The sequence below is a fragment of the Oncorhynchus tshawytscha genome, linkage group LG06, assembly GCF_018296145.1.
Source record: "Oncorhynchus tshawytscha isolate Ot180627B linkage group LG06, Otsh_v2.0, whole genome shotgun sequence".
Lineage (NCBI taxonomy): Eukaryota > Metazoa > Chordata > Actinopteri > Salmoniformes > Salmonidae > Oncorhynchus > Oncorhynchus tshawytscha.
Window position 1 is genome coordinate 55,187,923 of NC_056434.1, and position 72,089 is coordinate 55,260,011.

At 42.8% G+C, this 72,089-nt stretch overlaps 1 protein-coding gene across 1 annotated transcript; it reads left to right on the top strand.

The window, feature by feature from the left end:
- Window positions 1–3,146: 3,146 nt before the first annotated feature.
- Window positions 3,147–49,354, top strand: LOC112252732 (RPE-retinal G protein-coupled receptor-like). The gene is made up of 7 exons (XM_024424239.2): window positions 3,147–3,513; window positions 9,967–10,123; window positions 12,152–12,273; window positions 24,658–24,811; window positions 26,541–26,658; window positions 47,764–47,877; window positions 48,345–49,354. Exons 1-7 carry the CDS (start codon window positions 3,435–3,437, stop codon window positions 48,486–48,488), a joined length of 888 nt encoding a protein of 295 aa, XP_024280007.1. The 5' UTR covers window positions 3,147–3,434; the 3' UTR covers window positions 48,489–49,354.
- Window positions 49,355–72,089: the final 22,735 nt, after the last annotated feature.

Sequence of the window (72,089 nt, forward strand, 5' to 3'; positions counted from 1 at the left end):
CTATATGGAACCAAAAAGGGTGCTCCTATGGGAACACCCGAAGAACCCCTTTGGAACCATTTTTTCTAAGAATGTAGGCTTATATCCACTGTCTTTTTTTAGTTGAATCCTGGGATAAATTGAACCAACAGCTGCTGCTGATTTTTCGAAAATGCAATAGGCCTAGATAGTATTATTGATGAAATATGATTACATTGACAAAGTTTGATTGCATTTCATTAGCTCTATTAAAACTACCCTTTGGAACGACTTATGAAAAATACTATTTAGTTTTAAAGTGGAGATCCCTCAACAATCAACAATCTCACAATAGCCCATTGGTAATAGTCAGTGATAAATGCTTGGTCAAAGCCCTGCATGGGACCCGGGAATTGGATCGCTGTAGATAGATTTGATATGCCATTTAGCAGACACTTTTATCCATCGCGACTTACAGTCATGCGTTCATACATTGTACATGCGGGTGGTCCCAGGAATCGAACCCACTAGGTGCCATGCTTAACCAACTAACCTACAGCAGATCAACTTGCCAGTAGGAGGTGCTGTCCAGCCTATAGTTTTTCCTGCCTTCCTGCCTTTCCAGCCTAGTGGTTAGAGTGTTGGACTAGTAACCGAAAGGTTGCAAGTTCAAATCCCTGAGTGTGTCAAGGTACGAATCTGTTGTTCTGCCGCTGAACAGGCAGTTAACCCACTGTTCCTAGGCCGTCATTAAATATAAGAATTTGTTCTTAACTGACTTGCCTAGTTCAATAAAGGTAAAATAAAACACATAACGTTGAAGTTCTGACATTGTTAAACTAGGTACAAAGGAGATTGGAGTGCCATTTTAATATGATGACATAATCCTGTGGTTTAAATGTCACCCTCAAAACAAAAGTTGATGTCTTTTTGCATATCTAATATTTTACATGTAGATTCCACGTTCCACAATGCGTTGACAAATAACATTGAAACAACATTGACTCAACCAGTTTATACCCAGTGGGTAGGGTGTTATACGAGAGCCTGTAATATCTGTAAAATGTATTTCTGTAGAAAGTCTATCAAGAGTGACAGGCTACTCCTGCACCTATGGGCCACAACTATTGCTACTGTATGTATGAATGAGAAGCATCAAATCATGGAAAAAGAGACGTTTTAATCAGCATTGCCATGGTGATATATACTCTAGGCCATGGGTGTCATTGCTGTTCTACAGCTATTCTGATCTTAAATTTTTTGGTGTTGGATGACAAAGAAATAAACTTAAAAGGCTGTGTGTGTACATACGCGCGCACGCGTGTGTGTCTGCCTGTCTATCAGTCTGTCTTTCTATCATGTGTGAGTGAGTGAGTCTGTCTTTTTGCTGTGTGAAGTTGTGTGTTTACCTGTCTCCCTGGCTGTAGTCTGTGTGTGTACATGTGTGTGTGCACTCATGTTCTCTCTAAATATACAGTTTTTAACCTTCATTGACTGACTAAACCCTCTCAAATCATCTTAAATTATAGTCTCATGGGGCATATTTTTGGCAGATACAATTTACAGTCCAGAGACATTTGGCATATATTTTTTTAAGAAATTGAAAATATTGAAAGGTTATCAACACGTTTCCCCAACAAACTTGCATAGGTAAAAAATATTGAAATGAGAGATATTGACAAAGTAAAATGTTGGAAATAAATTGTACTGTGTGGGTCAGATATAATTACTGAAAAAATATTTCAATTTTGTATTTATTTTTAGTGAGAAATATGTTTTTCTTGAAGGCCAAAAAGCCCATGTACAGATGACAATTCCCCTGTCCCCTAAAGCCAGCCGTATTGAGGTCAGCCAAGGACAGACAGATGTGTGTGCTTGGCTTCATATCAGAGACAACTAAGAGCTACGTTATAAACAGGTCTGTTTATAATGACACAAATCTGTATCAGACGAGTCATGTTAGAGACTCATACAGGACAGATAACTAAAATACATAGCCTAGTTTTTATCACATTAAAAAGACAAATATTTCATAGCGTCAGATCTGCATAAACATGTGTTGAAACATGTATTTATTTTGGTCACAGACCAAAACAGAAACTGAAAGCACACGTATCTGAATCCGTTTATTAAAATATGCAATACGCAAAACATTACAGAATTCCCAATGACCTCATTTAGTAATGATGATTTGCATCGTCATATGAATTTGCACATTTAAAAAAAAAAGTCATGTTTTCAATTACATTTCCCATGGTTTCCCAATCTGATAATCCAGATTTGTAGCCAGGCAATATGACTCTCATTCTCCCCTCTAACCCTATGGTACGAAAAGTTGCCAATTGGGATGTTGCAATTATAGCATGCTCCACTAAAGTATAGATAGTATAATTTATGCCAAGTGTTGGCTTTTATATCTCTCACGACTTTGTCAGAAACCCTCTAGTCTTTATGATTGTTCAACAGAACATCTTTTTGTATTACAGAACTATAGCAATGTTTACAGGGTTGACTTGCAATTAGATCTGTTTACTCATGATAGTTATTAATATAGATCTCACAACTTGAATTATGTAATTTTGTATTTATCCTTTATTTAACTAGGCAAGTCAGTTAAGAACAAATTCTTATTTACAATGACAGCCTACACCGGCCAAACCCGGACAATGCTGGGCCAATTGTGCACCACCCTATGGGACTCCCAATCACAGCCAGTTGTGATACAGCCTGGATATGAACCAGGGTGTTTGTTGTGACGCTCTAACACTGAGATGCAATGCCCACGACCGCTGCACCACTCGAGAATATGTGTGTTTATTTATTATGTTTATAGCTAAGAAGATACTCATCCAATGAAAAGTGTACTATTTTATCACTGGCTGACTTTGAAGAAGGCAAACTGACAGCAGCTGATATTGTAGATGATCTACAGGCCTTCATGTTATACTGTTTATAGGCCTATACATGTAATGTAGCCTATAGGGCTGTAAATGGTGCTCTATAATATATTACTGCCATGCAAGCTCTTCATTAGCCTACAATAAGCATGAATTAATGGATGTAGGCTATATGGCTAGGTGCTGTACATCCTTTCAATGAGCTGGACACCTGTTGACTGTAGACCTGTAGTTTACATCAAACGCGTGCATTTGACATCACAGGCATCCTTCTCCAGACGGTGGTCGCACACAGACACAAAGGCTTGTTGTGTACAACTAATTCAGCGCTTTAGAGTAGCGTTGTGTAAATACGTGGTAGGGGGCAGCGGTTAGTGTTATGTTCAGTAAGACATTCTTATGCGGATTGGTGCAAGAGAGAGAGAACTTTACATAATTACGTGCATGCTTTTTCACGTGAAATGCTCCGTTAGAAGCGAGTTCCGTTAGGTTAGAGGCACATCTTTAAGCGAGCGGACAGTAACGAGTAAGTAGGTCAGGGATATTTGCACTTTATTTGTATGAAAAATCGCAATCAAGATGGTGTCTTCCCACCCTTTACCGAATGGCTTCTCGGAAATTGATGTGTTCTCTTTAGGATTTTGTCTACTCGTTGAGGGTGAGTGTCACGTTTTCTGATGGAATTCTGTCATAAATGCGGTAACTACAGTATGCTATGTTAGATCTGATGCTCCTTGGTCAGGAGGTGGTGGCCTGTTATGCTCTTAAACGGTGCCGGCAGTGTTATGTGACTTGATACAATATAGATGAAGTGCTGATGTTGGCCAGGAAATCACATGATATATCCTAGAATGTCACAACATTATTGTTTAGAAGCACTTAAAAAGAAAACGTGCCTGCTTTCATTTTTCAGGGAATTTGCGGCTTGGTTTTGCGTACTGTAGCCAAGTACCTCAACTCCGTGGATAATTTCATCCACGGAGTTGAGGATTTGAGCACAGACTGAAGTTGTTTTAAATTAGCCTCCTACTCCTTCCAGTCACTGCAGTGAATATTTAATGTAAATATATTAAACCCTTACATGCTGACCACACCAACGCGAGCTTTGCAAAAATAAATATACACACGTTATTCAATCATTGCACCCACACTGCTCGTGTCTGAGTTTGCCAGGCGCAAAATAGAAGTTGCTTAAAAACGTATTTGTGATAGGTGGGACATTAGCATCTCGCCTGGCCAACATCAGGTGAAATTGCAGAGTGCGAAATTCAAATTAAATTACTATAAATATAAAACTTTCCTAAAATCACAAGTGCAATACATCAAAATATAGCTTAACTTCTTGTTAATCCAGCCGATGTGTCAGATTTCAAAAAGGCTTTATGGCGAAAGCAAACCTTGTGATTATCTGAGGACAGCGTCCAGCACACAAATGTATAACAAATAATTTTCAATCAGGGAGTTGCGACACGAAAGTCAGAAATAGCCATATAATAAATGCCTTACCTTTGAAGATCTTCTTCTGTTGGCACTCCAAAATGTCCCAGTTACATTACAAATGGTCCTTTTGTTCGATAAAGTCCTTTTTTATATCCATAAAAACTCAGTTTAGCTGGCGCGCTTCAGTCAATAATCCACTCGGTTTCCCTCTTTCAAAATGCATACAAAATGAATCCCAAACGGTACCAATAAACTTATCCAAACAAGTCAATCAACGTTTCAAATCAATCATTTGGTACACTAATACGCAAATAAACAATACAATTTAAAGACGGAGAATTGTTATTGTGTTTACCCGGAGATAAACAAAAAGAACGCGCTGACTCGGCCACGCGCTTGGAAACTACAGCCAAAATGGGAGCCACTTAGAAAAATGACAACTTCTCCCTCATTTTTCCAAAAACCAGCCTGAAACTCTTTTTAAAGATGGTTGACATGTAGTGGAAGCCCTAGGAACTGCAATCGGGGATGATTTCGCCCTATTATAAAAGTGCCAGGCATTGAAATCAGTGGTATGCTGAATTAAAATAAATAAATTATGCTTTGTCCTCAGGCCATTTCTGTTCTGTTATACTCACAGACATTATTTTAACGGTTATAGAGACTTTAGAGTGTTTTCTATCCAAATCTACCAATATATGCATATCCTAGCTTCTGGGCCTGAGTAGCAGGCTGTTTAATTTGGGCCAGCTTTTCATCCGGATGTCAAAATACCGCCCCCTATAAGTTATTAACACCACCCGAAATGGATGCCCTTGTGCGCAAATTGATTTTGTTCCCCCACACCAAATGCGATCATGACAAGCAGGTTGGAATAGCAAAACAAACTCTCTAACAATTATATTAATTTGGGGACAGGTCAAAAAGCATTCAACATTTATGGCAATTTAGCTAGCTAGCTTGCAGTTGCTAGCTAATTTGTCGTATTTAGCTAACTTGCTGTTGCTAGCTAACTTAATTTGTCATGGGATATAAAACATTGAGTTGTTATTTTACCTGAAATGCACAATGTCCTCTACTCTGACAATTAATCCACACATAAAATGGTCAACCCAGTAGTTTCTTGTCATCTCTCCTTCCAGTCTTTTTATAAAGTCCAAAGAAGAACAAAACTGGAAGGGGGAGAGATGACTAGAAATTATTTGGTTGACTGTTTTATATGTGGATTAATTGTCGGAGTAGAGGACCTTGTGCATTTCAGGTAAAATAACAACTCAACGTTTATGTCCCAGGCCAAATTAGCTAGCAACAGCAAGTTAGCTAAATAGAACAAATAAGCTAGCTAGCTAAATTTCCATAAATGTTTAATGCTTTTAAATCTGTACCCAAATTAATATAATTGGTAGAGAGTATGTTTTGATATTTCAACGTACGTGTCGTGATCGCATTTGGTGTGGGGGGACAAAATCAATTTGCGCACGCCTGGTTTCGGTATGGTGTTACTGTGTACCTATGTTTGTCCTCTGTTGTTGCCATACTTTTTAATCAAACATTATCCAAATGTGACTTGTTTCAGGAAAGATGGCTTATGTCACTACAACACAGCAGAGGCAATTGAAAGTAAACCTTTTTTTTGTTTTATCAAAATGTGTTTTTCTCACATGGAACTGCCTTCATTCTCAGAACAAGAATAGGCTGATGAGTTTCAGAAGAAAGTTATTTGTTTCTGGCCATTTGGAGCCTGTAATCGAACCCACAAATGCTGATGCTCCAGATACACAACTAGTCTTAAGAAGGCCCGCTTTCTTGCTTCTCTAATCAGAACAGTTTTCAGCTGTGCTAACATAATTGCAAATAGGTTTTCTAATGACCAATTAGCCTTTTAAAATGATAAACTTGGATTAGCTAACACAATGTGTCATTGGAACACAGTAGTGATGGTTGCTGATAATGGGCCTGTGTATGCGTATGTAGATATTCCATTGAAAAGCTGCTGATTCCAGCTACAATAGTCATTTATAACATTAACAATGTCTACACTGTATTTCTGATCAATTTTATGTTATTTAAATGGACAAAAAATGTGCTTTTCTTTCAAAAACAAGGACATTTCTAAGTTAACCCAAACTTTTGAATGGTAGTGTACATTTTCAGATATATGTTTCTAATTTTATTTGATTTTGTCACACTCACAACCGTGAACAATATTTTGTAATTATATTCCCATTAATTTGTAAATAATGATCTTGTTGTGAGTTTATTTTCCTGTAATAGTGAATACAAATAAGCTAAAGTGAAGACGTTGTCAGCTATAAGATCATTGTTTGAACTGGCTAGCCAGCTAATATAACGTTAGCTAGTAAGCTAACAAGCTAGAAACATACAAAAACATTGTTTAGAAAAGTTGCTTTTAGTTGCCTGGTTTGCTAGATTGACATATACTAAATTCATTTCTAAACGGATGGGTTTATTGGTGTAAAAATACACCAGCTATGCTATTTTGGACCATCAGGCTGCTGACATCATGCAGCCTGTAGTTTTTGTGTTAATACTTTTTAATAACGAAAATGTCAAGTTTAATGTCGGACAACAATAGAATGTTCATGATGTTATTGCGACAACCATCTACAGACATTGTCGATAGACGTAGTATAAACCAGCCTTTAGTCTTAAAATCTTTGGTTGTTTAGTACACTATTGTTCTCACTCTGTTTAGCACATGGCCTCACATGTGAATCCTTAAAGAGATGGGTGGGGCTAAGACTTAAGAGGATGTGAACGATGCTGAATGAGTGTAGACAAAGAATAGCTCTCCAGTAGGTGTACCAAAACATTCAAGGGCCATTTTCTCAAAATTGTATCAACTTTCAAAACAGAATTACTTTCCCATTGTTCCTCAACTCTAGTGTATGATATACCATTTGCTTAGCACTGAGTCCCTACCAATGTTCCCACTAAGCTGCGTGTGTGCATGGTCACGCACCTCCTCTAGGACTGCCTCGCTGAAGAAATGCCAGACCTTGCAGAGAAGCAAGAGATTGAACTTCATGAGTTTGCACTATATAGATCAATGTTTTTTCTGTGATCGAATCAACGTTATATATCAGACCCTTATCCATGCAACAAACCAAAACAAATCTAACTTTGCGAGATTGAGTGTGATTTTGTTGGAGGCAGAGCTAGAGCACAACAGAGTACAATTCTATTGGAGGTGGTAGCCCATGAGCGGTGTTTCAATCACCCATGAATGAATGTGCTTTTCAGATCAGTTCAGAGCGCAGAGCCGCCCGAGCATGTGCACATTTGTTGAAATTCTTTGCTAGTTAGCAAGTTATTAGCCCAGTCATAGATAAGTATAGGTCAGCAATGGGGAGTTACGGCTGCCTACAAGAGCACAAATCGTGTAGGCTACATTTCAAGCTCATTGAAAAGCCAGTCAGGTTAAAAGCTTAGTAGCCTTAGTTAAAGGGCCAGTGTTGAATTTTGAGACAGTCTTGCATATGCAAATAAGCCAATAGGCAGAGGGGTAGCCTACATCGTCTAATTCTCTGTATGGTAATAATTACTTTTATTTTGTAAAGGGGTTTCTTGCATCATACAGCACAATACAATGCAATTTACAGTCACCTATTTGGCTCATGGTGTTACAGACCAAGTAAAACATTTTTTTTAATGTAAAAATGTTTTTAAAAGTCTCATGCAATGAACACCTCATAAAGCCTATCTCCTAGAAATCAAAAGCTATTTCCACGTGAAAATGTTATTGGATTTACTCCATTGGTTTTGTTAGTAGGTCTACATTATGCTCAAATAGCCACAATAGCCCATTGGCTACTGCCTAAAACTGTAACAGTACAGCCTCAGTGTTCACTGTAAAAAAACAAACATTAGAGGGAACATGGACTCTACTTTTATCCAATGCACAGTACCAGTCAAAAGTTGACAACTACTCATTCAAGGGTTGTTCTTTATTTTTACTATTTTCTACATTGTAGAATAATACAGAAGACATCACAACTGAAATCATGTAGGATAAAAAAAAAGTGTAAAACAAATCAAAATATATTTCATTTATTTCAATGTAGCCACCCTTTGCCTTGATGACAGCTTTGCGCACTCTTGGCATTCTCTCAACCAGCTTCATCTGGAATGCTTTTCCAACGGTCTTGAAGGAGTTTCGACATATGCTGAGCAGAGCACCTGTTGGCTGCTTTTCCTTCATTCTGGGGTCCAAATCATCCCAAACCATCTCAATTGGGTTGTGGTCGGGTGATTGTAGAGGCCAGTTCATCTGATGAAGCACTCCATCACTCTCCTTCTTGGTCAAATAGCCCTTACCCAGCCTGGAGGTGTGTTGGGTCATTGTCCTGTTGAAAAACAAATGATAGTCCCACTAAGCCCAAACCATATGGGATGGTGTATCACTGCAGAATGCTGTGGCAGCCATGCTGGTTAAGAGTGCCTTGAATTCTAAATTAATCACAGACGGTGTCACCAGCAAAGCGCCATCACACCTCCTCCTTCATGCTTCACGGTCGGAACCACACATGCAGAGATTATCCGTTCACCTACTATTCGTCTCATAAAGACATCGTGGTTGGAAACAATAATCTCAAATTTGGACTCATCCGAACAAGGATAGATTTCTCCCGGTCTAATGTCCATTGCTTGTGTTTCTTGGCCCAGGCAAGTCTTTTCTTCTTATTGGTGTCCTTTAGTAGTGGTTTCTTTGCAGCAATTTGACCATGAAGGCCTGATTCATGCAGTCTCCTCTGAACAGTTGATGTTGAGGTGTGTCTGTTACTTGAACTCTGAAGCATTTATTTGTGCTGCAATTTCTGAGGCTGGTAACCCTAATGAACTTATCCTCTGCAGCAGAATGAACTATGGGTCTTCCATTCCTGTGGCGGTCCTCATGAGAGCCTGTTTCATCATAGCACTTGATGGTTTTTGCGACTGCACTTGAATAAATGTTCCCGTATTGACTGACCTTCATGTTTTAAAATAATGGACTGTCGTTTCTCTTTGCTTATTTGAGCTGTTCTTGCAATCATATGGACTTGGTCTTTTACCAAATAGGGCCATCTTCTGTATACCACCTCTACTCTGTCACAACACAACTGATTGCCATAAATTAACTTTTAACCAGGCACACCTGTTAATTGAAATGCATTCCAGGTGACTACCTCATGAAGCTGGTTGAGAGAATGCCAAGAGTGTGCAAAGCTGTCATCAGGACAAAGGGTGGCTATTTGAATCGCAAGTAGAAAATATATTTAGATTTGTTTAACACATTTGGTGTTATTTCATAGTTGTGATGTCTACACTATTGTTCTACAATGTAGAAAATAGTAAAAATAAAGAAAAACCCTTGAATGAGTAGGTGTGTCCAAACTTTTGACTCGTACTGTATGAAACACAACTTCAAAAATTGCTACAGAAGACCTAATCGAGCCGGTAGTTCACAAATACAACTGCCAACTGTTTCCTCATTGCTGTTGTTCTAAGATGACAACTCAGCACAAATCCACATGTGCCAATTGAATCTCAACAAGGAAACAGTTGATGGTTGTATTTGATTAACATTTTATTAAAACGTATCATTTTGGAGTACTTTGCTATGCGCACTGCCGCTGTGTTTATAGCCTTTTCTGATATATGTTCCCTAAAGGTCTTCTGGGATTCTTCCTGAATGCTGTGACAGTCGCTGCTTTCATAAAAATAAGAGAACTGAGAACCCCCAGCAATTTCCTAGTTTTTAGCTTGGCGTTGGCTGATATGGGCATCTCCGCGAATGCAACCATTGCCGCTTTCTCCAGCTTTCTGAGGTGAGTGACGTAGAATAACCTACTAATCCTTTCCATCACCTAATTTACTTTCTACTCACACTGACTCATTGTTGCAACATTTTCCACTGTGAAATACCATGAATTGAATGGAATATGGAATATTATATACCAGGGTTCTCCAACTGGGGAGGCAGGGTAGCCTAGTGGTTAGAGCATTGGACTAGTAACCGGAAGGTTGCAAGTTCAAATCCCCCAAGCTGACAAGGTACCAATCTGTCCTTCTGCCCCTGAACAGGCAGTTAATCCACTGCTCCTAGGCTGTCATTGAAAATTTGAATTTGTTCTTAACTGACTTGCCTAGTTAAATACAGGTAAAATAAAAACTGGCCCGCAGGACAAATTTTGCTCACAAGTGGTTTTATTTTGCCCCCCCAAGTTGTTTTAATTCAATCAATCAATCACATTTATTTATAAAGCTCTTCTTACTTCAGCTGATGTCACAAATTGCTGTACAGAAACCCAGCCTAAAACCCCAAACAGCAAGCAATGCAGGTGTAGAAGCACGGTGGCTAGGAAAAGCTCCCTAGAAAGGCCAGAACCTAGGATGAAACCTAGAGAGGAACCAGGCTATGAGGGGTGGCCAGTCCACTTCTGGCTGTGCCGGGTGGAGATTGTAACAGAACATGGCCAAGATATTCAAATGTTCATAGATGACCAGCTGGGTCAAATAATAATAATCACAGTGGTTGTCGAGGGTTCATCGGGTCAGCACCTCAGGAGTAAATGTCAGTTGGCTTTTCATAGCCGATCATTCAGGGTATCTCTACCGCTCCTGCTGTCTCTAGAGAGTTGAAACAGCAGGCCTGGAACAGGTAGCACGTCCGGTGAACAGGTCAGGGTTCCATAGCCGCAGGCAGAACAGTTGAAACTGGAGCAGCAGGACGGCCAGGTGGACTGGGGACGGCAAGAAGTCATTAGGCCGGGTAGTCCTGAGGCATGGTCCTAGGGCTCAGGTCCTCTGAGAGAGAGAAAGAGAGAAAAAGAGAGAGAGAGAGAATTTCAGGGAGCATACTTACATTCACACAGGACACCAGATAAGACAGAAGAAATATTCCAGATATAACAGACTGACCCAAGCCCCCCGACACATAAACTACTGCTGCATAAATACTGAAGGCTGAGACAGGAGGGGTCGGGAGACATTTTGGCCCGTCCGACAATACCCCTGGACAGGGCCAAACAGTCAGGATATAACCCCACCCACTTTGCCAAAGCACAGCCCCCACACCACTAGAGTTAATTGTTGGACATAGACTTAAAAACACCAGGAATTTAACTCCAAGTGATTTTTATTTAAGAAATCTGTTCCCAAGTAAGCCCACGCATAATAGAGAGACACTTGATCATTTACAAATGTAAGCAAGGTTTGAAATTGTTATGTTTTAGTCAAACAATATATCTGTTTTGGCTTCTTGCAGTCTACAAAGTATTTGAATTATGTTCTGGCCCCCCGACTATCCGCTCAATAAAAACTTGGCCCGCGGCTGAATCTAGTTGATGATCCCTGTTCTATACTATTCCTACAATAGTCTATAGTGGAACAACGCAAAGGAGGTTGTCGCTCTCTCTCGCGCTCTCTGACATATTCCAGTCAATTGGTTCATCAATATCTCTGCGTAGTGTTAGTGTAGTAGATCGATAAGGCCGGAGCAAAGACCAACAGGGTTTAGGGCATACAGTACAATGTAACACACCTCCCGGGGACTGTGCTGTGTAAAGGCGGAGGATTTAGAACTCTGTAATCAGGGGGAGGAACGATGACGTTGCCGTCTAGGTGATTTAGGATGAAAACAGGCACCGGATTCACTTCACATTCAAAATGGTTATTAATGGATGACCGAGGTCAATGCAAAAGATCAGAAACAAGACCCTACAGTCTAGTTCTATGCTCTACCAGTAACCATTGGTTGTTGAGCATTGTAAAAGTCATTCACAACCAGCTGACAAGTAGACTATGTTAAGGCCTAATGTATTGTCTTTCCTCCTCTTTACTATGTCCTTCTCCAGGTACTGGCCCTATGGCTCTGATGGCTGCCAGGCTCATGGCTTCCAGGGTTTCATGACAGCTCTCGCCAGCATCCACTTCATTGCTGCCATCGCATGGGACAGATACCACCAGTACTGCACAAGTAAGTGGAATGAGTTTCATAGGTCTCTTAAATCTCATACATATCCACATACACTCATCCCCAACAACAAATGCACACTAGATAGGACAATTTTATTTAAGGAGGAAAGTCAGTTAAGAACAAATTCTTATTTATAATAGCAGCCTACCCAGAAAAGCCAGACGAAGCTGGGCCAATTGTGCGCCACCCTATGGGACTCCCAATCACGGCCGGATGTGATACAGCCTGGATTCGAACCAGAGACTGTAGTGACGCCTCTTGCACTGAGATGCCATGCCTTAGACTGCTGCGCCACTCAGGAGCCCATAAACTAGTCTTTGGGTGCAGCTGTTCTTTTGGCCTCACAGCATCCCAAGAGGCCATCTGGCCTTCCGCCTAGGAGTCTATTAATCTGTTAGGTTGTCACTCATATGCATAGCTTTACTGACCTCTCACGAATACATAATCTGCAGATTACACTAACACTGACACACTTTCTATTGTGTGTCATGATTCTGTCAAACTATATATCATAGAGCAATAAGAGAGATACAGTACCACAACAACCAGAAGTAACCAGACTTCTGTCAGAGAGAGCTACATTATGTGGCCAGGTCCAGATTGAAATAGGCCCTGGGGCTTTTTAATTTTTTTGCCTACTTGCCTAGAATGAAATAGTCATCATTTAGGCGAATAATATAACCCAATCACTGTTTGCAAAAAATACTTCAATGTATGGCTGAGCGCATATAGTGTAGAGTAGGCATAGGCTATATCAGATACTACACTTTATATCAATCAAATTGATTTATAAAGCCCTTTTTTACATCAGCAGATGTCACAAAGTGCTATACAGAAACCCAGCCTAAAACCCCAAACAGCAAGTAATGCAGATGTAGAAGCATGGTGACTAGGAAAAACTCCCTAGTAAGAAGCCTAGAGAGAAACCAGGCTCTGATGGGTGGCCAGTCCACGTCTGGCTGTACCAAGTGGAGAATATGAGTACATGGCCATTTAAGGCCAGATTGTTCTTCAAGATGTTCAAACGTTCATAGCAGGGTCAAATAATAATCACAGTGGTTGTAGAATGTGCAACAGTACCTCAGGAGTAAATATCAATTGGATTTTCATAGCCAAGCATTCAGAGGTCGAGATATCAGGTTCGGGACAAGTTAGCACGTCCGGTGAACAGGTCAGAACAGTTGAAACTGGAGCAGCAGCACAACCAGGTGGATTGCAGTTGAAACTGGAGCAGCAGCACAACCAGGTGGATTGGGGAACGCCAGGAGTCATCAGGCCAGGTAGTCCTGAGACATGATCCTGGTGCTCAAGTTCTCCCGGACGGGAGAGAGGGAGAGAGAATTTAGGGAGCATACTTACATTTACACAGGACACCAGATAAGACAGGAGAATTACACCAGATATTACAGTCTGATCCTAGCTCCCTGGCACATAGACTATTGCAGCATAGATACTGGAGACTGAGACTTGGGGGGGGTCGGGGGACACTGTGGCCAACGTCCAACAATACCCCCGTACAGGGCAAACCAGGCAGGATATTTTTTTATATTTATTTTAGTAAGCAAGTCAGTTAAGAACAAATTCTTATTTTCAATGACAGCCTAGGAACAGTGGGTTATCTGCCTGTTCAGGGGCAGCACGACAGATTTGTACCTTGTCAGCTCGGGGGTTTGAACTTCCAACATTCCGCCTACTAGTCCAATGCTCTAACCACAAGGCTACCCTGCCGCCCCATATAAGATGGCGCCGGAGAAGATGGCAGACGTTTTTACAAGCTGATTGTGTTTTTTGTTCGCTTATTTGCCTAGGTTGTATCTTATTTTGTATATAAATCTTGCCGTTACCGTCTCTTATGACCGAAAATAACAGGACTGAGATTACTCACAACGGACTAGCAGAATCCTTTTTTTCCCTTTCACAACACTGACGAGCCCGACGGAGCAGGCCCCGATCTGCGTGAAGAGGAGGGGGAGAAAGAGGGGCCGAAGGTCTGGCTTCCTTCTTAGAGTTCGCAGGCGATTGAATAAACCCCCACTTCCCTCCATTCTGCTAGCAAACGTGCAATCTTTGGACAATAAAATCGACAAGTTACGAAGATTAAACTACCAACGGGACATTAAAAACTGTAACATCTTATGCTTCGCGGAGTCGTGGCTGAATGACGACAACATCAACATGACTGGTTATACGATGTACCGGCAGGATAGAACAGAGGCGTAGAACAGAGGCGTCTGGTAAGACAAGAGATGGCTGTCTAGGTTTTTTGTAAATGACAGCTGGGGCACTAAGGAAGTCTTGAGCTATTGCTCGCCTGAGGTAGAGTTTCTCATGATAAGCTGTAGACCACACTACCTACTGAGAGTTTTCATCTGTATTCTTTGTAGCTGTACATACAGTCAGAGGCTGGCACTAGACATCATTGAATGAGCTGTATTCCGCCATAAACCAACAAGAAAACGCTCACCCAGAGGTGGCGCTCCTAGTAGCCAGGGACTTTAATGCAGGGAAACTTAAATCTGATTTTACCAAATTTCTATAAGCATGTTAAATGTGCAACCAGAAGAAAAATAACTCTGGACCACCAATACTCCACACACAGATACAAAGCTCTCCCTCACTTTCCATTTGTCAAATCTGACCATAATTATACCCTGATTCCCTCTTACAAGCTAAAATGAAAGCAGGAAGCACCAGTCACTAGATCAATAAAGTGATGAAGCAGATGCTAAGCTACAGGACTGTTTTGCTAGCAGAGACTGGAATTATGTTCCGGAATACCTCCGATGGCATTGAGGAGTACACCACATCAGTCATTGGCTTCATCAATAAGTTCATCGATAACATCATCCCCACAGTGATCGTACGTACATACCCCAACCAAAAGCCGTGGATTACAGACAGCATCTGCACTGAGCTTAAAGCTAGGGCTGCCGCTTTCAAAGAGTGGGACTAACCCGGAAGCATATAAGAAATCCCGCTATGGCCTCTGACGAACTATCACCAGGCAATGCATCAATACAGGACTAAGATCGAATCGACCTACACTGGCTCTGATGCTCATCGGATGTGTCAGGGCTTGCAAACCAGACTACAAGGGAAAGCACAGCCGAGAGCTGCCCAGTGACACGAGTCTACCAGACGAGCTAAACTACTTCTATGCTCGCTTCGAGGCAAAAACACTGAAACATGCATAAGAGCACCAGCTGTTCCGGACGACTGATCACGCTGTCCGCAGCCAATGTGAGCCAACCTTTAAACAGGTCAGCATTCACAAGGCTGCAGGGCCAGGCGACTTACCGGGACGTGTACTGCGAGCATGCGCTGACCAACTGGGAAGTGTCTTCACTGACATTTTCAACCTCTCCCTCCCCGAGTCTGGCACACCAACATAGTACCTGTCCCTAAGAATACTAAGGTAACCTTGCTAAATAACTACCGATCCGTAGCACTCACGTCTGTAGCCATGAAGTGCCTTGAAAGGCTGGTCATGGCTCACATCAACACCATCATCTCAGAAACCCTAGACCCACTCCAATTTACATACCACCCCATCAGATCCACAGATGATGCAATCTCCATTGCACTCCACACTGCCCTTTCCCACCTGGACAAAAGGAACACTTATGTGAGAATGCTTTTCATTGACTACAGCTCAGCGTTCAATACCATAGTGCATAACCAATTAGCTAAGGACCCTGGGATTTAACACCTCCCTCTGCAACTGGATCCTGGACTGCCTGGCCAACCCCAGGTGGTGAGGGTAGGTAACAACACATGTGCCACACTGACCCTCAACACAGGGCCCCTCAGGGGTGCGTGCTCAGTCCTCCTGTACTCCCTGTTCACTCATGACTGCACGACCAGTTACGACTCCAACACCATCATTAAGTTTGCAGATGATACAACAGTGGTAGGCCTGTTCACCGACAACGTCGAGACAGCCTATAGGGAGGAGGTCAGTGACCTGGTCGTGTGGTGCCAGAACAACAACCTCTCCCTCAACGTGATCAAGACAAAGTAGATGATTGTGGATTACAGGAAAAAGAGGCCCGAGCACACCCCCATTCTCATCGACGGGGCTGCAGTGGAGCAGATTGAGAGCTTTAAGTTCCTTGGTGTCCACATCACCAACAAACTAACATGGTCCAAGAACACCAAGACAGTCATGAAGAGGGCACGACAAAACCTATTCGCCCTCAGGAGACTGAAAATATTTGGCATGGGTCCTCAGATCCTCAAAAGGTTCTACAGCTGCACCATCGAGAGCATCCTGAGTGTTTTACATCACTGACTGTTATGGCAACTGCTCGGCGTCTAAGGCACTACAGAGTGTAGCGCGAACCGCCCAGTACATCACTGGGGCCAAGCTTCCTGCCATTCAGGACCTCTATAACAGGCGGTGTCAAAGGAAGGCCCTAAAAATTGTCAAAGACTCCAGCCACCCTTGTCATAAACTGTTCTCTCTGCAATCGCACGTCCAAGAGGATTTCTAAACAGCTTCTACCCCCAAGCCATAAGACTCCTGAACTTCTAGTCAAATAGTCAAAAGTTTACATTAGCCTAATACATTTAAACTGAGTTTTTCCTGACATTTAATCCTAGTAAAAATTCCCTGTCTTAGGTCAGTTAGGATCAGCACTTTATTTTAAGAATGTGTAATGTCAGAATAACATAGTAGAGAGAATGATTTATTTAAGCTTTTTATTTCTTTTATCACATTCCCAGTAGGTCAGAAGTTTACATACACTCAATTAGCATTTGGTAGCATTGCCTTTAAATTGTTTAACTTGGGTCAAACGTTTTGTGTAGCCTTCCACAAACTTCCCACAATAAATTGGGTGAATTTTGGCCCATTCCTCCTGACAGAGCTGGTGTAACTGAGTCTGGTTTGTAGGCCTCCTTGCTTGCACACGCTTGTTTAGTTCTGCCCACATATTTTCTATAGGATTGAGGTCAGGGCTTTGTGATGGCCACTCCAATACCTTGACTTTGTTGTCCTTTAAGCCATTTTGCCACAACTTTGGAAGCATGCTTGGGGTCATTGTCCATTTGGAAGACCCATTTGCGACCAAGCTTTAACTTCTTGACTGATGTCTTGAGATGTTGCTTCAATATATCCACATAATATTCCTTCATAATGCCATCTATTTTGTGAAGTGCACCAGTCCCTACTGCAGCAAAGCACCCCCAGAACATGATGCTGCCACCCACGTGTTTCACGGTTGGGATGGTGTTCTTTGGCTTGCAAGCCTCCCCCTTTTTCCTCCAAACATAACGATGGTCATTATGGCCAAACAGTTCTATTTTTGTTTCATCAGACCAGAGGACATTTCTCCAAAAAGTACAATCTTTGTCCCCATGTGCATTTGCAATCCGTATTCTGGCTTTTTTTATGGCAGTTTTGGAGCAATGGCTTTGTCCTTGCTGAGCGGCCTTTCAGGTTATGTTGATATAGGACTTGTTTTACTGTGGTTATAGATACTTTTGTACCTGTTTCCTCCAGCATCTTCACAAGGTCCTTTGCTGTTGTTCTGGGATTGATTTGCACTTTTTGCACCAAAAATACGTTAATCTCGAAGGAGACAGAACGCGTCTCCTTCCTGAGCGGTATGACTTGCGTACTATTGTTTGTACAGATGAACGTGGTACCTTCAGGCGTTTGGAAATTGCTCGCAAGGATGAACCAGACTTGTGGAGGTCTACAAATTTTTTTCTGAGGTCTTGGCTGATTTCTTTTGATTTTCTCATGATGTCAAGCAAAGAAGCACTGAGTTTGAAGTTGGGCCTTGAAATACATCCACAGGTACACCTCCAATTGACTCAAATGATTAGCCTATCAGAAGATTCCAAAGCAATTACATAATTTTCTGGAATTTTCCAAGTTGTTTAAAGGCACAGTCAACTTAGTGTATGTAAACGTCTGACCGACTGGAATTGTGATAGAGCGAATTATAAGTGAAATAATATGCCTGTAAACAATTGTGGAAACATTACTTGTGTCTTGCACACAGTAGATCTCCTAACCAGCTTTCCAAAACTGTTGTTTGTTAATAACTTCTTAAGGTATAGCGGGCAGCATTTTCACTTTTGGATAAATAGCATGGCAATTTAAACTTCCTGCTACTCATGCCAAGAATATAAGATATGCATTTTATTAGTAGATTTGGATAGAAAACACTGAAGTTTCTAAAACTGTTTGAATCATGTCTGTGAGTATAACATAACTTATGTAGCAGGCAACCGTTCAGATTTTTTTTTTTAGGTCCCTGTCTGTTCACTGAGGTCTCATTGGCAAACGATATTTCTTAGGAACTTGTTTTCAGTTCCTACCACTTCCACTGGATGTCACCAGTCTTTGGAATTTGGTTGAGGTTATTCATTTGAGGTTATTCATTTGTGCAATGAAGAAGTAGGGCCAACTAGGAACTGCGTAACACTGTTGAGAGTTGCGCAAGACTTGTTGTCTTCCTGTATTGAACACAGATAGACCCGTCTACAATTTGATAGATTATTAACGTTTAAAAATACCTAAAGTTGCATTACAAAAGTAGTTTGAAACATTTTGGCAAAGTTTATAGGCAACTTTTGAAATATTTTGTAGTGACGTTGCGCATTTTGGAAGCTGTTTTTTTCTGGATCAAATGCGCTTCATAAATGGACATTTTGGATATATATGGACGGAATTAATCGAACAAAAGGACCAATTGTGATGTTTATGGGACATATTGGAGTGCCAACAAAAGAAGCTCGTCAAAGGTAATGCATGTTTTATATTTTATTTCAGCGTTTTGTGTAGCGCCTGCAGGGTTGTAATATGCTAGCTCCTTTGTTCACTGCTGGTGTAGACGGTGCAGGCTATCAGATAATAGCTTCTTATGCTTTTGCCGAAAAGTATTTTTTTTAAATCTGACATGTTGGCTGGATTCACAACAAGTGTAGCTTTAATTGAGTATCTTACATGTGTGATTTAATGAAAGTTTGAATTTTAAAGCATTTTATTTGAATCTGTCGCTCTGCATTTCCCCTGGCAATTGGCCAGTTGAGACATTTGCGTCCCGCCTATCCTTAAGAGGTTTTAAGAGGTTTTTTAAAGTAATGATAGACTGTCATTTCTCTTTGCTTATTTGAGCTTGCCATAATATGGACTTGGCTTTTACACAACTGATTGACTCAAATGCATTAAGAAGGAAAGTGTCACATCTACTCCTGCCAAAACCCCTACTGGTCATCCGGTGTCTGCTTGACCTGCAGCCATTTCCCCAGTACACTCTCTCTCTCTCCCTCCCTTTCTGTTTGTGTGTGATTATGGTCAGAGCAGATCCCTATCAGCTGCAACTCGTTCCATTATCAAGACCTCTACAAATATTCAGTTCGGCCACTTCCACTCTGCCAGTTCGTATTCTCTGCTCAGTCAGTTTATGCTTCTAGCCATTATTATTATTCAAGATCCAGTTACCTTGCTGTACCTCTTTCCCTGCTTGACGCTGTTTATCCTCTCACTGCAGTTTTGCTGCTCTGACTTTGGCTCCTGTCTCCTGTTCCACATCTCACCACCCTGCTACCCTGTTCTGGACTCACCACCGGACCTGTCCCAACCCAGCACACTCCAACTTCAGCCTCCACATCTGGTTTCCTTACAACTCATCCAAGCTTCCCCGGATCTGCAATCCATATCTCCCTATGTTACAATATATACCTTTGGTCATTCATTTCTGTTTCCTCGTCTGAGTCTGCGCTTGGGTTCCCCTGTGCTGCTCCGCTTAACAGTACGATGTGGCCAAGATATGAACCCAGCAGACTTGGATACTCTCCACCAAATGCTCATTGGTCAAGGCGCCCTGCTCAGTCAACATGACCAAGCTCTTATAAACCATTCTGGAGACTATCAATGAGTTTTCATAGAACCTGTCTGTCCTACAGAGTCAAACCTTCGCCCAACGCTCACAACCTGTCCCAAGTCCCTCCTCTCCGCCCGGGAGTTGTTTGTTCAACTCCAGAACGCTACGATGGTAATCTCAGAACCTGCAGAGCCTTTTTGGTACAATGTTCACTAGTATTTGAGCAACAGCCATGCGCTTCTGCTAATGAACAGGCCATGATTTTTTTGATTGGTTGCCTCTGTGGAGCAGCGCTTTCCTGGGCCACTGCTGTGTGGGAGAGACAGTCACCCATTTGCTTCTCCTAAAGAAGATTCACAGAGGAGATGAGGAAGGTTTTCAACCACCCGGTTTGCGGAAAGGACGCTGCTAAACGACTCCTGTCCCTGTCAGGATTTGGCCAGGATTGTTCAGGTTTTGGTCACTAGATGCCCCATTGTGCTTTTTTGTTTTTCCCTTGTTCTAGTTATTAGTTGCACCTGTGCCTTATTTCTCTTGAATGTATTTAAACCGTTAGTGTTCCTCAGTTCTTTGCTCTGTGTTTGTATGTTAGCACCCAGCCCCAGCCATGCTGTGAACTTTTGTTTCTCTAGTTGGATTTTCTTGAGGTACTCTGGTTTTGTTCTTGTTTATTTTTGATTATTCTTTTGAGGTTTGTTTTTTCCCTGCTGTTCTTACCACTGTGAATTTTCCTTGTGTCTTGGAGGATATAAATTTTTTCTCTTGGAATTACTTTTGACGTTGTGGATTTATATTTTTGCCTGAAGATCTTTTCCTTTTTTCTTTATTAAATCACTGTCTCTAGTACTGCGGTGTCTGCCTCATCTTCTGGGTTCTGCCGACTATTAGTGGCTCAGTTTACTAAGTGACTTTTTCTCACACCGGAGACCCAAGTTTGTAACCGGGTCCTGACAGAAACACAGAGCCAACAAAATGAACACAGAGGCAGCCAGTAACCATATTAAACATTCATGAAAATACAAGTGTCTCACATGTATTCGAAAGCCTAGAATCTTGCAAATCCAACTGCGTTGTCAGATTTAAAAAAGGATTTACTGCGAAAGAATGCAGTGCGATTATCTGAGCATAGAGCCCCATCATTTTTTTGAACCAGCACAGGGGTAACAATCACAAACTGCATTAAAATAAATTGTTTACCTTTGACGATCTTCGTCTGTTTGCAATTCCAATGCTCATTGTTACACAATGAATGATCTTTTGTTTGATAAAATCCGTTCTTATAGCCTAACACGAAACATTTTGTGAACCGCTTGTGTAGTGAGTTCCATCTCATTCCATTTTCGACGACACATTCCAGGTAAATTACTCACACAAAACGTGACTTTTCCAGTCATGTTTGGTTTCACTGCAATCAACTGGTTTGTTTGTAACACAATCAAACCTGATGGGGCATTTCGTGGGACGTATTGACTGAAAGAAACCGATTTGAAGACAACAAGTAATGACATCATTGTGAACCAATGTTTTGCCCACTGTTTCGTTGATTGACTGTCTTTTAACCCAATGACCACTGATCGTCTTGAACTCTAGCTGGGTAGATAGCCAATGAGCTGAGCTAAACGGCAATACACAATTTTTATGTGTTGCAAGACCAACCCATGTAGTAAGCTCCAGCGTAAAGAGAGTCATGCGCTATTGAATTTTCATACCGGAAGAAGCTACGCATATTACGCACTGCATTGTTTGGTGAATGCGCAGATTCAGCTGTTTATATATCAATCATTATGGCGACTAAGTCAGGGAAAGCTAAATCTAAGTCTAGATATACAGATGTACAAACAACTTTAGAATAAATTGATTTGGAAGGTGAGACAGAGATTGTTGTAGGACGCTTCATTTAGCGATTGTGGAGGAATATTTTTTGAATGGGAGAGGACATCTTTATGGACTGGTAAGTTCTTATCATGCTAATGTCCTTGTTTGAAATTAATAACAAAATATTATTTGTGATTTTTAAATTTATTTTAGAAGCAATATATAAACATTTAATGTCATGAAATGTGAGCTGCGTGTGTTTGCCGCCCCACCACAACCCACATGAAATAGCGTATTTGAGGCTGTTGAGGAGAGGGCAGGACCACATCAATGGCCAAAGTGAAATGGAGACAGTAGATACAGCTGGTCTGTTGTAATATAATAAAGACAGTAATATTATAAGACAGTAGATCTAGCTGGTCTGTCATAATATAATAGAGACAGTAGATCTAGCTGAAATGTCATAATATAAAAGAGACCGTAGATCTAGCAGGTACTAATAATATAATAATATATTCAACCTTCAACTCTCTATATATATCTGTTTATTATACCTGTTGATACAGGGCTCATATGTGAAACTATTCTAACTGAACATTTTCTTTCACAGTGACACTGACTCCGAATGAGAGTTCTATCCGGTGTCCTGTGTGAATTTAAGTATGCTCTCTCTAATTCTCTCTTTCTCTCTCTCGGAGGAACTGAGCCCTAGGACCATGCGTCAGGACTACCTGGCATGATGACTCCTTGCTGTCCCCAGTCCACCTGGCCTTGCCACTGTTCCAGTTTCAACTGTTCTGCCTGCGGCTATGGAACCATAAACTGTTCATTTTTACTCTTGAGGTGCTGTTCTGTTGCACCCTCTACAACCAATGTGATCTCCACCCGGCACAGCCAGAAGAGGACTGGCCACCCCTCATAGCCTGGTTCCTCTCTAGGTTTCTTCCTAGGTTTTTGCCTCTCTAGGGAGTTTTTCCTAGCCACCGTGCTTCTACACCTGCCTTGCTTGCTGTTTGGGGTTTTAGGCTGGGGCTATATAAATATATTTGATTTGATAGAGGACTGAGGGTCATCCAAATATTGAAAGTGTGTAAATAGTTACCCATGTTATTTTGTAAATGTATATATACATTCTTTTTCATGTTTTTTTAATCAATAATAATTATTTTTTCCATTTATTTATTTATTTTATTCATTTTTCTCAATTTTTTTTTTGGGGGGGTGTGTTAGAATACCATTTTGGCATTTTGTATATAGTTATTTGTTTCAAAATGTATACCTTCACCAATTTGGCCACTTGGGTACATTTGGGCTACTTGTGTGGGACACCTGGGTGACTTCATGAATAATGTCATGTAGCACACTCATTTTGGAAGTTATCATTCTGAAACCTTGCACAAGTACTGTTGCCGTCTTATATTTTTCACTGAAATGGTCCCCATCATCCTATCTGAATGTTTGTTTTATCTTGTTCATTTTAAAGATGTTGATACAAAAAGAAAAAGAATACGTATGTTTTTTTTCATTGTTTTATCTAAACCAGATCTATTGTGTGTTATTCTCCTACATTCAATTCACATTTACACAAACTTCAGAGTGTTTCCTTTCAAATGGTACCAAGAATATGCATATCCTTGGTTCTGTGCCTGAGCTACAGGCTGTTAGATTTGGGTATGTCTTCAGGTGGAAATTGCACAAAGTAGGGGGGGAGCTGCAAGAGGTTTTAAGGTCCTGGTGTGGCCTAGCCAGTCTCCAGACCTTAATTCCATAGAAAATCTGTGGAGGGAGCTGAAGGTTCGACATCCCAAATGTTAGCCTCGAAACCTTAATGACTTGGAGAAGATCTGCAAAGAGGAGTGGGACAAAATCCCTCATGAGATGTGTGCAAACCTGGTGGCCAACTACAAGAAACGTCTGACCTCTGTGATTGCCAACAAGGGTTTTGCCACCAAGTACTAAGTCATGTTTTGCAGAGGGTTCAAATACTTATTTCCCTCATTAAAATGAAAATCAATTTTTAACATTTTTGACATGCGCTTTTCTGGATTTTTTTGTTGTTATTCTGTCTCTCACTGTTCAAATAAACCTACCATTAAAATTATTGACTGATCATTTCTTTGTCAATGGGCAAACGTACAAAATCATCCGGGGATCAAATACTTTTTTCCCCCTCACTGTAGGTGTTCCTTTTGTACAGGTGGGAAAGGGCAGTGTGGAGTGCAATAGAGATTGCATCATTTGTGGATCTGTTTGGCGGGAGGCAAATTGGAGTGGGTCTAGGGTTTCTGGGATAATGATGTTGATATGAGCCATTTTACCAGCCTTTCAAAGCACTTCATGGCTACGGACGTGAGTACCACGGGTCTGTAGTCATTTAGGCAGGTTGCCTTTGTGTTCTTGGGGACAGGGACTATGATGGTCTGCTTGGAGCATGTTGGTATTACAGATTACATACATGTAAAATGTGACATGACATTTGTTTATTTTATGAATGTGTTGTATATCTGTCTGGTCCTGGAAAGCAATGGGGGTGAGGGGATATTTCATATTTACATTGGAATGGTGGAGAGTAACGGTGTGTGTTGTGCTCATAGAAATACAATAATAAGAGTTTATTTCTCAGAGCACAGTACACACCTTTACTCTCTCTCTCCATTCCAATGGAAAATATACATTATTGAAATAGAATCTATTCTAATCATTGTATTTCTATGGTTGTGCTTCTCATCAGGGACAAAGCTACAGTGGAGCAGTGCCATCACTCTGACTATCTTCATCTGGCTGTTCACCGCCTTCTGGTCCGCCATGCCCCTCATCGGCTGGGGAGAGTATGACTACGAACCCCTCAGAACCTGCTGTACTCTGGACTACAGCAAAGGAGACAGGTAACGAACATACCCACATACCTGCACACGCACATGAACCACAGCAAGGGAGACAGATAACACACACACATCTTCACAAATGGCAAAACGACAGATTGATGGGCAGACAGACATATGCACATATACACACACACACACACACACACAAATACACAAAAACATGGCCTACAACAAGGGAGACAGGTCATACTCACATACAAATCAGAAATACATTACTGTTCAAAAATTTGGGGTCACTTAGAAATGTCCTTGTTTTTGAAAGAAAAACACATTTTCTGTCCATTAAAATAACATCAAATTGATCAGAAATACAGTGTAGACATCGTTAATGTTGTGAATGACTATTGTAGCTGGAAACGGCTGATTTTGTTATGGAATATCTACATAGGCACACGCTCCAGCAGGTATATCTCACTGGTCACCCCCAAAGCCAATTCTTCCTTCCAGTTCTCTGCTGCCAATGACTGGAATGAACTGCAAAAATCTTTGAAGCTGGAGACTCTTACCTCCCTCACTAGCTTTAAGCACCAGCTGTCAGAGCATCTCACAGATCACTGCATAGATCATCTGTAAATAGCCCATCCAACCTACCTCATCCCATACTGTATTCATTTATTTATTTTGCTCCTTTGCACCCCAATATCTCAACTTGCACATTCATCTTCTGCACATCCTAACATTCCAGTGTTTAATTGCTATATTGTAATTACTTTACCACCATGGCCTATTCATTGCCTTACCTCTCTTATCCTACCTCATTTGTAGATGCTGTATATAGATTTTTCTACTGTATTATTGATTGTATGTCTGTTTATTCCATGTGTAACACTGTGTTGTTGTATGTGTCGAACTGCTTTGCTTTATCTTGGCCATGTCGCAGTTGCAAGTGAGAACTTGTTCTCAACTAGCCTACCTGGTTAAATAAAGGTGAAATAAAAAATAAAATAAATAAATAGGCGTACAGAGGCCCATTATCAGCAACCATCACTCCTGTGTTCCAATGGAACGTTGTGTTAGCTAATCCAAGTTTATCATTTTCAAAGGCTAATTGATCATTCAAAAGCCCTTTAGCAATTATGTTAGCACAGATGAAAACTGTTGTTCTGCTTAAAGAAGCAATAAAACTGTCCTTCTTTAGACTAGTTGAGTATCTGGAGCATCAGCATTTGTGGGTTTGATTACAGGCTCAAAATGGCCAGAATCAAATACCTTTCTTCTGAAACTCGTCAGACTATTCTTGTTCTGGGAAATGAAGGCTATTACATGCGAGAACTTGCCAAGAAACTGAAGATCTCGTACAACGCTGTGTACTACTCCCTTCACAGAACAGTGCAAACTGTCTTTAACCAGAATAGAAAGAGGAGTGGGAGGCCCCGGTGCACAACTGAGAAAGAGGACAAATACATTAGAGTGTTTTGTTTGAGAAACAGACACCTCACAAGTCCCCAACTGGCAGCTTCATTAAATAGTACCCACAAAACACCAGTCTCAACGTCAACAGTGAAGAGGCAACCACGGGATGCTGGCGTTCTAGGCAGAGTTCCTCTGTCCAGTGTCTGTGTTCTTTTGCCCATCTTAATTTTTTAATTTTTTATTGGCCAGTCTGAGATATGGCTTTTTCTTTGCAACTCTGCCAAGTATTGTCTCTTTCTGTAGTGTAAAACATCCATATTGGCTCCCCAAATGCACTTCTTTCATAACATCCTCTGTTCTTTCTTCTCCTAAACAGGAACTATGTGTCCTACCTCATCCCCATGGCCATTTTCAACATGGCCGTCCAGACCTTTGTTGTCATTACCTCCTACAAGTCCATCGGCCAGAAATTCAAGAAGACCGGAAACCCCAGGGTAAGAAGTGTTAACTCGAAATAACACAACAACAAGGTTCCAGTTTAACAACGTTTACTAAACCGTATTAGCACACAACATGGTTGCCATTGCACTCAGGCCAGGTTCATCAACAACGAGACTGCTGCTCAGGCCCACTAATAACAGAGTGATAGCCTGTAATAACAGAAAAATAGGGATACTTAAAACTTAACACCCTCCCACTTTTCTTTAAAGGCAAATAAAACATCAACAACATAATTAAATGTCCAAGTATTATTCAAGTCCCCCATTACAAATGGGTTGTGTGACAAAGTTTTTATTTGTATTCCTCATTCTGCCACTTTCCATTACTGAGAGCCTTGTAGGAGCACAAGACCGGATGCTCCCTTGTTAGTCTGACAGTCAGCAAACTGTTCCTTTGTGGTCGACCACCAAATCTTATGGATTCTCTGTGCTTGAATAAGTTCTTTGATGCTGCTAATCTCAAGATTAAGTATTTTCTGTGACAGACTTTGTTGACTTCACAGCATCAACTAAGGAGTAGTTGTCAGTGACACAAACTACAGGTAGAATGTGCCGTTTTGTCTCTCCATTTCCATCCACAAGATAAAGTGTTTCTCCACAAGTGTGCTTCGGACAACCCTTCTGATCCTTTCTGACTGCCAACAGATAGGTGAGAATCTTCCTCCTTCACCCATTAATACGATTAGATGTCCACCTTGTGTGCCTCCACTTGAAAGGTTCCCTAAGGAAGCATCACTGAAGACAATTCGTTTCAGAGTCATCTTTTCCAACATGCAGAAACTTTAGTCACTTGTTGTGATTTCAGTTTGCGAACAACTTTGTTTGCCTCATGAATGGCTTGTACAGTTGCGTGTTTTGTGTTGGATGCCGAGTTGCAGCCATCGAACATTACATCAGGTCTGCTCTGTCTAGCAACCCATAGAATTTAACCTATATTTGACCTCAATTGATCAGTTTCAATTCCACGGAGAGGGGAATTCCTTTGTACGGCTCTTGAAGAATCCATGTGGATAGGTTGAAGATTCTTGATTTTGCTCTCCTGTTGCATCAGTATTGTTCCATCAAATGTAATAAACTCTATGCCAACGTAAAAAAAATGATCATGCTCCTCACGGCCGACCTGGAAAACAGCTTTGAGGTGTGGAATCACAGTTGTAGCAAAGGTCTGTGAGCCATCCCAGATGAAGTCATCAACATGACAGGCAAGTACTCCAGTCACATTGCAGTCTTGATCAAGCCAATAGAAGACTGCAGGATCCACTTTTAACATGTTTCCACCTGTATTCAACATTGTTGCCTTGACTTTGTTGTACCAGTAGAGTGATGCATCTGCCAGGCCATACACACACCTTTTTTTAGTTTCCACAGTGTTCCTTCGCTCTTAGCTTCAGGCGGAGGTCGGATGTGAATGTCCCTTTACAGCTCTATTCCCTGCAAAAATACAGATATGATGTCTATGGAATGAAGTTTCCATTTTTTTCTGGCAGATCACTGTCATCAGCAATCTGAGTGACTGAGGCACATGTCGGTGAGTCTTTTGCGAGTCCTTTAGCAGCCAGCTCCTCAAAACCTCTAGGCACTAGGCGTGCTTTTGTCACTATTCCAGTTAAGGATTCTTTAATTCTTTTACACACCCACCTTGTTGAGACACATTTTTGGGCAATGTCTTTGACTTCCTCAAACACTACATTTTTCCTCCAATTACTGAACTCATCTAGCTTAGCTGAGTCAAATGACACGTCCTTTGTTTCAAGTACATCATCATTTTGAATGTCATTCTGTTTTTCTTGATTTTCCTTTGGTTCAATTCTGAGAATATCAGCAAGTGACAAGACAGCTGACCCTGTTGTACCAGAAAGTGTAGCTGGTTCAGAGTACTGCAAGTTGTACCAGTTCTGGTGTTTTCCTTTGGCTTTTCCTGCTCGCCCATTGACGATTGCTGCATGTAGAATACCACTTATTTAACAGTTTGTCCAGTTTTCAGATTGGAACAATCATGTTGTCTTAACACATGTGACTGTTGTTGAATATTTTCCTCATTTGAACGCTCAACAGTATTACCTGTGGCATGGTTGTAGGTGTTTTCTCCATTTCCTGTGTCATTTTCAGTGTCCATATCATTTGATGCGACATCTGGTAGGTTTGTGTCTGTTAATGTGTCCTTTTTGTCATTTTCATTAGGAGGCTGATTCTCAGCAACAGCCCCTCTATCTTGTTGATCATTTACTTTCCGCAATCTTGAGTGATTGCACCCTGACAATGGTGCCTCCGTGATTCACAAATATCACCACACTATCTTGGCCAATGAACACTCCCGGTCCTTTCCACTCTTGACAGTCAACTCATTTGTAGTACGCTTTGTTTCCAGTCTCGTACTTCTCATTGGTGGGTCGAAGCTGTTTACGCAGAGCCTTGCAAATTCTCTCTGAACACTCTGCTTCAATGAACGCTTTTCTCGCTGCATGTAGTGCTGAAAGGTGCTGTCGCACCCATGCACTCACACTGGTCTCTTCTAGTGCTGGTGGCTTGTCAACCAGTACAGAGGGAAGATTAGGATTCTGCCCGAACACTAGTTGGTATGGGCTGTAGCCATGAACATTGTGCATTGAGTTTTTTGCCATCAAAGCCCAATCTAGGGCTGTTTTCCAGTCACATCCATTGTCTTGCTTCACTTTCAGCATAATCTCTGGGAGTGATTGATTATGTCTCTCCAGAAGTCCATTGCTCCATGGACTGTATGCAGCAGTTGTCTTTACTTCCGTGTTTAATTTCTCTGCCGTTTTTCTTATTTCATTATTATTGAATTCTCCTCCATTGTCACTGTACAATTTCTGGGGCAGGCCATGCACACTTATCCAGGAATGAATGAATTGCTTGACGATTTCACTTAGTTTCTTTGTATTCACAATGCTTCCAGCACTGACGTGTGGGAAGTTGTCGATTATGTGAAGGTACCACACACTTGGTCCTAGCTCATGTAGATCTACAGCCACTGTTTCATTGTACTTGGAAGCCAGTTGCAAACCAACAGCTGGTCTTGGCTTAGGTTTGCTGTATTTCTGACATGTCTCACAACTGTTAACTATCCTGCTGTAGAATGGAAATACTCTCATCATCATTATTCCCTGAACTGCTGAGTCATTTCTGAAGTCTGTCAACTATAGCATGTCCAAACTGTTTGTGAAGCTTTAACAATACTTTGTGTTTTTCCTTTGTGTTCTTGTTATCTGTGACTGTCATAATCTCCATGTGCTCTGTGTCTGTCAGAATCAAATTTTTACATGGACTCTGTGTGATGTCTTTGTCTAAAATGTTTACACAATAGTATCAAATCAAAGGTTATTTGTCACGTGCGCCGAATACAACAGGTAGTAGACCTTACAGTGAAATGCTTACTTACAGGCTCTAACCAATAATGCAGAGAAAAAAAGTATGTGTGTGTGTGTGTGTGTGTGTGTGTAAGTAAAGAAATAAAACAACAGTAAAAAGACATTTGAAAATAAGAGTAGCAAGGTTATATACACACACCGGTTAGTCAGGCTTATTGAAGTAGTATGTACATGTAGGTATGGTTAAAGTGACTATGCATATATGATAAACAGAGAGTAGCAGTAGCGTAAAAAGAGGAGTTGGCGGGTGGTGGGACACAATGCAGATAGCCCGGTTAGCCAATGTGCGGGAGCACTGGTTGGTTGGGCTAATTGAGGTAGTATGTACATGAATGTATAGTTAAAGTGACTATGCATGTAAGATACACAGAGAGTAGCAGCAGCGTCAAAGAGGGGTTGGGGGGGCACACGATGCAAATAGTCCGGGTAACCATTTGTTTACCTGTTCAGGAGTCTTATGGCTTGGGGGTAAAACTGTTGAGAAGCCTTTTTGTCCTAGACTTGGCACTCCGGTCCCGCTTGCCATGCAGTAGTAGAGAGAACAGTCTATGACTGGGGTGGCTGGAGTCTTTGACAATTTTCAGGGCCTTCCTCTGACACCGCCTTCCTCTGACACCACTGACAGGCAGCTTTGCCCCAGTGATGTACTGGCCGTACGCACTACCCTCTGAACTGCTTGCAGTCGGAGGTCGAGCATTTGCCGTACCAGGCAGTGATGCTCTCAATGTTGCAGCTGTAGAACCTTTTGAGGATCTCAGGATCCATGCGAAATCTTCGTGTCACTGGGCAGCTCGCGGCTGTGCTTCCCTTTGTAGTCTGTAATAGTTTGCAAGCCCTGCCACATCCGACGAGCATCGGAGCCGGTGTAGTATGATTCAATCTTAGCCCTGTATTGATGCTTTGCCTGTTTGATGGTCGTCGCAGGGTATAGTGGGATTTCTTGTAAGCTTCCGGGTTAGAGTCCCGCACCTTGTAAGCTGCAGCTCTACCCTTTAGCTCAGTGCGAATGTTGCCTGTAATCCATGGCTTCTGGTTGGGGTATGTACGTACAGTCACTGTTGGTACGACGTCCTCAATGCACTTATTGAGAAAGCCAGTGACTGATGTGGTGTATTCCTCAATGTCATCGGAAGAATCCCGGAACATGTTCCAGTCTGTGATAGCAAAGCAGTCCTATAGTTTAGCATCTGCTTCATCTGACTATTTTTTTATAGACCGAATCACTGGTGCTTCCTGCTTTATTTTTTGCTTGTAAGCAGGAATCAGGAGGATAGAGTTGTGGTCGGATTTACCAAATGGAGGGCGAGGGAGAGCTCTGTACGCATCTCTGTGTGTGGAGTACAGGTGATCTAGAATGTTTTTCCCTCTGGTTGCACATTTAACATGTTGATAGAGATTTGCTAGAACTGATTTAAGTTTCCCTGCATTAAAGTCTCCGGCCACTAGGAGCGCCGCCTCTGGGTGAGTGATTTCCTGTTTGCTTATTTCCTTATACAGCTGGCTGAGTGCGGTCTTAGTGCCGGCATCTGTCTGTGGTGGTAAATTAACAGCCACGAAAAGTATAGCTGAGTACTCTCTAGGCAAGTAGTGTGGCCTGCAGTTTATCATAATATACTCTACTTCATGCGAGCAAAATCTAGAGACTTCCTTAGATTTCATGCACCAGCTGTTGTTTACAAATATGCACAGACCGCACCCCCCCCTGGTCTTAGCGGAGTGTGTTGTTCTATCCTGTTGGTGCAGCGTGTATCCCGTTAGCTGAATATCCATGTCGTCATTCAGCCACGACCCTGTGAAACATAGGATATTACAGTTTTTGATGTTCCGTTGGTAGGATATTTGTGATCGTACCTCATCTAGTTTATTGTCCAATGATTGCATGTTGTCGAGTAATATTGATGGTAACGGCAGCTTTCCTAGTTGCCTTCTGCAGGTCCGGACAAGGCATCCGGCTCTTCTTCCTCTGTGTCGCTTCCTTTTGCAAATAATTGGGGTGGGGTGTTTGGAGAATATCGTTTGAGTCCTGCTTGCTGCTGATGTTTTGTTGAAAAAATCTTTGTCTAATCCGAGGTGAGTGATCACTGTCCAGAAGCTCTTTTCTGCCGTAAGATATGGTTGCAGAAACATTATTGTCACGACTTCTACCGAAGTCGTTGCCTCTCCTTGTTCGGGCGGTGTTCGGCGTTCGACGTCACCGGTCTTCTAGCCATCATTGATCCATTTTTCATTTTCCATTTATCATTTTCCATTGTCTTCCCACACAACTGTTTTCAATCCCATTCATTACCTGTTGTGTATTTAACCCTCTGTTTCCCCTCATGTCTTTGTCAGAGATGGTTTTATTGTCAGTGTTGTTTATTTGGTTGTGTTGGTGCGCATCGGGTCCTCGTACCCATGTTTGTTCATGTCTGTACTTTTAGTGTTATGGAGCATGTTCCGTGGACATTTATTAAAAGACTCCATTTTACACTCCATTTTGACTCTCCTGTGCCTGACTTCCCTGCCACCTATACACACGGCGCTGACAGAATCTCTGACCAAAAAATATGAAGTCAGCAGGAGAGGACACTACGCTCATGGAAGTGGAGGAACGTGTCCGGGAACAAGCGGAGGCGATTCACTGTTTGAGCACTGTAATGGATCACATTGTCCAGAATATGGATCGCTGGGAGAGACAGGGAGTTTCTTCAGCGCAACCACCACCACAACCGGAATCTCCCTTGAACGCTTTTCCCCCTCCGGAACCGAAGATCCATTTATCCCTACCCACGGGATACAGCGGAGATACTGCCAGCTGCCCGGGTTTCCTCCTTAAGCTGAACTTGTATCTGGCCACGGTCTCCCCAGTACCATCTGACCATGAGAAGAGTTGCGCCCTCATCTCATGCCTCACCGGAAAGCCCTGGAATGGGCCAGCGCTGTGTGTAGAGAGGAGGATATGGCGTTGGACCATTTTGAGGAGTTCACCCGCCATTTCCAGATAGTATTCGACCATCCAACCGAAGGCAAAGCGGCGGGTGAGCGCCTCTATCATCTGAGGCAGGAGACGAGGAGTGCACAGGAGTTTGCTTTGGAGTTTAGGACCTTGGTTGCCAGCGCTGGATGGAGCAACAGGGCCCTGATCGACAATTACCGTTGTAGTCTACGCGAGGACGTCCGTCAGGGGGCTGGCCTGTAGAGACACCACCCTCACCTTCGACCAGCTGGTGGACATGTCCATCAGGCTGGACAACATGCTGGCTACTCGTGGACGTCTAGATCGGGGTCTGGTTGTTCCATCCTCCCGCACCCTCTCTCCCAAACCTATGGAATTGGGAGGGATGGTGCGCAGGGAGACCGGAGGGGGTTCCATTCATGGTCGCAGAGGGCACACTGCTGGTCGGTGCTGGGTTGGGTCCTCTGGGAATAGAGAAGGCAGGCAGGCAGGGCACTCTGGCATCACCCCAGGTGAGTAGGCACCATTCTCATCCAGAGCCCTCTGTTGCACTAATGTTTGTCTCGGTCTCTTTTCCTGATTTTTCCTTGCATTCCCAGTATAAGGCGCTAGTAGATTCAGGTGCGGCTGGGAATTTCATGAATAAAAGTTTAGCTCATAGTTTAGGGATCTCTATTGTTTCTGTGGATATGCCTTTCCCTATTCATGCCTTAGATAGTCAACCATTAGGGTCAGGGTTTATCAGGGAGGTAACCGCACCTTTGTGTATGATAACGCAGGAGGGTCACAAGGAGAAGATTAGTATTTTCCCTATTGATTCTCCTGCGTATTCTGTGGTGCTAGGCCTACCCTGGTTAGCTTGTCATAATCCCACTGTTTCTTGGCCACAGAGGGCTCTCACGGGGTGGTCGCGAGAGTGCTCAGGTAGGTGTTTAGGGGTTTCCATTGGTGCTACTACGGTGGAAAGTCCAGACCAGGTCCCCACGTGCGCATTCCCCCCGAATATGCCGATTTGGCTCTCGCCTTCTGTAAAAAGAAGGCGACTCAATTACCACCCCATCGACGGGGGGATTGTGCGATAGACCTCCTGCATATCCCAGGAGTCACGTGTATCCCCTGTCGCAAGCGGAGACGGTGGCTATGGAGACATATGTCTCTGAATCCCTGCATTCAGCCATCCATTTCACCCGTCTCTTCGAGTTTCTTTTTTGTGAAAAAGAAGGATGGCGGTTTACGCCCGTGCATTGATTATCGAGGTCTAAATAAAATCACAGTGAAATATAGTTACCCGCTACCTCTGATAAATACGGTTATTGAGTTAATGCACGGGGCACGCTTTTTCACAAAATTGGATCTCAGGAGTGCGTACAATCTGGTGCGTATTCGGAAGGGTGATGATTGGAAGACGGCATTTAGCACCACCTCAGGTCATTATGAGTACCTTGTCATGCCATATGGGTTGATGAATGCTCCATCAGTTTTCCAATCATTTGTAGATGAGATCTTCAGGGACCTGCACGGGCAGGGTGTAGTGGTGTATATCGATGATATTCTGATATACTCCGCTACACGCGCCGAGCATGTGTCCCTGGTGCGCAGGGTGCTTGGTCGCCTGTTGGAGCATGATCTATATGTCAAGGCTGAGAAATGCTTGTTCTTCCAACAATCCATCTCCTTCCTAGGGCATCGGATTTCCACTTCAGGAGTAGAGATGGAGAGCGACCGCATTACAGGCGTGCGTAATTGGCCGACTCCAACCACGGTAAAGGAGGTGCAGCGTTTTTTAGGGTTTGCCAATTACTACCGGAGGTTTATCCAGGGTTTTGGTCAGGTGCCTGCTCCCATTACCTCACTGCTAAAGGTGGGCCCGGTGTGCTTGCAGTGGTCGGCTGAGGCGAACAGGGCTTTTGGACACCTGAAGACTCTGTTTAACTCGGTGCCTGTGTTGGCTCATCCAGATCCCTCTTTGCCATTCATAGTAGAGGTGGACGCATCCGAAGCTGGGATAGGAGCAGTGCTCTCTCAGCGTTCGGGTACGCCACTGAAGCTTCGCCCCTGTGCTTTCTTTTTGAAGAAGCTCAGCCCGGCGGAGCGAAACTATGATGTGGGGAACCGAGAGCTGTTAGCTAACGTAGAAGCCTTGAAGGCGTGGAGGCATTGGCTTGAGGGGGCTAAACACCCTTTTCTCATCTGGACTGACCACCGCAATCTGGAGTACATCCGGCAGGCGAAGAGACTGAATCATCGCCAGGCAAGGTGGGCGATGTTTTTCACTCATTTTGTGTTTACTCTTTCTTACAGACCAGGCTCCGAGAAAGTTAAGGCAGACGCATTGTCTCGGCTGTATGACACAGATGAGCAGTCCATGGATCCCACTCCTATACTCCCAGCTTCGTGTTTGGTGGCGCCAGTAGTGTGGGAGCTGGGGTTTGAGCGGGCGTCACGTGCAGAGCCCTCTCCCCCTGAGTGTCCAGCTGGTCGTCTGTACGTTCCGTCTGCTGTCCGCGACCGATTGATCTATTGGGCTCACACGTCACCCTCCTCTGGTCATCCTGGGATAGGTCGGAGGATGCGCTGTCTTGATGGGAGGTACTGGTGGCCCACTTTAGCTAAGGACATGAGGATTTATGTTTCCTCCTGCTCAGTGTGCGCCCAGTGCACCTCTACCCGTTCCTCAACGGCCGTGGTCGCACCTGTCTGTGGGTTTTTTGACTGATCTTCCACCTTCACAGGGTTACACCACGATCCTGGTCGTTGTGGATCGGTTTTCGAAGTCCTGTCGTCTCCTCCCTTTGCCCGGTCTCCCTACGGCCTTACAAACTGCAGAGGCCCTGTTTACACAAGTTTTCCGGCACTATGGTGTGCCTGAGGATATAGTGTCTGATCGGGGTCCCCAGTTCACATCAAGTGTCTGGAAGACGTTCATGGAGCGTCTGGGGATCTCGGTTAGTCTTACCTCAGGTTTTCACCCCGAGAGTAATGGGCAGGTGGAGAGAGTTAACCAGGATGTGGGTAGGTTTCTGCGGTCTTATTGCCAGGATCGGCCGAGGGAGTGGGCGAAGTTCGTGCCCTGGGCAGAGATGGCTCAGAACTCGCTACAACACTCCTCCACTAACCTTACCCCTTTTCAATGTGTATTAGGGTATCAGCCGGTTCTGGCTCCTTGGCATCAGAGCCAGACCGAGGCTCCTGCGGTGGACAATTGGTTTCGGCGCGCTGAGGAAACCTGGGAGGCAGCCCACGTCCACCTTCAGCACGCCATAAGGTGCCAGAAAATTGGTGCAGACCGTCGCCGCAGTGAGGCCCCGGTGTTCGCACCAGGGGACAGGGTCTGGCTCTCGACCCGAAACCTGCCCCTCCACCTGCTCTGCTGGAAGCTGAGTTCGCGGTTTGTGGGGCCGTTTAAAGTCCTGAGGAGAGTGAACGAGGTATGTTATAGGTTACAACTGCCCACTAATTACCGTATTAACCCATCGTTCCATGTGTCTCTCCTCAGGCCGGTCGTGGCTGGCCCGCTCCAGGAGGCTGAAGTGCTTGATGTTCCTCCGCCTCCTCTAGACAGAGGGGGTCCCGGCGTACTCTGTTCGATCCATTTTGGATTCGAGACGTCGGGTGAGGGGCCTTCAGTACCTCGTGGACTGGGAGGGGTACGGGCCGGAGGAGAGATGCTGGGTTCCGGTGGAGGACGTGTTAGATCCTTTCATGTTATCAGAATTCCACCGTCTCCATCCAGATCGCCCTGCACCTCGCCCTCCAGGTCGTCCCCGAGGGGGGGGTACTGTCACGACTTCTGCCAAAGTCGTTGCCCCTCCTTGTTCGGGCGGTGCTCGGCGTTCGACGTTACCGGTCTTCTAGCCATCATTGATCCATTTTTCATTTTCCATTGGTTTGGTCTTGTCTTCCCACACACCTGTTTTCAATCCCATTCATTACCTGTTGTGTATTTAACCCTCTGTTTCCCCTCATGTCTTTGTCAGATATTGTTTTATTGTCAGTGTTGTTTATTTTGTTGTGTTGGTGCGCGTCGTGTCCTCGTACCCATGTTTGTTCATGTCTGTACTTTTAGTGTTATGGAGCATGTTCCGTGGACATTTATTAAAAGACTCCATTTACACTCCATTTTGACTCTCCTGCGCCTGACTTCCCTGCCACCTTTTTGGGGCTCCTGAACTATTATGGAAAGTTTGTGGCAAACTTGTCCACATTGTTGCATCTGCTTCACCAACTGCTGCAGGCCGATTCAAAGTGGAATTGGTCCCCACAATGCGAAGAAGCATTCAAGACTTGCAAACAGCATCTGCTAAAGAGCAAGTGGCTTGCCCACTACAACACAGAGATGAAGCTGAGACTCGCGCGTGATGCATCTCCATACGGAGTAGGAGCCGTCATCTCACATGTTCTACCATCAGGTGAAGAACACCCAATTGCATTTGCATCACGGACTCTGTCACCAAGTGAGAAAAAGTATGCTCAAATTGAGAAGGAAGCCCTGAGCATAATATTAATAATATAATACGGAAGGAAGTTCCAACTGCTGACAGATCACAAGCCTCGGTTGGCCATCCTTGGACCAAAATCAGCTATACCAACCCTTGCTCATTGACGAACTGCCCATATCTGCTTCAGACATAGCAGAGGAAACAAGGAAACACCCAGTGCTTTCCAAAGTCTTGGACTTAACATTAGGCGATTGGCCAACCTTCATAAATGACGTTAACCTTCGTCCATTCATCGACAAGAAAGACCAGTTGTCCACTGATCAAGGATGTGTTCTGTGGGGATCAAGGTTGGTGGTACCTCACAAATTCCAGAGGAGACTGCTATCTGACCTGCATGAGGGACATCCAAGGATCACTCGAATGAAAGCACTCGCTCACTCGCTCTGTGGTGGCCTGGACTGGATCAGTACATTCAACAGCATGTAGGCCACTGCTCACCTTGTGAAGCTGATCGCAACAAGCCTGCTGCTGCACCTCTTCATCCATGGTCCTGGGCTGCTACACCTTGGGAACGCATCCATGTGGATTACGCCAATGTACATCGATGTACATTCCAAGTGGATGGAAGTGTTCCCTACTCAACTGACCACAGCTGAGAAGACCATCAATTGTCTCAGAAACCTGTTCGCATCCTTTGGACTAGTCAAGGAGCTCGTATCGGACAATGGCCCTCCTTTCACGTCAAACGATTTTGAAATGTTTCTTAAGAGCAACAGAGTAAGGCACATCCTGTCACCACCTTACCATCCGGCATCAAACGGAGCAGCCGAGAGAGCCATGCAAACCTTTAAGAAGGCCTGGACTAGACTCGAAGTTCAGTCTGTGCCCAACCACCAAAGGCTTCCCCTGTTCCTGTTTTCTTACTGTAACACACCACACACAGTAACGGAATGTACACCAGCTGAACAGTTTCTGAAACGCCAACCACGTACCCGCCTGACATTGTTGAAACCAGACTTGTCAAGCACTGTGGCAAAGCACCAGCTACAGCAGAAGAAAGCTCATGACAGACACTCAAAGACTGTCAGAGAATTCACAGAGGAAGAGAGGGTGATAATTTCAGACACCCCAAGCGCCTGTGGAACTCAGGTGTGATCTTGCAATGCAGAGGACCTTTGACTTACCAAGTCCAAATTGGTCATCGCCAGGTCAACGTTCATGTGGATCATCTGCTATGGTCCAACGCCCCAGCAGAGACATGCCGAGAGAACAAGAACAATAACGACCCCCAGGACTATTCTCCTGACTGTGGACGTACGGGAGAGACAGAGCCTGACCTTCCACCTGAACCTGGCCCACCACCGGAAGCCCAGGAGGAGCGGAGATATCCTATTCGACAGCGAAGGGCACCTCAAAAGCTTGACCTGTGAGTTAAGCTGGTTAAGGAGGTAACAGACAGTAAAACAAACAAACACTTTAATATGTCCTCGATAAAAGGAAAGAAAAAGGACATTACCTGGGTTAGTTATTAGGACACAAACTCCATCTTCGGGGCAGAATAATTCCCTGGATTTGGGCTGGGCTCTGAAAAGTCTGTCTCAACCCAGTAGTTGAATTTTTTTAAAGAATGCTTAAGAATGCATTGTTCAGATATTGCATTATTAGTTCCCTAACATATTTACCTTGTTCTCTGGGAGTTAAACACTATGGGGGAGGTGTGTAGTATCTGGGATCTACATCTGTTTATATGAGTTACTATGCTGTTACTAAGCAGTAATGTATTACGGCGGTGTTACATTACTACACCTAATAGGAAATGCACATGCGCACTAGGGTGCCGGGAACTGTAGAGCACGAGGGGTTTTTCACTAAACGAAAACTAACTGTACTCCCGTCTCCCGTCTCCTGCCTGGTCATTTCTCCACAACACAAATATTATGCCCTAGAGCGATAATACCACTGCAAGTGCTTGCTTTTTATCGTCCAGATTAGTGACCCAGATCCCAAGTTCATTTTTCCAACTTTCATACAACCTCTTCTCATCGAACCGAGGTGGCACATTGTCGTTATTAGCCATCTTCTGCTACCAATGTTAACTCGAAATGACACAACGACAAGATTCCAGTTTAACAAATTTTACTAAACCTTATTAGCACACTACTTGGTTTCCATTGCACTCAGGCCAGGTTCATGAACAACGAGACTCCTGCGCAGGTGCACTAATAACATAAATATAGGGATACTTAAATCATGAACTTAACAAGAAGCATGTCCACTATTATTGTCATACATGGCCCTGTTCTGATACTGTCAACATGTACACTTCCCTCCCTGCTACCTTGACGGAATCACTGCTCTAACATGGCTTGATAGGTGAATGCAAGTGATTCATTGATTATATTTCCAAATTTCACAGAACCAGTCATGTCATATCAGTGATACCTTCAAAGATTGCTGCATTTAAAAAGTATCCACTCAGTTCCAAAATGTTCCCCCTGTCTATCGATGACTGACCACTGCTTATTTGATTACTAGGGAGGAGAAACAATCCCCATAGTGCTAATGTTAATCTATTTAGTTTTTTCAGTCCTGCAATGTGTAGACCAGGGGTGGGAAATTCCAGTCCTCGAGGGCCTGATTGGTGTCACAGTTTTGCTGCAGTCCCAGCTAACACACCTGACTCCAATAATCACCTAATCATAATCTTCAGTTTAGAATGCAATTTGATTAATCAGCTGTGTTTGCTAGGGATGGAGAAAAAGTGTGACACCAATTAGGCCCTCGAGGACTGGAGTTGCCCAACCCTGGCGTAGACCATGAAGGCCCCAAGGTTTGGAATGCAGCCACTGTGACTTAAATGAATCCATTGTACTGTTGAATAGTCACAGTAGACTAGTAGAGTGTACTGTAGGTCCCACTAGGGCATTGACGGTCAAGAAATGTTGTCAGCCGGTGATTGTCAAGCAAATAACTGCCGGTCTCACGGTAATTGACTGGTAATTTATATCTTCTGGCTTCCTACAAGCCACCAATGCAGACATTTGGAACATCTACATTTTTAAAAGTCTAATAAATCTATTTAATATAGCTTACACCATCACAATAAATCCATTTAGACAGATCTAAAGAAACATGAAGAAAATGTAGTCTATTTCAGAAGAATAGAATAGCAAACTGTTGTCCTTTTGTTAGGTCCTGATCTGACTATGCCATATGGCTTTGGGGTACACTAGTTCATTTAGCAGACAAGATTTGCTTAAAATTCCTTGTCATTATTTTATATTATTTTATTTTATAGTATGAAGAATACAGTTGAACATATCTGAATAAAATAAAAAGGATATTTTCTCCAAATGATTTCCGAGAGTGTGCGCACATGCGGCTATTCTGTGTTGAGCAGTTAACGAAGAAACAGGTCCTCCTCTATACTTAATTTTGAGTTATTTATGCAACAGTAGTTGTGATACAAATGTTAGACTATTTGTTTTGATTTTTAAAACATTCTAAGGCTGCATGATGCGACTAAATGTTCCAAACATACTCTGAGACAGTTGTGGGATGCGATAGATCCCAAATGAATACAACCACTCGCATCAAAAAACCTTTTAAAAGCAATGAGGCTGATGCAACAGATCAGAACTTAAAATGTTGATAAACTCTTAGGCTATCTCTTCACATTATAAGCGCAGCAATACACACACGGCAGTAGGCTATAAGCGCGAATGTTCTAAAATGCAATCAATTAGTGGGAAAACACCATTCTCAAAGTTGACCGCAAATGCGATTATGCATGTAAGGGAACACCCCCCTGAAATGGACAAAAATGAATGGGAAGTCATTGGCACTGGACAAACCAAATACACGGTGTCCAATACCACTCAATTTAGGCGTTGTTTCGTTCAAAGTTGATTGCAAATGCCATTTGGCAAATGCCAGGTGTAAACACTTTAAAAATCCAACAGGTGGCGAGTACGCTCCACCGTGGTTTTTCATATTGCAAATGCAACACAAGTCAACATCCAAAAGTAACATTTTGAAAAAGTGAAAAAAAAAAAAACCTAGCAACCCCTTTAAAAAGGTACTATCTAGACCGTTTTTCAAAATTATTTTGATTTTTGTGACAATTACACATGTATAAGAACTGTATCAACATACTTTAGTCATATTTTATTATCATCATTTTTTAAAAACTTGTGCATAAGGCATATGTTTTCTCCATTTGCAATATGATTTCATAGGAAGTCAAAAGTCAAAAGTCAAAAATAGCAAACTTTTTGAAAAAACTTCACACACCCTTAAAAAAAGCTTTCTGGAACGTTTTTCGAAATTGTTTCGAATTTTGTGTCAATTACACACGTATAAGAACTGTATCAACATACTTTAGTCATATTTTATTATCATAAAAAATGTACTTGTGCATTTAAGGTTTTGTCCATTTGCAATATGATTTCATAAGAAGTCAAAAGTTGAAAATGTGAACTTTTTTTCAAAAACTTATCACCCCCTTAAAAAAGTGCTTTCTGGACCGTTTTTTGAAATTCTTTCAGTTTTTGTCAATTAATCATGTCTAAGAACTGTAGAATACACTTTTGTCAACTTTTATTATCATATTTTTTTTAACTTGTGCATAAGGCACATAAGGCATTGAAACATATTGCAAATGCACGTGCATTTGCAATATGTTTCAATGGGCATTTACCATCACAAATTTGGCATGCTCAAAAATCATGCAGAATTGCAAATTTGACTGACCTGATGAACACAGGATAGCCGGGCAGTGATAGTTGTTCCTTTCCATCGCTCGTTGTGTTGACTTCATTATGTCCAGTTGGTGATGTTTTTTTCACTGTTGAATCATATTGCAAGTGCACGTGCATTTGCAATATGTTTCAATGGGCATTTACCATCACGAATTTGACATGCTCAAAAATACTGCAGAAATGCAAAATTGAAATGCAAAAGTTCTCTCACTGTCACCCAAAAGCAAATGACATTGAGCGCCAGGCTTCATTTGGGGCCTACTTTTTTTCAAGGTCGCTGCACTCAGAGCGAGCTACGGTCAAGCGGGGCGTCTCGTTGAACTTGGCACAGTCTGGAGACTATGGTGATGCCATTTTTAGTGTTGATTTCAGAATGCCATTTTGGTGATGGTCCCTCTCCGTTTAAACATATTGCAAATGTACAAAAGTCAACTAGCAAGTCAGTGTCCATCAGTCAATTAGATGTTATTCTGACACCAAACTGATACCAATTGACACCAAACCCACTCATTTAGAAGCCACCCATCACATATTTCAGAGCAGGCCCATAATTCAAAGCGCCTTCAGTATAAAACATAATAAAAACGTAAAACACATAGTTAGGTTCTAGCTGCGGGTCCAGTTCGGACATAATGTGTAGGCCTATGTGAGGTGACCCTGAATCCCGAGTTTCGGCTCGATAGGTCCTTCGGTGCCCGAGCAAGACCCTAATTGGTGCTGAAAACCCACTTTTTTCCATAACTTGCTACGGGGTCCTTGAATGAGCTAATCACACATATGAAGTTTTGGAAAGATCTGACTTTTTAACCCTTCGAAACAGCCCCTGAGACACCAATTATGGCACTTCCGGTTGGCAAAGGAAGCTATAAGTAAACACATATCCTCATTGGGGTATGCTTTTACAGAATCCTGAGTTTTAAGTCTTTACGTTAACAACTGACTGATTTACACAGGGTTGAATGCACTATTTCTATCAAACTGCAGGTAGGGTATGGATATACACTTTTAGGGTGAATTTCATCACTTCTGGTTGCTCCAGGAAGCTTAGAATCAACACAGGTAGACCTCATAGTGGCCTGATGGAATGTCATCAAAGACAGGTTCATACGGCATTCATAACCCACATAGGCTTCAGGTTGAATTTAGGGGTGCATGCAATGTATTCCTATGGGGAGAGAAGTCATTGTAATCTGTGAGAACAAAAAACCCTGATTTACTGTTAAGGGTTAATGCCACACGGTCAAGGTTAGGCTTGCAAATATCGGGAGGACCTCAGGAACGTACCTGAGGTCGAATTGTGCTTCTCACCCTTACGTTTCTCTCACTGTCACCCAAAAGCAAATGACATTTAGGGCCAGGCTTCATTTTGGGCCTACTTTTTTTCACGGTCGCTGCACTCAGAGTGAGCTACGGTCAAGCGGGGCATCTCGTTGAACTCAGCACGGCCTAGAGAATATGGAAATGCCATAGCAGGCTCTGTGTGTTTTGAAGCACCTCACTTTGTCACTCCATCCTTGCTGTGTGTGTGTGTGTGTGTGTGTGTGTGTGTGTGTGTGTGAGAGAGAGCTTTTCCTTGACATCTGTTGGGAGAAATGACTGACTTACAGTTCATGGGGGTTGCCTAATCACACATATGAAGTTTTGAAAAGCTCTGACCTTTTTAACCCTTGGAAACAGCACCTATGACACCATTTTAAGGCACATCCGGTTTACACAGGAAGCTGAAAGTGAACACATATCCTCCTTGGGGTAGGCAATTATAGAATTTAGAGTTTTACGTCTTTATGTTAAGAAATGACTTATTTACGGAGTGTTTAGTGAGTGTATGTTATTTCAGAAAATCACAGAAATCTCGCAGAGCTCCGCAGCACTGGATCTGTAACTGTTTAAAAAAAAACTATTTTTGAACATCACCAATTTGACATTGTACGATTTCTCTTAAACGACGATAGATAAATGTCTGGTTCTTTTTTTATTGACACCGTAGGTTCCTTTACTTTGACCTGAAGCAGAAAAATTATTGCTCTATTTTCATTTTGGACCTTTAATCCCAGAAAAATGGCCATAACTCAAAAACCGTTGAGGCCTAGACGCCATCTTGTTTGGAGCCAACTGTCCATGTTGCTAAACCAACGCTCACCAAGTTTCGTCTTTTCCGTTTTGGAGATAAGGCCACGTCGTGATTCGTGATGTTTTGTACATTTGCAATATGATTCCATTCGCCCTCTTCTGGGATTTATCGGGACAGCGGAAAAATGACCAAAATTGTATTATTTTATAAAACGGAAACCGAATGTCCGAGAGAGTTCATTTGATGACTTCCCGGTCGTCCGCGAATTTTACAAACGTTTTCGGACGTCTGGTAAGGGACCGTACATTTGCAATATGGACTTTCTCACTAACCATATGGCGAATGTCAAAATGTTCCCTTAAGGTATGCAATGCTTTATTATAAAGGTAATTTTATGGTGAAAATGATCTCCCCCAACCTTGAAACTCACACACTGCCTATGTATGCCAGTTAGGCTCTACACCGGTTGTAAAGCGTATTAATGTGTTTAATTTTAAGAAGTTATTTGGCCACTTTATTTATGATACAAACCTTATAAATATATAGGCCTATTGGCTAGGCTACAACGTGTGACTACAATTTGAAAAAGTAGAGAAAATAAGGCATGCACTGTTTCTTGCCATCAAATCAAACTTTATTTGTCACATGCGCCGAATACAACAAGTGTAGACTTTACTATGAAATGCTTACTTACAAGCCCTTAACCCAACAGTACAGTTCAAGAAGAGTTAAGAAAATGTTTACCAAGTACACTAAAATAAAAAGCAATAATAAACAGTAACACAATAAGAATAACAATAACGAGGCTATATACAGGGGGCACCGGTACCGAGTCAGTGTGCTGTGGTACAGGTTAGTTGAGGTAATTTGTACATGTAGGTGGGTGTGTGAAGTGACTATGCATAGATAAACAGCAAGTAGCAGCAGTGTACAAAAGGGAGGGGGGCCCCGCCTTTTCCTGTAGTCCACCATCAGCTCCTTTGTCTTGCTCACATTGAGGAAGAGGTTGTTGTCCTGGCACCACACCAGTTCTCTGACCTCCTCCCTATAGGCCGTCTCATCGTTGTCGGTGATCAGGCCGACCACTGTTGTGTCGTCACCAAACCTAATGATGGTGTTGGAGTCATGTTTGGCCACGCAGTCGTGGGTGAACAGGGAATACAGGAGGGGCCTAACTACACACCCCTGAGGGGCCCCAGTGTTAAGCGTCAGCGTGGCAGACGTGTTGTTGCCTACTCTTACCACCTGGGGGCGGCCCGTTAGGAAGTCCAGGATCCAGTTGCAGAGGGAGGTGTTTAGTACCAGAGTCCTTAGCTTAGTGATGAGCTTCGTGGGCACTATGGTGTTGAATGCTGAGCTGTAGTCAATGAACAACATTCTCACCTTTTGTCCATGTGAGAGAGGGCAGTGTGGAGTGTGCTTGAGATTGCGTCATCTGTGGATCTGTTGGGGCGTTATGCGAATTGGAGTGGGTGTAGGGTGTCCTGGAGGATGCTGTTGATGTGAGCCATGACCAGCCTTTCAAAGCACTTCATGGCTACCGATGTGAGTGGCATAGGGCGGAAATCATTTAGGCAGGTTACCTTCGCTTCCTTGGGCACAGGGATATGGTGGTCTGCTTGAAACATGCAGGTATTATAGACTCGGTCAGGGAGAGGTTGAAAATGTCAGTGAAGACACTTGACAGTGTACACGATGGGCATCATTCAGTGATAATACATAATTCACAAGTGAAAGGCTAATGTTATCACCCATCAGACTTTTCTTAATTCAAGTTTGTCTTTACATATACTAAATAATACTATATGTGTGAAATTAGTTTTGATTTAGAATGGACCATAATCATGTACCTGTCCCTGAACAGGGTCAGGGGAAAAATTAATGTCATCTAATGTACTTAAATAGCGAATGGAGGACGCTTTTCCCATGATTCATTTTCATGCCAGCCAGGTATGCTATACTCCTGTTGTAAAGTGAAGCAATTTGCTTAATATTAGCAAAGTTGAGGAATAAACATAGTAGGCCTAGATTATAGAAACCTGATGGGATCCTCCTCCTTTTTAATAAAGGCCACAATGTCATAGCCTATAGAAATGTTGCGCAACATGAGCTCATGAGCACTCGTGAGTGTTTAATTTGATTTTCGAATGCATTTGCATTGATGTCAGAGTGATTAGAGGGACAATAGAGTGCTGAGTACCAGGAAGTTATCAAGTATGGTAGGCTACTAATGACCATCAGCAACATCAGAGCTTGACTAAGCGGTCACGTTGAATTTGACTGCGGTCATGAATCATGACTGCCCGGTGACCATAACATCCCTAGGTCCCACGAGACTGGAGGGACTGAATCAGGTTGCCTCTCCCTTTATATGTTGCATAAGCCAATTACTCGCGGTGGTGTAGCTAGGACTTACACTGTGGTAGCCGGAGCACAAAGGCGTCTATGCTGCAGGAAACAATGAGCTCTTCTCACTAAGGCAGCACTGTTACTGTTATGTAACCTTCAAATAGCATCACACACACAGACATGCTCTCTCTCTCGTGCTCTCGCTCTCTCAGATAAGCTTTATTAGCATGAATGATAAATGCCACTGTTGCTAAAGCAAAGTTAGATAATGACAACAATAACAGTAAAAAATAAATAACAGTAATACTGATTACAGAAAGGGGAAAACATATATGTTCTCTCTTTGTCTCTCTCTGTCTCTCGCTCTCTTGCTCTCTCTCATACATACACACACACACAAGGCCGCACTTTCAAAGAGTGTCCAATAACTCAAATGCACGAATCACGTCATTATTACTTTGGAAACACACAACACAGAAAGCAAAGCCCCCTCTCCTCTCAGATGCCCCAGTGTTGGGTTTCTGCTAGGAAGGTCTACAACACTGTAAACAACCACGTCATTAACATTTCTGTATGGATACAAAGGTTGTATACATGGTAAGTGGCATTGCAGTCTTTGTGTCATTTGTACTCAAAAAGAACACATACTCTAACAAAACTGTTAACCCTAAGTATAGTGTAGTATGAGTATGAAACATGGAATTACTCTGAATGGTCAGTGAACAACATTTTACTGTACCTGTTTTGGTGCATTATGTCTTTGTTTACAAGCAAAACTCTTGAGTTGAGTTGATTATGAAATGATGGTAAGCCAGATATTGTGTTTTTATCCCAGCCGTTATCCAAGGCTTGTGACCAGACCGTCACATGCATGTAAGCCCCATGACCCGAGACGTTTTTCGCTCTTCCAATATTCATTGTCGAACAGTAACAATCCTTTCTCTCTCTCTCCCTCCCTCTCCTCTTTTCTTTCAACCCTTACCTCTCCTTCTACTCCCCCTTACGCTGTTCTCTCTCTCCTCTCTCTCTCTAATGAATTGAAATGGCATTATTTGAATGGAGAGTGTAACCACATACATTACCAAAGCAAACATAGAGGAACATATTAAATCAATGGTGATGGAAATAAGTAATAACACTGCCCTTCTCTCTACAGTTCAACACTGCCACTCCCCTGAAGACATTTTTGTTCTGCTGGGGACCCTATGGAGTTCTGGCCTTTTACGCTGCTGTTGAGAATGCCAACCTGGTCTCTCCCAAGATAAGGATGGTGAGGACAATACACATGTGTGCGTACACACACACCACACACACACGCATCTAATCTAACAGTAGACCGCATATAGATTTCTCAAGGTCATATTACTTTGTCTATGACAAAAGTCTTTGACACCATTTACCAAATACACAAACACCCTAAAGCAAATACAATACTTTTGGTTTCTGTGTAATATAGTAGCCATTAATTGCACTGCTTGATGATCTAACTAATGGTCCTTTGGTCCCCAAAGGGGCCATTACACTACTTGTGTAGTGCAATGGCCCATGCAGCAATCAAGCTCACAACTCTGGTGTGCCAAATATCATACTCCAACCAACTGAGTCAATCAAGCCCTCCATATATATCTGTATTTTATCAAACTTGCTGTACAGTACTTTGACACAAATGTGTACCACCTTTTTGAACTTGCTAGTACTGAGACATTGACATTGCTCTGTTTGGCTTTGTGTTTGTAGCTGGCTCCTATTCTGGCAAAGACCTCTCCCACCTTCAACGTTTTCCTATATGCCCTGGGCAATGAGAACTACAGAGGAGGCATCTGGCAGTTCCTTACTGGGGAAAAGATTGAAGAGCCTCAAATTGACAACAAGACCAAATAAACTAAGCATGCGACAATCACATAAACATGTTTTTTAATTTAATTAGGCAAGTCAGTTAAGAACAAATTCATATTTACAACGATGGCCTAGGAACAGTGGGTTAACTGCCTTGTTCAGGCAGAGGAGTTGATCTAGCACCGTTTCGGTTGCTGGCCCAACGCTCTAACCACTAGGCTACCTACCGCCCCAAACAAACTGTCCTTGTGGTTTTGTAACAGGTACGAACGTTGTCGTGGATTCATTCATGTCAATGGACCTGGACTTCACCTTATTGCATTTGTGTGTGTTTGTGTGCAAGTCAAATCAAATCAAATTTATTTATATAGCCCTTCGTACATCAACTGATATCTCAAAGTGCTGTACAGAAACCCAGCCTCAAACCCCAAACAGCAAGCAATGCAGGTGCAGAAGCAAGTGACATTTTAGTCAGGGGTTAACGTGGAGTGATATTGTGGTGTTTGTTGTGACATTGGGATGTATTTTATGTTCACATTGTCATGCCCTGATCTGTTTCACCTGTCCTTGTGATTGTCTCCACCCCCTCCAGGTTTCGCTTATTTTCCCCAGTGTAATTATCCCTTTGTTTCCTGTCTCTCTGTGCCAGTTCGTCTTGTATGTTTGTCAAGTCAAACAGTGTATTTTTCCCATTCTCCTTTTGCTATTCTCTTTTTGATAGTCTTCTGGGTTTTGACCCCTGCCTGACTGGACTACTTTCCTGCCTGCCTGATCATCCTGCCTGCCCTGACCTTGATTCTGCCATCCCTTCGGTACTTTTTGAACTCTGAAATGTTTTTGACCCTTTTGTCTGTCCACGACCATTCTCTTGCCTTACCCTATTGGATTATTAAATATTGTAGGACTCCAACCATCTGCCTCCTGTGTATGCATCTGGGTCTCGCCTTGTGTCATGATACACACTCTAGTTTAGGATGGGCTGTTTGCAGTAGATACATCATGCCCACGGCTCCTATATTGTTCAATGTTGTGAAAATGTTAAGCTTTAAATGATAAGCAGTTGTTACAGTTATTACATTTCAAGCCTGTTGTCAGACTTGGGCAAAAAATATATTATTTTAAATGAGATATTCATATTTTATATTATATAAATTATTACTTCCTGTCCAGCTAAAATAGCCTACAACATATTTCATCTCCAATGACTAAAATAGATAATTTGGTAACACTTTACTTAAAGAGCAAAAGTTAGTGTTTGAGACCCATTCATTCCACCTAACTCTTAGATGTGTACTGTATGTATGATTCAGGTTACGTGGAGAGTACAGTACAGTATGGCAACCAGCTTTGGTTAATATGTGTTGCCTCTTCATGATTACCTCAATACTGTAGTAAAATGGCACAGTAGTTTTCAGTGTTACTTAGGTGTCATTGTAAGATCATGTTGGACAATAGGTCTAAGAATGTCACGGTCTTCCTCCTCTTCATCTGAAGAGGAGAGGCGAGAAGGATCAGAGGACCAATATGCGGCGTGGTATGTGTTCATAGTGAATTTTAATAAAGAGAACACTGAACACTATACAAAAGAGTAACAAAAAACAATAAACCAAATACGACCGTGACGCTACAAATGAGACCTGTGCTGACACAAGCCACTAACATAGACAATCACCCACAAACAAACAGTGCAACCCAGGCTACCTAAGTATGATTCTCAATCAGAGACAACTAATGACACCTGCCTCTGATTGAGAACCATACTAGGCCGAAACATAGAAATCCCAAATCATAGAAAATCAAACATAGACTGCCCACCCAACTCACGCCCTGACCATACTAAATAAATACAAAACAAAGGAAATAAAAGGTCAGAACATGACAGTCTCCCCCCCCCAAAGGTGCGGACTCCGGCCACAAAACCTTAACCTATAGGGGAGGGTCTGGGTGGGCGTCTGTCCGCGGTGGCGGCTCTGGCGCGGGACGCGGACCCCACTTCACCATTGTCTTAGTCCGCCTCATTGTCCGCCTCCGTGGCTTCCTAACCATGGCAACTCTTCTCAATGGACAGAGGGGCAGCTCGGGACAGAGGGGCGGCAGCTCGGGACAGAGGGGCGGAAGCTCGGGACAGAGGGGCGGAAGCTCGGGACAGAGGGGCAGGGGCTCTGGCGCCTCTGGGCTGAGGGGCTCTGGCGCCTCTGGGCTGAGGGGCTCCGGCAGCAGCGCCGGACAGGCGGGAGGCTCCGGCAGGAGCGCCGGACAGGCGGGAGACTCCGGCAGCAGCGCCGGACAGTCAGGACCACCTGTAGGGAGGAGACAGAGACAGCCTGGTGCGTGGGGCTGCCACAGGAACCACCAGGCTGGGGAGACCTTCGGGAGGCTTGGTGTTAGGAGGATGCACCTGAAAGACCGGGCTGTGGGGGAGCACTGGAGCTCTGGTGCGCAACCTTGGCACCACTTCCCCAGTCTGGACAACTACTCTAGCCCGGAGCCTCCAGAGTGCAGGCACAGGTTGAACCGGGCTGTGGGTAAGCACGGGAGATCTAGTGCTTACTACACGCACCTCTCCCTTAGGCTCCACTCCCACATTTGCCCGGCACGAGCGGAGCGCAGGCAGAGGACGCACTGCACCCTCCCAGCGCCCCGGAGACACAGTACGCAGAGCCGGTGCAGGATACCCTGGACCAAAACTGCGCACTGGCGACCAGACACGCTGAGCAGGCACCATACGCCCTGGCTCGATGCCCACACTCGCATGGCACTTTTGGGGGGCTGCCCTATAGCGCACCGGGCTATGGGCACGTACTGGCGACACCGTGCGCTTAACCGCATAACACGGTGCCTGACCAGTAATGCGCTGCTTATAATAAGCACGAGGAGTGAGCTCAGGTCTGCTACCTGGCTTAGTACCACACCTCGTCTGCCCCCCCCAAAAAATTTGGGGCTGCCTCTCGTACCTGTCGCACTGCCGTGCTGCCTCCTCATACCGCCGCCGCTCAGCTTTCGCTGCCTCCAGCTCTGCTTTGGGGTGGCGATATTCCCCAGCCTGTGCCCAGGGTCCCTCTCCGTTCAGTATCTCCTCCCATGTCCAGGAGTCCTGTGATGCTGGCCGCTGTTGTTGCTGCTGCTGCTGCTGTCGTCGCTGTCTTTTACCACGCCGCTTGGTCCTTGGTTGGTGGGTGATTCTGTCACGGTCTTCCTTCTCTTCATCTGAAGAGGAGAGGCGAGAAGGATCAGAGGACCAATATGCGGCATGGTATGTGTTCATAGTGAATTTTAATAAAGAGAACACTGAACACTATACAAAAGAGTAACAAAAAACAATAAACCAAATACGACCGTGACGCTACAAATGAGACCTGTGCTGACACAAGCCACTAACATAGACAATCACCCACAAACAAACAGTGCAACCCAGGCTACCTAAGTATGATTCTCAATCAGAGACAACTAATGACACCTGCCTCTGATTGAGAACCATACTAGGCCGAAACATAGAAATCCCAAATCATAGAAAATCAAACATAGACTGCCCACCCAACTCACGCCCTGACCATACTAAATAAATACAAAACAAAGGAAATAAAAGGTCAGAACGTGACAAAGAAACGTATAACAAAACTGATTATCATATATTCAATATACCGTTACTGATGGTTGATGCTTGGAAAAGTAAGAATGCACACAATACTTTCATGGGAAAGATAAAATAGTATGGGAGATCAGATAGCTACAATAAAGAATAACAATGATGAGGTAATAAGTTGATTCTATTGATACAGTGGTAACTGTGTAACTTTCTTAATTAAAGCCTGCTTTATAACATACTATAAGCATGTATAAGCCTTTCTAATTTCTTATAATATGATCTTTTTATCAGGGTTTCAACTGATAAAAATGTGTGTTTTCTAGTTAAGATTATTATTTGATGAAAGGACATTATATGGGATCATACGTGTTTATGACAGGTCTTACAATTAATTGATAATGCCCTCTAAGCTGGTTTTTGGAGGATATATTGGCACAGGTGTTGTTAAGCCTGAGATGAAGTTGTGCCAATATATCCTCCAAACACTGGCCTCGAGGGCATTATCACTTTTAAACAACTGGTTTCCAACAAATTCAAATAATAATTGACATATTTTAAATGGGAACATATTTCATCCTTTCACAAGATATAGTCCCGATACAAGTCTAGCGTTGTTACCCAAGCTGCCTGGTCGTTCATTATATCAGTTAGGCTGAGGTGAACCAGTCGTGAAGTGTTTTTGTTCTATATCTACAAACGTTCGCTCAAAATGTATCTTTATCATGCTGGCTGGCAAAGTTCTTATTCCTTGCTTGCTATCGGCACAGTCACGTCAAACAGCCAGAATAATAGAAAAGTAGCTGCATTTGCAAGTGACATTTATTTTGATAAGCCTACATCCATAACAATGAACTAGTGATGTGCGATTTTGCCTGGCATAGATATTTCCATCATTTAACGGCAGCTCTTATCCAGAGCAACTTACAACAGAGTTCATACATTTTTCATGCTGGTCACCAGTGGGAGTCAAACCCCTAATCTGACTGTAAGGGGTGTTCAACTGGCGGCAGAAAAGTCAGACGCAGGAGAGAAATAACTGGGTTTCCAACGGAGCAGTTTATAAAAACAAAAACACCGGAAAACATAATAATAAAAATCAATGGGTTAACATAACCCGACGCACACCAGTACAGACGTACACAAACACTTACAATAAAATATCTCCAACAAGGACATGCGGGGAAACAGAGGGTTAAATACACAACATATACTTGATGGGATTGGAACCAGGTGTGATGGAAGACAAGACAAAACCAATGGAAAATGAAAAATGGATCAGTGATGGCTAGAAGGTCGGTGACGTCGAACACCGCCCGAACAAGGAGAGGGACTGACTTCGGTGCAAGTCATGACAGTATCCCACCCTGATGCGCGGCTTAAGCTGCGTGTCGGCACCAACCTCGGGGATGACCCGGAGGGCGAGGCACAGGGCAATCCGGTTGGAGACTGTGAAAATCTCGCAGCATAGAAGGATCCAACAAGTCCTCCACCGGAACCCAGCATCTCTCCACACCCCTCCCTGTCCATGAGGTACTGAAGGCCCTTCGCCCGACATCTCAAATCCAGTATGGAACGAACAGAGTACACCGGGGCCCCCTCGATGTCCAGAGGGGGCGAAGGAACCTCCCGCACCTCAGACTCCTAGAGTGGCTTGAGGAGAGACACATGGAACGAGGGGTTGATGTGGTAATTGGGGGAAAGCTGTAACCTACCTTGTTCACTCTCCTCAGGACTTTAAATGGCCCCACAAACCACGGACCCAGCTTCCGACAGGGCAGGCGTAGGTGCAGGTTTCGGGTCAAGAGTCAGACCCTGTCCCCCGGTGAAGACCGGGGCCTCACTGCTGAAGATGGACATGGGCGGCGTCCCATGTCTCCTCCACGTGCCGGAACAGTCGTCCACCGCAGGAGCCTCGGTCTGACTCTGATGCCAAGGAGCCAGAACTGGCTGATACCCCAATACACACTGGAAGGGAGAAAGGTTAGTGGAGGAGAGGCGGAGTGAGTTCTGGACCATCTCTGCCCAGGGCACGAACGCTACCCACTCCCCCGGCCGGTCCTGGCAATAAGACCTCAGAAACCTACTCACATCCTGGTTAACTCTCTCCACCTGCCCGTTACTCTCGGGGTGAAAACCTGAGGTAAGGCTGACCGAGACCCCAGACGTTCCAAGAATGCCCTCCAGACCCTCGACGTGAATTGGAAACCCCGATCAGACACTATATCCTCAGGCACCCTGTAGTGCAAGAAGACGTGTGTAAATAGAGCCTCCGCAGTCTGTAGGGCTGTAGGGAGACCGGGCAAAGGGAGGAGACGACAGGGCTTAGAAAAACGATCCACAATGACCAGGATTGTGGTGTTACCCTGTGAAGGAGGAAGATCAGTCAGGAAATCCACCGACAGGTACGACCATAGCCGTTGTGGAACGGGTAAGGGTTGTAACTTACCTCTGGGCAGGTGTCTAGGAGCCTTGCACTGGTCGCACACCGAGCAGGAGGTAACATAAACCCTCACATTCTTAGCTAAAGTGGGCCACCAGTACTTCCCACTAAGACGCACCATCCAACCGATACCAGGATGACCAGAGGAGGGTGACGTATGGGCCTAATAGATTAGCCGATCGCGGACGGCATGACGAGGTACTCTTAGTGCCCAGAGGTGGTACTGAAAGCAGTCTTCCACTCGTCTCCCTCTCGGATACACCCCAGGTTGTAAGCGCTCCTGAGATCTAGTTTAGTGAAGAAGCGAGCCCTGTGCATTGACTCTATTGCTGTGGCTATGAGTGGTAGCGGGTAACTATACCACACAATGATCTGATTCAGACCCTGATAGTCAATACACGGGCACAGACACCCTCCTTCTTCTTCACAAAAAAGAAACTTGAGGAGGCGGGTGAAGTGGAGGACCGAATGTATCCCTGACGTAGGGATTCGGAGACAAATGTTTCCATAGCCTCCGTCTCCGCCTGTGAGAGGGAATGCATGTGACTCCTGGGAAGTGCAGCGTCTACCAGGAGGTCTATCGCACAATCACCCCGTCAATGAGGTGCTAATTGAGTCGACTTCTTTTTGGAGAAGGCGAGGGCCAAATCGACATATTCAGGGTGAATGCGCACGGTGGAGACCTGGTCTGGACTCTCCACCGTTGTAGCACCAATGGAAACCCCTAAACACCTAACTGAGCACCCTCGCGACCACCCTGTGAGAGCCATCTGTGGCCAAGAAACAGTGGGGTTATGACAAGTTAACCAGGGTAGGCCCAGCGCCACAGGAAATGCAGGAGAGTCAATAAGGAAGTGACTAATTCTCTCCGTATGACCCCGCTGCGTCGCCATGCCCAAAGGCGCGGTGACCTCCCTAATCAACCCTGACCCTAATGGTCGACTATCTAAGGCGTGAACGGGGAAGGGCACATCCATGGGATCAATGGGGGTCACTAAACAATGAGCTAATGCTCTATCAATGACAATCCCAGCCGTGCATGACACTACGAGTGTCTTATGCTGGGAATGCAGGGAAAACTCAGGAAAAGTGACAGACACAAACATATGTGCAACAGAGGGCTCTGGGTGAGTATGGTGCCGGCTCACCTGGGGTGACGCCAGACGCCCTCCCTGCTGCCTCGATTCCCAGAGGAACCAACCGGGCACCGACCGGCAGTGTGACCTCTGCGGCCACAGATGGTGCATGAGCGGGAATCCCCTCCGGTCTCCCTGCGCACCGCCCCTCCCAGCTCCATGGGTATCCGTGCTTCTACACCTGCATTGCTTGCTGTTTGGGGTTTTAGGCTGGGTTTCTGTACAGCACTTTGAGATATCAGCTGATGTACGAAGGGCTATATAAATACATTTGATTTGATTTGATTTACCGGAGAGGGGGTGCGGGAGGATGGGACCACGAGAACCTGATCTGGACATCCGCGAGTAGCCAGCAGGTTCCTGTGCTGGTGGAGGCGCTGGAAGAACTCCCTGTCTCTCCCAGCGGTCCATTGTCTGGACAACGCGGTCCATGGTGGTGCCAAGTTGGTGTAGTATTGCTGCATGCTCCTGGGCGTGCTCCTCCACTCCTATGGCCGGTGTATCGTCTCCTGCTGACTCCATAGCAAGGTCGGAGATTCTGTAAGGGGTATTCAACTTCCCGAGAGGGACCGACTTCGGCGCAAGTCATGACACTGGCGTTGCAAGCGCCATGCCCTACCAACTGTGGTCACTCGGCACGACACTGTTCAGAGGAGCGAGCCAACTACAGAGCTAACATAATCATTTCAAACTGAATCTGGAAAGACAGCAAAGTAGCTGCATTTGGTTTCATTATAACAATTTTTCTATCGACTTTTCTTTGTATATTGTATATCCATAAAAATTATGCGGATTCATTTTTTTGACTGGCTGTGAAAAGTTGTCAGTCTTGTCCTGACACGTTATTCCTCAACAGTAGAGATTGTTTCAGTATTGAAATGTTATGTTATAAAGGTCAGAGAGACACACAGCAATGTTTATAGGAATCTCTACTGATGAAAATCAGATGCTAGTCTAAAAGAAAGGGAAAATAATGTCTAGATGCTTTTCTACATAGGAGATCAAGTTTATAAATTCCCTGGTTGGGCTAATGAGACAGTGGATTCCGCAATAAAAATGGAACAGCAAATAGGCATTTCAACCTCATAGCCGGTGATAACTTCTGGAATGGACACCGGCTGGAACGTGGTTTTAACCAGTCAGCATCCAGGATTATACCCACCTGTTGTATAATGCGTTATAACTGAATCAGGAGAAACTAAGCTGATCTGTTTTGCAATTCTAAAAATGTTGGGTGTAGGCCTATAATTATGGTATCTGGAGTCTTGTTCAACAGTTCTGTGTCCAGGGGCCTCAGTTATCAACCGTGCATACATTTCTCTCTAAATTCTGGCATACGTGGAGATTCTAGGATTTGCATGCTCAACAAATTATTGAGATATGGAGATAGATTTATATCAAAATATTGTAAATACATAAGTAGTAAGTCACAAACAGAAGAGGTATTGTGTGAATACAGAATACACAGTCTGCCGATATGCCCACATAGTTTCATAAACGTATCTCATTATCCAAAAGCAAATGAGCCATCATTAACAAAAACAAATGACGATTGGCAAATAAATGCAAGACTGGTTTTGATAGTTTTTTGCTCATTAACACTGCATAATTTACAAATATATTTATTGCTTTGCAAACACAAATTGGAAAATATGTTTTTCTGAATGTGACCACATTTGTGACTACACATTACATTTACCTGCATTTTACATATTTCTGACTTGCATTACATTTTTGACTTGCCTCAGATTTGTGAGTTGCTCCACATATTTGTGAGTTGCTCCACGTATTTGTGAGTTACTCCACATATTTATGAGTGGCCTCAGATATTTGTGAGTTGCGTTTTACAGATCAATTTGTGCAGATTATTATTTCACTGTTAGTCTACACCTGTTCTTTACGAAGCATGTGACAAATAAAATTTGATTTATAGACCATTTTGTGGTTTGGTTGGAATGCACTTCATTTTCAGAAAGCTACTGCTAAGAGTGTTGTTTATAAAGTGTACATGATGCTGCCTTGTTTGACTCGCAGTTGATAGTTTGTTGATAGTTGGAGCATCTATAGTATCAACTAAGTACAGTGTGGGAAAAAATTATTTGATCCCCCGCTGATTTTGTATGTTTGCCCACTGACAAAGAAATGATCAGTCTATAATTTTAATGGTAGGTTTATTTGAACAGTGATTTTTTTAGGTTGATAATCTTGATTATGATTTATGTTTATACATTTTTCAATTGTCCATTATTGTTTGGTCTATTATTAGGTTCGGCATAATGTCAGCAGTGTGGTTAGGGTGAAGGTTAGAAATAGGCAGTGTTTAGTGTCAAGACTGTCCTGTGAGGATCCAAATGGGTCAGATCAGGTTTGTAATGAATAATTCAACCAGACCCCCTTTCACCCACACATTCAAAAATTGAAAACTGGAACAATATTTCTAACATAAGTATGTGGAGAATGGTCAGTGATCAGCGCTGGGCTATGTTGGGCTGTAAGGGATTCAGGTGTGAATAAGAAAGTTTTGTGATAAGTTTCTGACGATTGTTGCTTGGTTTATTGTTTAGGTAACTAGTAAATTTGAGCAGGAAGTTAATGTATTCTAACATTATAACCTGTTTCCATTACGTGGAACAATGTCAGGTCATTAAAGTGGATGTTAAGGTTTTCTTCCGTCGAAGGAGAGGAGGACCAAAATGCAGCGTGGTTATTGCGATACATCTTTAATAAAAGATAAACACGAACAATACACGTAACGTGAAAAACCTAAAACAGCCCTATCTGGTGCAAACAAACACAAAGACAGGAACAATCACCCATGAAACACTCAAAGAATGTGTCTGCCTAAATATGGTTCCCAATCAGAGACAACGATAAACACCTGCCTCTGATTGAGAACCACTCCAGGCAACCATAGACTTTCTAGACAGCCCCACTAACCACAATCCCATAACCTACAAAAAAACTATTATCTGACACAAATAACCCATGTCACACCCTGGCCTGACCAAAATAATAAAGAAAACACAAAATACTAAATCCAGGGCGTGACAGTGGATTACAGTTGGAGTTTGATTGTATTTTTGCAGATTGTGTTTTTTATTTATTTATTGAGATGCAAACATGAATCCCTGAGCAACTTTGTCATCTGAACCATTACAGTAGTGAGTTCTTGGGTAGCTTGTTATTTGAATGCATTTATCACTATCATCTGCATACATGGGAACTTCAGACCCTGTATAGACAGAAAGAAGATCATTAATGTACGAGCTGAACAGTATTGACCTTTGGGGCATTCAAACATTGTAGCTATGAGTGGAGAAAAATTAGTTTTGACTATTACACTGATGAGAGAGAACCACCTTTTTAAAGGTTTTAGATTTGTTAAAAAACAGGTTTGTTTTTACTAAATTTATGTAACAGGTTGAAATGATTAGATTGCCGGAAAGGGGTTCTGGGTTTGTTTATTGTTTACTGTTTATTGTTTATTTTAGGTGTTGATTTCACTTGATAAAACATTGATGTGTTTGAGTAGGATTCTTTCTTCCGGGACGGATGGAAGTCACCTAAAGAATGTATGTTTTTTGAGACATAGGAGAACACTTGTACATTTGTATTAAATGCCTGGGATTAAATATCACTACACTAGTAATATTTACTACATTTGCAACAGAGGAAAAATCATTACATTTAGAAAGTAACGATACCAGGATAATTGTGTCTAAGGGTAGCGCATGTTCAATTAAGCATACATATACATTGATGTAGATTAAAATTAATGATTTGAGGGAGTACAGTGGAATTATCATTATTATCAGGTTTTGATGGTAGTTAACTTTTGGGCACTGATTCTTCTGGTGTCCTTTTCGTCTTCTTCAGATAGCTTTGCTGTTCAAAGTGGATAGCCATGATAATGTCCCAATTTCAATGTCTCACCTTAGACGTCATCACCTTTACCAACCATTATGTCTTGTCCATTCGTCAACCAGTATACCAGCAACATAAGAGAAGTTTAGAACAGATTTCTCTCAGTGCTCACTCCACATGGACTCCTCTCACACTCCTGAGAGAAACATGAGAGAAAATCAGTTGATAGCTTAGATCGGATACTGTACACCGGTTTCTCTCGGTAGAAGTGGTGTGGACAGGGCCGTATTCAACGCCTTTGTCACTCTTCTTCAGCCAGTTAAAGGGGGGTTGAGGTACACACACTGTTCGGTCCAATTATCTCTTCCATGCATTAAGATACGTTCTCGAAAGAACAGATCAGAACAACAGTTTAGTTCAGTTCATTAACTATATGATAAGTTATTACTTTTACCAATTATTCTTAATACAAATGTCTAAACATATGTCAAATAGAATAACAACACATTCCATTGAAACTATTCTTTCAAATTGTCTTATAATCCCCAACACACTGTCAACTTCATCGCAGAGCCAAAGGATCAGGAAGATAGACCTTATAACCCATCGGGAGTATCCACTTTGAAGTATCCACTTTGAATATCAGGGAAGAGGACAGGAGGGACCATTGTCTTCATATGTGAATGTATCTGGTAAAACGTCTTAGGGCTGAAATCCCGTTAACGGGATCGATATGACAATAGCCAGTGAAAGTGCAGGGCGCCAAATTCAAAACAACAAATCTCATAATTAAAATTCCTCAAACATACAAGTATATTATACCATTCTAAAGGTAATCTTGTTGTTAATCCCACCACCGTATCCGATTTCAAATAGGCTTTACAGCAAAACCACCACAAACGATTATGTTAGTAGGTCAGAGCCAAGTCACAAAAACACACAGCCATTTTTCCAGCCAAAGAGTGGAGTCACAAAAATCAGAAATAGAGAATGAATCACTAACCTTTGATCTTCTTTAGATGACATTCATAGGATTTCGTGTTACACAGTACATGTATGTTTTGTTTGATAAAGTTCATATTTATATCAAAAATCTCAGTATACATTGGCGCGTTATGTTCAGTAGTTCCAAAAACATCCGGTGATTTTGCAGAGAGCCACATCATTTACAGAAATACTCATTATAAATGTTGATGAAAATACAAGTGTTATACATGGAAATATAGATAAACGTCTCCTTAATGCAACCGCTGTGTCAGATTTCAAAAAAGCTTTACGGAAAAAGCAAACCATGCAATAATCTAAGTACGGCGCTCAGACAACAAATACATATATCCGCCATGTTGGAGTCAACAGAAGTCAGAAATATCATTATAAATATTCACTTACCTTTGATGATCTTCATCAGAATGCACTCTCAGGATTCCCAGTGTCACACCCTGACCATAGTTTGCTTTGTATGTTTCTATGTTTTGTTTGGTCAAGGTGTGATCTGAGTGTGCATTCTATGTTACATGTCTAGTTTGTCTATTTCTATGTTTGGCCTGATATGGTTCTCAATCAGAGGCAGGTGTTAGTCAATGTCTCTGATTGGGAACCATATTTAGGTAGCCTGTTTGGTGTTGGGTTTTGTGGGTGATTGTTCCTGTCTCTGTGTTTGCACCAGATAGGGCTGTTTTGGGTTTTCACGTTTCTTGTTTTGTTAGTTTGTTCATGTGTATAGTCTTTAGTAAAGAACCATGAATAGAAACCACGCTGCATTTTGGTCCGCCTCTCCTTCAACTCAAGAAAACCGTTACACCCAGTTCCACAATAAATGTTTGATTTGTTTGATAATGTCCATCATTTATGTCCAAATAGCTACTTTGTTAGCACGTTTTGTAAACAAATCCAAAGTCACTAAGCGCGTTCACTAGGAGCAGAAGAAATGTCAAAAGTTCAGTTACAGTCCGTAGAAACATGTCAAACGATGTATAGAATCAATCTTTAGGATGTTTTTAACATAAATCTTTAATGTTCCAACCCGGAGAATTACGTTGTCTTCAGAAAAGCAATGGAACGGGAGCTACCTCTCATGTGAATGCGTGTGACCAGCTCGTGGCTGCTGGCAGACCTCTGACTCATTCCCCTCTATCATTCAGCCCCCCTTCAAAGGGGAAGCCTCAAACAAGTTTCTAAAGACGGTTGGCATCTAGTGGAAGCCTTAGGAAGTGCAATGAGTTGAAAATCGACCAACCTCAGATTTCCCACTTCTTGGTTGGATTTCTTTCTCAGGTTTTTGCCTGCCATATGAGTTCTGTTATACTTACACATCATTCAAACAGTTTTAGAACCTTCAGGGTGTTTTCTATCCTAATATAATATAATATGCAAATATTAGCAACTGGGACTGAGTAGCAGGCAGTTTACTCTGGGCACCGTATTCATCCAAGCTACTCAATACTGCCCCCAGCCATAAGAAGTTAATGACAGCTTTGCATACTCTTGACATGATCTCAACCAGAACTCAAGGAGTTCCCACATATGCTGAGCACTTGTTGGCTGCTATTCCTTCACTCTGCTGTCCAACTCATCCAAAAACATCTCAATTGGATTAACCTGTTAACCTCTCTTATTTTCACGTCCGGATGAAAAGCGTGCCCAAAGTAAACTACCTGTTACTCAGGCCCAGAAGCTATATTATGCATATAATTGGTAAATTTGGATAGAAAACACTCAAGTTTCTAAAACGTTTAAAATAATGTCTGTGAGTATAATAGAACTGATATGACAGGCAAAAACCCGAGGACAAACCATCCATCTAAAAAAAAAAATGAAAATGTCAGCCTACCACTTTTTCCAATGGCTCTCATGTTTATTATGGGCCAAAGTCCTCCCAGATTGCAGTTCCTAGGGCTTCCACTAAGGTGTCAACAGTCTTTAGAAAGAGTTTCATGCTGGTTTTTGGAAAAATGTGCCAGAAATGGTAGTTTTTCTAGGTGGCTCCCATTTTGGCTGTAGTGTTTCCAAGCGCGTTCTTTGGTATTTTTCTCCGGTAAAGACAATAACGATTCTCCGTCTTAAATTTGATCATTTATTTACATATTAGGGTACCTAAGGTTTGATTATAAATGTTGCTTGACTTGTTTGGAAAAGTTTATTGGTAACATTTTCGATTCATTTTGTATGCATTTTGATGGTGGGAAACTGGGTTTCAATTATTGAACAAAATGACCATTTGTGATGTATCTGGATTATAAATTGATATTGATTATAAACATTGTTTGTTTAGATTTTTCATCTGCCTGTTGTGACTGCCTTTGAGCCGTTGGATTACTGAACAAAATGCGCAAACAAACCTGAGGTTTTTGGATATAAAGAGGGACTTTATCGAACAAAACAAACATTTATTGTGTAACTGGGAGTCTTGTGAGTGCAACCATATTCAGATCATCAAAGGTAAGTGATTAATTTTATTGCTATTTCTGACTTTTGTGACTAATCTGCTTGGCTGGCAATAATGTTTTGTGTGCTCTGTCTTCAGATAATTGCATGGTATGCTTTCGCCATAAAGCCTTTTGAAGTCTGACACAACGGTTGGATTAACAGAGGGTTAATCTTTAAGCCAATGTATAACACTTGCATGTTTTTGAATTTGGCGCTCTGAAATTTCCCCGAATGTTGGCCAGGTGGGACGGTAGCGTCCCACACCCCCTAGAGAGGTTAACAAGAAGTTAAGCTTTATTTTGATGTATTACACTTGTGATTTTATGAAAGTTAATATTTGTAATTCTGTAGTTTGAATTTCACCGGTATTGGCCAAGTGGGACACTACCTACCCATAAGAAATGAATTGAAATGCATTCCAGGTGACTATCTCATGAAGCTGGTTGAGAGAATGTCAAAAGTGTGTGAAGCTGTCATCAAGGCAAAGGCTGGCTACTTTGAAGAATCTCATATATAATATATTTTGACTTGTTTCACACATTTTTGGTTACTACATGATTCCATATGTGTTATTTCATAGTTTTGATGTCTTCACTATTAATCTAAAATGTAGAAAATAGTGAAAATATAGAAATACCTTTGAATGAGTAGGTCTGTCCAAACGTTTGACTGGTACCCTACATAAAAAATATATACTCTATATATTTTTTTCATGTTTATTTTTGAAAGATTAGCAAATCCACAGTAATCTGGATTGGGGAGATTTGCATCACGCTGCTATTTAGAAAGCTCTCTGTTCTATTTCATTAACCTTTTCACATGTGAGTCCTAAATATCTCTAATGGTCACCCCGGCATGAGTTTTTTGTGCACGTGATGTCAGAATGAACTCACTGTTCCAAAATGTGATTGTTACGCAACAGGACAGTTAATCTTCGCTGCCCTCAAACCAGGACACGCTTCCTGCTTTTATTTATAGGCTGTTTCAACTTGCCAAATTCAAAAGATTTTCTTACAACTTTTATTTTCTAACAACAGTTTGAATTGAGGTGTGTTCCGCCTCATTAAATGACAAAAGTAGCCCATTTCATTTTACAGGCATTTTATTTTTTAGGCTTTACTATCAAGTTTCAGGAGAAGACCCAGATGCAGACAGTGTTGAAGTTTATTACTAGAACAGGAAGCAGGCAGAGGTCAGTAATCCAGATGAGAGTCCATAACGTACAGACCGGCAGGCAGGCTCATGGTCAGGGCAAGCAGGATGGTCATAACTGGGAAATCAGAACTAGAAAAAGTCAGGAGCAAGGGGAAAACCACTGGTAGGCTTGACGAACAAAACAAACTGGCAACAGACAAACAGAGAACACAGTTATAGATACACTAGGGATAATGGGGAAGATGGGCAACACCTGGAGGGGGGTGGAGCAAGCACAAAGACAGGTGAAACAGATCAGGGTGTCACATTTACTGAACTGGACAAACTTCTCCAAGCACTTATTAATTGTTTCCGAATATTAAGTATGCAGACATTTGCAAATCTCCAGTCAGAACAGGACCGGCATTGCCTTCATTGTTGTTTTCCATACTACATGATAATAACTTTGTGTGTAAATAATGTGTGTGTTTCTATCAAAGCAAGTGCCTTATTACATTATAATTGTTTTCGTGCTGTCATTTCTACTGTAGCGCACTGTATGTATGGATCATAATATATTTGTGTATATTCCTTATAACAGCTGACACGCAAGGTACTAATTTTATAACCTTTATGGTGTTATACTCAATTGTGCTTATGTAGCTAGATACATTCTTCTATTAGCTCTGTAAAACAATACTAATTGCATCAGATAAATATTAGCTTTTGTTGTTTTTTGAAGCTACTCTGGCCTTATGACCATGGTTTGTTTTCATTTGGCCTATTTAGCATAGCTCTGTTCTGCCCTGCCCTGCCCCCTTGTGAAGCTTTCTTACTGTTATATAACTCATATGTGTGATTTTCTTAATGCAATTTTTAAAAATGGTTACTTCTTTGTAATATTTTTTGTTTTGTTGCTATATCCTGATATTGTATTCTAATTACTAATAATTCCTCTTTTTTCTGTACTTTCCAAAACCTGTATTGAACATTATTTGCAAATATAACTGGAACTGGACATCTTTCAAGCTGAAGATTGAGGCAAGCTTTGGTATGCTTGCAACATACTGTTTGAACGTACACTCGTTAAAAGTTTTAGTGGATAAAAACACAGCAAGAAAACATACAGGCCTATTTGTAATAGCCAACTATTTTATTGAAGTATTGATGGTGGTTGAAAAACAACAACAAAAACTAGTTATACTAGAGGAAAAAAACTGCAAGAAGAAACAGCATAGCCCATATTTCATATTCATGCAGTGATTGAACAACAACTGCATCTCCACTCCCCACCTCTAAAGGCATAGTATGATGGTACATCACCTTTCAAGTCAGTCAGTAATTGCTGCAGATGTGCTCAATAGTGCTTGTGCTTATGGTACTCCCAAAAGCATGGTGAAACACAGAGATGTGTCACAAACTAAACACATGTACAGTACATTGTCAACCTCCTCTGCTTCCTTCTCCTGGTGCCAGACAGGCAGAGTTTGCAGTGCCTCGGTGTGCGACTGCCTTGAGCAGCAGTGTGTGGGACTTCGCAGAGAAAATGCCTTGCAGTGAGGCGTAAGGGATTGTCTGCAGCAGGACAGTCCCCTGTGTATGGGCACCGAGCGATGTGGTGCTTCTTCAGCAGCTCTCTCATTAGGTTCTCAAAACAATTCAAATGTTATTTGTCACATGCGCCGAATAGAACAGGTTATAGTCAAATGTTTACTTACAAGGACTTAACCAACAATGCAATTATGAACAATAAGAGTTAAGAAACATATTTACTAAATAAACAAAAGTAAAAAATAAAAGAGCAACAATAACGAGGCTATATAATGTGCGGTGGTACAGGTTAGTCGAGGCAATTGAGGTAATATGTACATGTAGGTAAGGATAAAGTGATTATGCATGGATAATAGATAATATACAGCGAGTAGCAGCAATGTAAAAAAAAAGGTGGAGAGGGTCAATGCAAATAGTTCGGGTAGCCATTTGATCAGCTGTTCAGCAGTCTTATGGCTTGAGGTTAGAAGCTGTTAAGAAGCCTTTCGGACCTACACATGGCTCTCCAGTACCACTTGCTGTGCGGTAGCAGAGAGAACAGGCTATGACTAGGGTGGCTGGAGTCTTTGACAATTTTTAGGGCCTTCTACTGACACCATCTGGTATAGAGGTCCTGGATGGCAGGAAACTTGGCCCCAGTGATGTACTTAGCCGCACGCATTACCCTCTGTAGCGCCTTGCGGTCAGAGGCTTTGCATTTGCCATACCAGGTGGAGATGCAACCAGTTGCTCTCGATGGTGCAGATGAATAACTTTTTGAGGATCTGAGGACTCCTGAGGGGGAATATGCACTGTCATGCCCTATCTTGGTGTGTTTGGACCATGATAGTTTGTTGCTGATGTGGACACCAAGGAACAGTCTCTCTCCTTAACCTCTTAGAGATATTGAGACGCTAGCGTCTCAAGTGGCCAATAGCCTCGTGAAATGCATAGCGCCAAATTCAAATAATACGCGATAAAACTCAAACTTTCATTAAATCACACCTGCAGGGTATTCAATTAAATACACTTGTTGTGAATCCAGCCAACATGTCAGATTTTAAAAATGCTTTTTGGCGAAAGCATGAGAAGCTATTATCTGATAGCATGCACCCCCCTGAACCAGCTGATCCAGTTGTAAACAATAGAACTAGCGTTAGCAGGCGCTACACAAAACGCAGAAATAAAATATAAAACATGCATTACCTTTGATGAGCTTCTTTGTTGGCACTCCAATATGTCCCATAAACATCACAATTGGTCCTTTTTTAAAATTAATTCCGTCCATGTATACCCAAAATGTCCATTTATAAAGCCCGTTTGATCCAGAAAAAAACAGCTTTCGAAAATGCAACGTCATTACAAAACATTTCAAAAGTTGCCTATAAACTTTGTCAAAATATTTCAAACTACTTTTGTAATCCAACTTTAGGTATTTTCAAACGTTAATAATCGATCAAATTGTTGACGGGGCGATCTGTAATCAATAACAGCAAGTCAACAATACATGCACGATTTTCCCTCTTACATAACTATCAACAGTTTAACCTCTGCCAGGAAGTGCCTCTTCTTCATTTCACCAATGATTAACTTCAACCCAATTCCAAAGACTGGTGACATCCTGTGGAAGTTGTAGGAACTGTAAAATGGGCGCTATCTAATTTCCCTTGACAAAGACAATGCAGGGAACTGTCAGAGGGATTTCTTTTTTTTTCTGAACAGTTTTTCCTTGGGGTTTTGCCTGCTACATAAGTTCTGTTATAGTCACAGACATGATTGAACCAGTTTTAGAAACTTCAGAGTGTTTTCTATCCACACCTACTAATCATACGCATATAATATATTCCTGGCATGAGTAGCAGGAAGTTGAAATTATGCACTCTTTTTATCAAAAAGTAGAAATGCTGCCCCCTATCTCTAAGAAGTTCTTCATCCCTCTCCCCCTTCTCCCTAAATCCTATAGGTTATATCAGCTGTGTCGGTGAACCCCTCCTTCATCTGAACTGGCTGACACAGAGGGCACAGCATGATCATACTGTAGGTGAGAGGTCACTTGGTCGGTTCAACAGGAAGTATTATCAAACTTTACATTAAAATATAGACAGAGATGTAGTAGCCCCAGAGTTAATGATTCTAGGTCAGTTTTGCATTTCACCTCCTGATTGTGATGACTGACTGTGTTAGAATTTTAAAAAACATGGCTTAATCATGCTCTTTCATGTCTCTCAGACGATATGAAAGAGAGGTTGAAGTGAGGAAGTTACTTTTAAAGAATGACCAGGCATCCTCAACTGACGGGATGAGGTCAGTGTCCTTCCAGGATACCCGGGCCAGGTCGATTAGAAAGGCCTGCTCACAGAAGTGTTTTAGGGAGCGTTTGACTGTGATGAGGGGTGGTCGTTTGACTGCGGCTCCGTAGCGGATACAGGCAATGAGGCAGTGATCGCTGAGATCCTGGTTGAAGACAGCAGAGGTGTATTTGGAGGGCCAGTTGTTCAGGATGACGTCTATGAGGGTGCCCTTGTTTACAGATTTAAGGTTGTACCTGGTGGGTTCCTTGATGATTTGTGTGAGATTGAGGGCATCTAGCTTAGATTGTAGGACTGCCGAGGTGTTAAGCATATCCCAGTTTAGGTCACCTAACAGAACAAACTCTGAAGCTAGATGGGGGGCGATCAATTCACAAATGGTGTCCAGGGCACAGCTGGGAGCTGAGGGGGGTCGGTAGCAGGCGGCAACAGTGAGAGACTTATTTCTGGAGAGAGTAATTTTCAAAATTAGTAGTTTGAACTGTTTGGGTACGGACCTGGAAAGTATGACATTACTTTGCAGGCTCTCTCTGCAGTAAACTGCAACTCCTCCCCCTTTTGCAGTTCTATCTTGACGGAAAATGTTATAGTTGGGTATGGAAATCTCAGAATTTTTGGTGGCCTTCCTGAGCCAGGATTCAGACACGGCAAGGACATCAGGGTTAGCAGAGTGTGCTAAAGCAGTGAGTAAAACAAACTTAGGGAGGAGGCTTCTGATGTTGACATGCATGAAACCAAGGCTTTTTCGATCACAGAAGTCAACAAAAGAGGGTGCCTGGGGACATGCAGGGCCTGGGTTTACCTCCACATCACCCGCGGAACAGAGGAGGAGTAGAATGAGGGTGCGGCTAAAGGCTATCAAAACTGGTCGCCTAGAGCGTTGGGGACAGAGAATAAAAGGAGCTGATTTCTGGGCATGGTAGAATATATTCAGGGCATAATGCGCAGACAGGGGTATGGTGGGGCGCGGGTACAGCAGAGGTAAGCCCAGGCACTGGGTGATGATGAGAGAGGTTGTATCTCTGGACATGCTGGTTGTAATAGGTGAGGTCAACGCATGTGTGGGAGGTGGAACAAAGGAGGTATCAGGGGTATGAAGAGTGGAACTAGGGGCTCCATTGTAAACTAAAACAATGATAACTAACCTGAACAACAGTATACAAGGCATATTGACATTTGAGAGAGACATACAGCGAGGCATACAGTAATCACAGGTGTTGAATTGGGGGAGCTAGCTAAAACAGTAGCTAAAACAGTAGGTGAGACAACAACAGCTAATCAGCTTGCACAACAACAGCAGGTAAAATGGCGATGACTAGGCAGGGAGGGTCGGATTAACTACACACAGAGCCTGAGTGCAGCTGGGGCCGACAGATAAAACATAAACAAGCAGAATGGAGTACCGTGATTAATGGACCGTCCAGCATGCATCAGCTATGTAGCCAAGTGATCAGTGTCCAGGGGGCAGCGGTGGATGGGGCAGGGAAGCTGGACTGGCGAGTATTATCCAGGTAAGGTAAAAGCCGCTAGCAGTGGCTAACAATGACTAAATAGCTTGTAGTTAGTTAGCTGGTTAGCTTTTGGAGGTTCTAGAGTGTGTTCTAAAAATTTAAAATAATAGCGATTCCGTATCACATTGGGTGAGGCAGGTTACCGGAAGGTATAAACAAATAAAAAATCGAAAAGAGATTGAAAGTAAATATGGGTCCAGTGAGTGTTTGGGACGCGGCGATTCAGACGGTTAGCAGGCCGGGGCTAAACAAGGTAGCAGTTAGCGGACCGGGGCTAAACAAGCTAGCAGTTAGCGGACCGGGGCTAAACAAGCTAGCAGTTAGCGGACTGGGGCTAAACAAGCTAGCAGTTAGCGGACCGGGGCTAAACAAGCTAGCAGTTAGCAGGCCGAATTAGCAAGCAAGGAGATAGCAAGGGCTAGAAAGTTAGCCTTTGGGGGACATCGCGATGGGGTGAGTCTGTTTATGCCTCTTCATGCGGTGACATCGATAGACCGGTCGTGGGTCCGGATATTGTAGCCCAGGAGTATGCTTCGGTGGTAGCACAGGAGAACTGGCCGGGCTAGCTTCAAGCTAAGTGGGTGGAAACGCTAGCCAGGAGTAATCATCCGGGGTTGCGGTTAGCTAGTTGTGAAGATCCAGCTGAAAATGTTCCGTTTACGGTGGGAATCCGGGGATAAAAAAATATATACAGTATATCGGTCCGTTATGCTCTGGTTAGAGTCGCGTTGTTCGAACTGGCGAGAGCTTTCCGAGCTAAAGGTTAGCTGATGACCGCTAGCAATGGTTTGCTGACTGATACCTGATAGCTAGCTGGCCAGCTTCAGTTGAGGGGTTCCGGATCCGAAGTAAATATAAATACTTTAGAAAAAAATAACTACATTGGGTGAGGCGGGTTGCAGGAGAGTATTTAGAAGTTGAGGTTTAGCAAAATGTTTTAAAAGATATGCAAAGGAAAATATGTTTAAAAAAAAAACGATATATACGATATATACAAGGGACACGACACGACAAGACGTCCGACTGCTACGCCATCTTGGCTACTGACATAGCTAATATCTTTGCCATGACTTCTTTCTTAAAAATGTGTATTTTCTGTGACTTTATTGAGCAGAGTGGGAGAACAAATTGGCCAGTGTTATTTCTAGTGTTTATTTTTCAGTTTAACATTTATAGTGTTTATAGTTCAATTAAAGAAATTCTGTGTAACAATTAAGTACCTTACTGTGATTGTTTTAAATCAAAATGGTCAAAAATAAACAAAAATAGCTTCTCAGCAAGAGCAATTTCTTATGCAAGAATTTCTGGGAGTGGTCTGAGTGGGAGGGGAAAACTCCTTCAGAAGGGAAACCCGAATCCCGTCTCAGCCTGACACATCAACTGAGATGGCAACAATAAGAGGCTCATAAAAATCTTGCAGATGTTTATCATTTAGTGCAGCATCAACATTGATAGTAGTTTTCACTGCATGTTATCATTTTATGAGAATGCTGAAATGATGCATATTATCAGTGATTTCACAGTTATATTTGTTAGAGTGACTTGCGCCGGCAGTCACACCTTAACATGCATGAACCCAAGGCTTTTACGGTTGCAGAAGTCAACAAATGGACACACAGGGCCTGGGTTAACCAAAGGAACAGAGGAGGAGTAGGATGAGGGTATGGCTAAAGGCTATAAGAACTGGTCGTCTAGTGAGTTAGGAACAGAGACTAAAAAGAACAGATTTCTGGGCGTGGTAGGATAGATTCAGGGCATAGTGTATAGACAAGGGTAAGGTAGGGTGCGAGTACATTGGGGGCAAACCTAGGCATTGAGTGACGATGAGAGAGGTAGCATCTCTGGAGGTGCCAGTTAAGGTGGGTGCAGTCACCGCATGTGTGGGGGGTGGGACAAAGCAGCTATCTGAGGCATGTTGAGCAGGACTAGGGGGGCCGCAGTAAAATAAAACAATGAGAGCTGCCCTAAACAACAGTGTACAATGCATATTGACATTAGAGAAAGACATAAGCAATCACAGTTGATTGGGAGAGCTTTGATTGGGAGAGCTAAGACAACAACGGGTGAGACAACAATGGGTAAACAGCTAGGACAACAACAACGGGTCAATGGCGATGAATGGGCAGAGAAGGTCAGTTAACTACACACAGGGCCTGAGTTTGAGGCTGGGGCAGACAGATAAACAAAATGAAGTACTGTGTTAATGGACAGTCCAGCAGGCAAAGGCTTTGTGGTCGAATGATCATAGGGTCCAATGATCAGGAATAGATGAAACAGGGAACCATTCGGTGGTCAATTACTACCTTGCGCAAGCGGGAGACACAGCGTTCAGGGAGCTAGCAGGCCGGGGCTAGCCGATGAATCATCACCAAACATCCACGAAGCAGAGGCCGGTTGAGGGCACATCGGCCAAGTTGTCTGTGTCCAGTGTCTGTGTGTTTATATGTTAATAAGGGGATGTTACTTTTCCAGATAATGTTACCTCTCTCAAGAAATTGTTTTTTTTTTATAATTGTTTTTCGTTTACATGTATGACCCATCAGTTTCATTGTTTATTGAAATGCTGTAAATGGTTATGTTATGGTTGTAATTGTAACCTGGCGGCAGTGGTTAAGAGCGTTGGGCCAGTAACCGAAAGGTTGCCATGTTGAATATCTGAGCCCAATATTTTGATGTGTCTTTGATTAAAGCATTTAATGTGCCTCTCAGC

Excerpts from the sequence above, each read along its gene's own strand:
- LOC112252732 (XM_024424239.2), top strand. The coding sequence starts at position 3,435 with ATGGTGTCTTCCCACCCTTTACCGAATGGCTTCTCGGAAATTGATGTG. Across the intron at positions 26,659-47,763 it reads AGAAGACCGGAAACCCCAGG|TTCAACACTGCCACTCCCCT; the intron begins GTAAGAAGTGTT and ends TTCTCTCTACAG. Across the intron at positions 47,878-48,344 it reads TCTCTCCCAAGATAAGGATG|CTGGCTCCTATTCTGGCAAA; the intron begins GTGAGGACAATA and ends TTGTGTTTGTAG.